Genomic DNA, 64,111 nt, shown 5'->3' on the forward strand with positions numbered 1-64,111 from the left:
TCCATCCTACTAAACTACACTGTAGCAGTTACAGATCCATACAGCTATGGGGCCTCCATCCTACTAAACTACACTGTAGCAGTTACAGATCCATACAGCTATGGGGCCTCCATCCTACTAAACTACACTGTAGCAGTTACAGATCCATACAGCTATGGGGCCTCCATCCTACTAAACTACACTGTAGCAGTTACAGATCCATACAGCTATGGGGCCTTCATCCTACTAAACTACACTGTAGCAGTTACAGATCCATACAGCTATGGGACCTCCATCCTACTAAACTACACTGTAGCAGTTACAGATCCATACAGCTATGGGGCCTCCATCCTACTAAACTACACTGTAGCAGTTACAGATCCATACAGCTATGGGGCCTCCATCCTACTAAACTACACTGTAGCAGTTACAGATCCATACAGCTATGGAGCCTCCATCCTACTAAACTACACTGTAGCAGTTACAGATCCATACAGCTATGGAGCCTCCATCCTACTAAACTACACTGTAGCAGTTACAGATCCATACAGCTATGGTGCCTCCATCCTACTAAACTACACTGTAGCAGTTACAGATCCATACAGCTATGGTGCCTCCATCCTACTAAACTACACTGTAGCAGTTACAGATCCATACAGCTATGGGGCCTCCATCCTACTAAACTACACTGTAGCAGTTACAGATCCATACAGCTATGGAGCCTCCATCCTACTAAACTACACTGTAGCAGTTACAGATCCATACAGCTATGGGGCCTCCATCCTACTAAACTACACTGTAGCAGTTACAGATCCATACAGCTATGAGGCCTCCATCCTACTAAACTACACTGTAGCAGTTACAGATCCATACAGCTATGGTGCCTCCATCCTACTAAACTACACTGTAGCAGTTACAGATCCATACAGCTATGGGGCCTCCATCCTACTAAACTACACTGTAGCAGTTACAGATCCATACAGCTATGGTGCCTCCATCCTACTAAACTACACTGTAGCAGTTACAGATCTGTACAGCTATGGTGCCTCCATCCTACTAAACTACACTGTAGCAGTTACAGATCCATACAGCTATGGAGCCTCCATCCTACTAAACTACACTGTAGCAGCTACAGATCCATACAGCTATGGTGCCTCCATCCTACTAAACTACACTGTAGCAGTTACAGATCCATACAGCTATGGTGCCTCCATCCTACTAAACTACACTGTAGCAGTTACAGATCCATACAGCTATGGGGCCTCCATCCTACTAAACTACACTGTAGCAGTTACAGATCCATACAGCTATGGAGCCTCCATCCTACTAAACTACACTGTAGCAGTTACAGATCCATACAGCTATGGTGCCTCCATCCTACTAAACTACACTGTAGCAGTTACAGATCCATACAGCTATGGGGCCTCCATCCTACTAAACTACACTGTAGCAGTTACAGATCCATACAGCTATGGTGCCTCCATCCTACTAAACTACACTGTAGCAGTTACAGATCCATACAGCTATGGGGCCTCCATCCTACTAAACTACACTGTAGCAGTTACAGATCCATACAGCTATGGTGCCTCCATCCTACTAAACTACACTGTAGCAGTTACAGATCCATACAGCTATGGGGCCTCCATCCTACTAAACTACACTGTAGCAGTTACAGATCCATACAGCTATGGTGCCTCCATCCTACTAAACTACACTGTAGCAGTTACAGATCTGTACAGCTATGGTGCCTCCATCCTACTAAACTACACTGTAGCAGTTACAGATCCATACAGCTATGGAGCCTCCATCCTACTAAACTACACTGTAGCAGTTACAGATCCATACAGCTATGGTGCCTCCATCCTACTAAACTACACTGTAGCAGTTACAGATCCATACAGCTATGGGGCCTCCATCCTACTAAACTACACTGTAGCAGTTACAGATCCATACAGCTATGGAGCCTCCATCCTACTAAACTACACTGTAGCAGTTACAGATCCATACAGCTATGGTGCCTCCATCCTACTAAACTACACTGTAGCAGTTACAGATCCATACAGCTATGGGGCCTCCATCCTACTAAACTACACTGTAGCAGTTACAGATCCATACAGCTATGGCGCCTCCATCCTACTAAACTACACTGTAGCAGTTACAGATCCATACAGCTATGGTGCCTCCATCCTACTAAACTACACTGTAGCAGTTACAGATCCATACAGCTATGGTGCCTCCATCCTACTAAACTACACTGTAGCAGTTACAGATCCATACAGCTATGGGGCCTCCATCCTACTAAACTGTAGCCGTTACAGATCCATACAGCTATGGGGCCTCCATCCTACTAAACTACACTGTAGCAGTTACAGATCCATACAGCTATGGCGCCTCCATCCTACTAAACTACACTGTAGCAGTTACAGATCCATACAGCTATGGGGCCTCCATCCTACTAAACTGTAGCCGTTACAGATCCATACAGCTATGGTGCCTCCATCCTACTAAACTACACTGTAGCAGTTACAGATCCATACAGCTATGGTGCCTCCATCCTACTAAACTACACTGTATTAGTTATGTCCTCTCATTCTGTGAACTAACATCATAACTGTTTAGAGCAGGCAGGTACGGTGGCACCCATAGGACATATAAGGTGAGTCAAAAGGCACACACAACACTAATTCACAAGGGCTACATAGCGAACATAACAAATACAACTGTTTATTATGGATTCTCATGACAATGAAGTTGGCATATGCTACGTGAATTGACGCTCTCTACTCTTGCACGCACATTTTGACGCCGTCTCTCCGTGTGATTTGGGCTTCGTGTGTAACGTAATGGAACAGAGTAATTATGAAGTGCTATGGTTGACCAACTCCCTGACCAAAATGTCTGACCTCTATCCCGTCATAAGAAGGTTCATGTCCATTATCATATTCTAATTCCGTGGTTAGATCAAACCTATAAGCTTGACTTGGGTGAATCGAGACAACACAACAAAGAGCAGTTAATCCCAGCCTACCTGTTTTTGCTGGATCTCAGTCTCCGCCAGGACTGTGTCATGACCCTTATGCTCTGCCGTCATGCACAGGTAGCATATACACTGCTGGTCGGTCCGACAGTACACCTCCAGCAGCTTGTCGTGGTGGGGACAGATCGTCTCTTGTAGTTTCTTGGAGGCCTGGACCAGCTTGTGTTTCTTAAAAGCAGCTGATTCGTAGTGAGGCAGGAGGTGTGTGTCGCAGTAGGAGGCCAGACACACCAGACAGGACTTGACGGCTCGGTTCTTCCTCCCGGTGCACACGTCACATTCCACGTCCTGCGGTCCTGCGTGGCACTGCGGCGGGGGAGCAGCTTGGAGTCCAGTCTTCTTGAACTTGTCCACCACCTCGGCTAGCATGGTGTTTCTGCCGAGTAGAGGCCTCGGGTTGAAGCTCTGGCGGCACTGCGGACAACCGTAAACACCCATATAATCGTCCTGGTCCCAGTAGCCTTTAATACAGACCAAACAGTAGCTGTGTCCGCACGGGATGGTCACAGGATCCCTCAGCACATCCAGACATATCGAACAGTTAAATTGGTCTTGGTCGAGGAAGAGTCCAGCTTGAGCCATTTTCCCGAACAGAAACAGCAGCAGCAACGACTTAAAGAGACGAGCTTTGTTTACAGGAAGTGGAGGAAGATCCGGTGGGTGTGATCTGTGGGGATGTCGTCAGAAGAAGGCGGAAGCCAACGGCTGCGAGTGACAGAACGAACTTCTTCTTCTAGGATATCATGGTGGTCCACAAACCAACGTTAAAGGTGCATGCTGCCACCTGCTGCGCTGGAGTGTGTGGTCAATCTCGATTCACAACATTTCTAAATCCTCCTCCCTAACTCAGTACTTCTGAGAAAATAAAGAACTCTACTAACTTCTAATAGACCCTCCCCCATCCCTCACCTCTACCCAGTGGAACATTAATATAAATTATATCTAGTTTCAAAGCTCTTTTGGCTAACTGGTCTACAATTTCATTCCCTTCCACACCCGAATGGGCTGGTACCCAGCAGAATCTCACTACTACACCCAGTCTCTCAATTCTCCATAATAACATGAATACCTCCAATAGTAGGTCACTCCTATTACATTTACATCATTTAGCAGATGCTCTTATCCAGAGCGACTTACAAATTGGTGCATTCAACTTATGATAGCCAGTGGGACAACCACCTTTTTAAAATGTTTATTTTTTATGGGGGGTGGGGGAAGAAGGATTACTTTATACTATCCCAGGTATTCCTTAAAGAGGTAGGGTATCAAGTGTCTCCGGGAGGTGGTCAGTGACTCCGCTGTCCTGATGTCGTGGGGGAGCTTGTTCCACCATTGGGGTGCCAGAGCAGCGAATAGCTTTGACTGGGCTGAGCGCGAACTGTGCTTCCGTAGCGGTAGGGGGGCTAGCAGATGATAAACTATTCAATACAGACAGAGAATCTGAACATACTATAATTCTACCAGGTTGTACGTCCTCCACCCTCTGGAGGGCAACTACTATCACCAACAGTTCAACTGAGTATACTGACAGTTCATCTGTTAGTCTTCTACATATCTGCACATCAAATTTAGGAACGTAAACACCTGCTCCTGTGAGCCCACTATCTGGGTCCTTGGATCCATCTGTGAAAAGCGGTAAAAATGCATAAAAACTTATACCAATGTAATTGTCAACCAGTTTCCAGTTTTATCACTGACTTCTGACCAGTCTTTCCATTTCTCTACAAAGGTTAGATCAACAACAGGGTCTGGGAGTAACCATGGAGGAATGTCCCCTATCACCACAGAAGGGCCAACCTCCAGCTCCCTCAAACCACTCTCATCAGCAAGCTTTCCAACTGTCCAACCAAAACCACTGCCTTGTCTGCTAGTGTATTCCCAACAGTCATCTAGAACAGTAGCAGTGGGATGCTCAACCTCACAGCCTTTCATCCTTACCCAATAAGCTAATGACAATTTTTTACGCCGAATATCCAAAAGCATCTCACCTGCCTCCACTAGTAAAGTACAGATGTTGATTTAAATGCACCGATACATATCCTCAAAGCTATATACTGGATTCTGTCCAGCCTCTGAAGCCAAGTCTTTGCCGCTGTTCCATAAACTATACACCCGTAATCAATTGTCGTCCTGATCAGAGCTCTATAAATATCCATCAACGATTGTCTGTCAGCACCCCATTCATAAACAGAGTTCGAGCGCATAAGAGTCACCACCTTCTTACACTTTGTTTCAACATTTTTTTTTTTTAATGTTTAGTCATTTAGCAGACACTCTTATCCAGAGTGACTTACAGTTAGTGAGTACATCCCCCCCAAAAATGTCTTCATACTGGCCCCCCGTGGGAATCGAACCCACAACCCTGGCGTTGCAAACACCATGCTCTAACCAACTGAGCTACATCCCTGCCGGCCATTCCCTCCCCTGACATGATCTTTCCATGTATATCGCTCGTTGAACCATAAACCCAAATATTTGTACTTAGAAACCCTCCCCATAGGCTGTCCATACAGAACAGAAACAACTGGATATTATCAGCAACTTTCTTCTTCGAGAAGAACAAGACTTCACCACTGACAATTTAAAACCCCAGTCAATCAACCATCTTTCAACATCCACTATAGCTTGTTGAATAGATTTGATCACATGAGAGACATTCCTTCCCCTCTTCCAAATAGCTCCATCATCAGCATATAGGGAAGCCCCAATACCCCTACCTACCTTCGAAAACACATAGTTAATTTATAGAGCTCTGGTCTGCTAAAGTGTGCAGCGACCCTCATTGCTGCCTCAGTTACTCACATTTTAAATGTGACATTGTCTTCAGGAATTATTCCCAAAGGATGGAAATCTGCCAATGTGTTGCCACTCTGTAAGGGTGGTGATAGTAGTGACCTTGACCATTACCGACCGATTTCTAGGCTTCCTTGTCTAGCTAAGATTCTTGAGTCATTGGTAAATGTGCAGCTTCGTTCTTTTTTGACTGAGAAATGTATTTTAAATGTAAACCAATCAGGGTTTATACCAGGGCATAGCACCACTACAGCCACCACATTAGTTGTGAATGACCTTGTAAATGCTAAGATGAGTTGTGCTGCTTTGTTTATAGACCTGTGTAAGGCCTTTGATACTGTTGATCTGGTATTCTGTTGAAGAAACTGGCATCGATAGGCCTTGGCTCCGCTGCAGGTTCTTGGTTTCGTGACTATCTTAGAGACAGAACTCAGGCCATTGTGTTGGATGGAGTTAAGTCTGATTTTCTTGAGGTACATAAAGGTGTTTCACAGGGATCAATATTAGGACCTGTTCTTTTTATGATTTACATAAATGCTATTGGTCAATCTGTTAAAAATTGTGATCTTCATTTGTATGCGGATGATACCATTATGTATGCTATTGCTCCGGCTGTTGATTTAGCTGTGTCAAGGTTCTGTCTGATTTCGCAGCTGTTCAGGAAGCCCTTATGAATATAAAGCTTGTACATAATACAGGCACAACTAAATACATGCTGTTTTCAAATTCTCGTAAAGGTATCCCAGTTGGGTTACATCTTCACTCCCTGAATGGTTCTGTAATAACAAGTCCCTGGTATTGGGATGGACAATGATCTATCGTTTAAGAAACAGACCAATGATCTATCATTTAAGAAACAGACCAATGATGTATCGTTTAAGAAACAGACCAATGATCTATCGTTTAAGAAACAGACCAATGATCTATCGTTTAAGAAACAGACAAATGATCTATCGTTTAAGAAACAGACCAATGATCTATCGTTTAAGAAACAGACCAATGATCTATCGTTTAAGAAACAGACAAATGATCTATCGTTTAAGAAACAGACAAAGGATCTATCGTTTAAGAAACAGACAAATTATCTATCGTTTAAGAAACAGACAAATGATCTATCGTTTAAGAAACAGACAAAGGATCTATCGTTTAAGAAACAGACAAATGATCTATCGTTTAAGAAACAGACAAATTATCTATCGTTTAAGAAACAGACAAATTATCTATCGTTTATGAAACAGACAAATGATCTATCGTTTAAGAAACAGACAAATGATCTATTGTTTAAGAAACAGACAAATTATCTATCGTTTAAGAAACAGACAAATGATCTATCGTTTAAGAAACAGACAAATGATCTATTGTTTAAGAAACAGACAAATGATCTATCGTTTAAGAAACAGACAAATGATCTATCGTTTAAGAAACAGACAAATTATCTTGTTCAGAAGCTTAAATATAAAGTGGGTTTCTTCTATAGACATAAAGCTTGTTTATCTCTGGCTAGCAGGAAGCCAATTGTAGAATCAATCATCTCTCCCAAGTGGACATTCTCTCTTTCTCCCCTGACCCATCTGTCTATCTCCTCATTTGAATTCCATGCTGTCACAGTCACTAGCCCATTCAAGCTTAACATCCTTATCATTTATCGCCCTCCAGGTTCCCTTGGAGAGTTCATCAATGAGCTTGACGCCTTGATAAGTTCCTTTCCTGAGGATGGCTCACCCCTCACAGCTCTGGGTGACTTTAACCTCCCTACGTCTGCCTTTGACTAATTTCTCTTTGCCTCCTTCTTTCCACTCCTTTCCTCTTTTGACCTCACCCCCCCCCCCCCCCCACACTCACAAGGCAGGCAATACGCTTGACCTCATCTTTACTAGATGCTGTTCTTCTACTAATCTCACTGCAACTCCCCTCCAAGTCTCCGACCACTGACCTCTGATCTCCTGATTCTGCCTCCTCAACCCTCCTCTCCTCCCTTTCTGCATCTTTTGACTCTCTATGTCCCCTATCCTCCCGGCCGGCTCAGTCCTCCCCTCCTGCTCCGTGGCTTGACGACTCATTGCGAGCTCACAGAACAGGAGAAAATGGAGGAAAACTAGACTCCCTGCGGACCTGTCATCTTTTCACTCCCTCCTCTCTACATTCTCTTCCTCTGTTTCTGCTGCTAAAGCGGCACAGGGCAGCACGGCTGGCCGTTGGATGTACACAGAGAGCTAATATTAATAATATGCATGTCAATCTCTCCTGGCTCAAAGTGGAGGAGAGATTGACTTCATCACTACTTGTATTTATGAGAGGTATTGACATGTTGAATGCTCCGAGCTGTCTGTTTAAACTACTAACACACAGCTCAGACACCCATGCATACCCCACAAGACATACCACCAGAGGTCTCTTCACAGTCCCCAAGTCCAGAACAGACTATGGGAGGCGCACAGTACTACATAGAGCCATGACTACATGGAACTCTATTCCACATCAGGTAACGCATGCCAACAGTAAAATCAGATTTAAAAAACAGATAAAAATACACCTTATGGAACAGCAGGGACTGTGAAGCAACACAAACATAGACACAGACACATACATACACACACACGATAACATACGCACTATACACACACGTACACATGGATTTTGTGTTGTAGATATGTTGTAGTAGAGTAGAGGCCTGAGGGAACACACTTAATATGTTGCCTTGGCAGGAACTAATTGGGATCCATAATAAACCCCAGGAAGAGTAGCCGCTGCCTTGGCAGGAACTAATGGGGATCCATAATAAACCCCAGGAAGAGTAGCTGCTGCATTGGCAGGAACTAATGGGGATCCATAATAAACCCCAGGAAGAGTAGCTGCTGCCTTGGCAGGAACTAATGGGGATCCATAATAAACCCCAGGAAGAGTAGCCGCTGCCTTGGCAGGAACTAATGGGGATCCATAATAAACCCCAGGAAGAGTAGCTGCTGCATTGGCAGGAACTAATGGGGATCCATAATAAACCCCAGGAAGAGTAGCTGCTGCCTTGGCAGGAACTAATGGGGATCCATAATAAACCCCAGGAAGAGTAGCCGCTGCCTTGGCAGGAACTAATGGGGATCCATAATAAACCCCAGGAAGAGTAGCCGCTGCCTTGGCAGGAACTAATGGGGATCCATAATAAACCCCAGGAAGAGTAGCTGCTGCCTTGGCAGGAACCAATGGGGATCCATAATAAACCCCAGGAAGAGTAGCCGCTGCCTTGGCAGGAACTAATTGGGATCCATAATAAACCCCAGGAAGAGTAGCTGCTGCCTTGGCAGGAACTAATGGGGATCCATAATAAACCCCAGGAAGAGTAGCTGCTGCCTTGGCAGGAACTAATGGGGATCCATAATAAACCCCAGGAAGAGTAGCTGCTGCATTGGCTGGAACTAATGGGGATCCATAATAAATACAAATACAAATAGAACAGAAAGGGTTAGCTAGAGCTTGGGACGTCCCTAAACTGTCCTAACCTTAACCCTTACCTAACCTTAACCCTTACCTAACCTTAACCCTTACCTTAACCATTTTAAATGTAAACTTCAGTGGGGGGTAGGAACGTCCTAAGGATCCCGGATAGCAATGACCAACTAAAAAGAGATCCCTAAAATATACAGATAAAAAAAGAATGTCTTGACTGAGGAACACTAATTTTGTGGACAGCACATTGTTGGTTACTACAGAGCCCTGGAGGTGGCAATAACCACATTTCCATCCAGTTTTTATGCAAGTAAAGTCATATAAACCATATAAAGTCATCCATATAAAAAATTATAATAATCATGACAGCTGGTTTCGGTACAATTTTATAAATGCAGACAGATACTTTGTTTTTGGACATGTGGGATCTTTTTGTGTCTGTAAAATTAATTATGCAAGAAATGGTGGTGGAAACACCTGTATGCACAAATATTGATTTAAAGATGCACTATGCAGAAATCGCTCCACCATTTCCTGGTTGCTAAAATTCTAAATAGTTCGCCTAATTTCAGTGTATATGACAAAACAAGCAAGTATACTGTAGAGAATCATTGTACCATCTAAGCCGCTGTGAAATATATTTTCCATAACCAACAACATTATATTTTCAGCTGTTTGAAGCTGGTGTAGAAAACCAAAAGTAAAAGACGCAAAAACGAAACTTAAGAACAGGAAGCAGAGAAATAGAGCAGATAGAACAGATATACAGCTTCCTAGACTTGCTTTCAATGAGAATGACAGATCTATTACACACATTTCTATGTTCATTTGGTAGGGTCACCCCAAAAGTTACATATTGCAGCTGAAATAACCATCATATCTAAGTGAATTTGGGAGTCACGCAATGATGATATGGTGTGTTACTTTCCCCACTATGACTTGGGAAAGCATGCAGTTATTTTTTTAGGCTACAGATTAAATAATATATATATATATATATTTATTTTTTTGTTAGTCATTTAGCAGACGCTCTTATCCAGAGCGACTTATAATAATAATAATAATATGCCATTTTACAGATGCTTTTATCCAAAGCGACTTACAGTCATGTGCGCATACATTTTTACGTATGGGTGGTCCCGGGGATCGAACCCACTACCCTGGCGTTACAAGCGCCATGCTCTACCAATTGAGCTACAGAGGACTTATAGTTAGTGAGTTGTTTGAGGTCAAGCGTATTGCCTGCCTTGTGAGTAGGGGGGGACGGTGAGAGGGTGAGGTCAAAAGAGGAGAGGAGTGGAAAGAAGGAGGCAGAGAGAAATGAGTCAAAGGCAGACGTAGGGAGGTTAAAGTCACCCAGAACTGTGAGGGGTGAGCCATCCTCAGGAAAGGAACTTATCAAGGCATCAAGCTCATTGATGAACTCTCCAGGGGAACCTGGAGGGCGATAATTGACAAGGATGTTAAGCTTGAATGGGCTAGTGACTGTGACAGCATGGAATTCAAATGAGGAGATAGACAGATGGGTCAGGGGAGAAAGAGAGAATGTCCACTTGGGAGAGATGAGGATTCCTGTGCCACCACCCCGCTGACCAGATGCTCTCGGGGTATGCGAGAACACATGGTCAGACGAGGAGAGAGCAGTAGGAGTAGCAGTGTTTTCAGTGGTAATCCATGTTTCCGTCAGCGCCAAGAAGTCGATGGACTGGAGGGTAGCATAGGCTGAGATGAACTCTGCCTTGTTGGCAGCAGAACGGCAGTTCCAGAGGCTGCCTGAGACCTGGAACTCCACGTGGGTGGTGCGTGCAGGGACCACCAGGTTAGAGAGGCAGCAGCCACGCGGTGTGAGGCGTTTGTATAGCCTGTGCGGAGAGGAGAGAACAGATATAGACAGAGGCATAGTTGACAGGCTACAGAAAATGGCTACAATAATGCAAAGGAGATCGGAATGAAATGAACTAAACATCTGGGAAAGGAGAGAGCGGGGCCTCCCTCACCACAACACCCAAATATAACTCTCCCAACTGCCACCTCAGAAACTATAATTGTTGTAAACTACAGCGGTTCAATGTTTTCTAGGAATAGACTAAATTAGTTTATTCAGCTAGCTAACTTGGTACAGTATTCTTCCGTGAAAATCATCCAGGGCACCTAGTCATAAGACGCCACAGCCAGCTAGCATGCCGGACTCCAACAACATGGTTTAGCACCAATACTCGGCCACAACAAACCACCAGTGTGTCAACACGCCAAGCACTTCATTCGTGTCCGTGTCTAACGTTGTGGGTTAGTCCCGACAGCTTGAGCGAGTCCGTCATCAATTTATTCAGCCAGTTAGTTAGCTAGAATAGTTAGCATACTAGCTAGCCATTGCTTTCAGACAAAGAAGAAACCCCTCCTTTCACGGCACGATCACACAGAGAGAGCCAAGCTAACGTTAACTAGTCACCCATGTCCCGAATTCCCTTGAACGACTCTGGCTACCAATATGTAAAAACAAAACACAAATGTAGGTTATAACTTACCCCTAGCAGCTACTGTTAGCTAGCCAAGTGCAAAGCTAGCCACTGAATTGACTCAGCCAGTTCGCGTCTGTTTGCTAGGTCGTTCCAGCTATTGTTTACTAGTAGCTATCCAGGTAGCAACAAGCTAGCTACATTTCAAGCACAGTAGCCACTTACTACCTAACGTTAATGCTTCAGACAATGAGGTTAGAAAACAGCTGAATGGTAGGCATTATTGTATGTAATTATTGTAGGCAGCTAGCTGGCGTAATTACAGGCACTCTCAGGCGTGAAACAACTATCCACTGTTGCTAATAGTTACCAGTAGCTACCCGCTAGCTAGTCCAGGTAGTGGGTTAGCTAGCTTCGTGCTTCACCGGGCTCAGCCGAATACAATACTAACCTACAATAATTACATACAACAACCCACGATAACTACCTACAATACCTAACTACAATCTAAATACATAGTTTAAGCTTTACTCGACAAAGCCAAAACTATGTATAAAGCCAAGCTTACCTCCCACCAGAGAGAGACACAACCTCACCCGACGACCTCCTCCTGCTCCAATGCTTCCCACAGTTGTGTCAAGTTGGCTGGATCTCCTTTGGGTGGTGGACCATTCTTGATACACACAGGAAACTGTTGAGTGTGAAAAACAGCAGCGTTGCAGTTCTTGACATATATCGGTGTGCCTGGCATATACTACCATACCCCGTTCAAGGCACTTAAATATTTTGTCTTGCCCATTCACCCTCTGAATGGCACACATACGCTTCCTTCTGGCCACTCTACCATAAAGCCCTGATTGGTGGAGTGCTGCAGAGATGGTTGTCCTTCTGGAAGGTTCTCCCATCTCCACAGAGGAACTCTAGAGCTCTGTCAGAGTGACCATTGGGTTCTTGGTCACCTCCCTGACCAAGGCCCATCTCCCCCGATTGCTCAGTTTGTCCGGGTGGCCAGCTCTAGGAAGAGTCTCGGTGGTTCCAAACTTCTTCCATTTAAGAATGATGGAGGCCACTGTGTTCTTGGGGACCTTCAATGCTGCAGAAATTTTTTGGTACCCTTCCCCAGATCTGTGTCTCGACACAATCCTGTCTCGGAGCTCTACGGACAATTCCTTCGACTGTGGGACCTTATATAGACAGGTGTGTGCCTTTCCAAATCACGTCCAATCAATTGAATTTACCACAGGTGGACTCCAATCAAGTTGTAGAAACATCTCAAGGATGATCAATGGAAACAGGAAGCACCTGAGCTCAATTTCGAGTCTCATAGCAAAGGGTCTGAACACTTACGTAAATAATGTTTTTGTATTTTTAATACATTTGCAAACATTTCTAAAAACCTGTTTTCGCTTTGTCGTTCTGGGGTATTGTGTGTAGATTGCTGAGATTTTATTTTATTTTATCAATTTCAGAATAAGGCTGTAACGTAACAAAATGTGGAAAAAGTAAAGGGGTCTGAATACTTTCCGAATACACTGTATGTAGTATATATTTAATTTTTTTACTGCAACTGCCAACCACAGGAGGACTCAGGAGCCCAATCTCAATGAGTATAGACAGCCTGCTGCTGCCTGCTCTGCTAATCATCAGATGGGGGAGGAGAGGAGGTAGGGGTCCACCTGGGTAACTAGGGTCCACCTGGGTAACTAGGGTCCACCTGGGTAACTAGGGTCCACCTGGGTAACTAGGGTCCACCTGGGTAACTAGGGTCCCCTGGGTAACTAGGGTCCACCTGGGTAACTAGGGTCCCCTGGGTAACTAGGGTCCACCTGGGTAACTAGGGTCCACCTGGGTAACTAGGGTCCCCTGGGTAACTAGGGTCCCCTGGGTAACTAGGGTCCACCTGGGTAACTAGGGTCCCCTGGGTAACTAGGGTCCACCTGGGTAACTAGGGTCCCCTGGGTAACTAGGGTCCCCTGGGTAACTAGGGTCCACCTGGGTAACTAGGGTCCCCTGGGTAACTAGGGTCCACCTGGGTAACTAGGGTCCACCTGGGTAACTATGGTCCCCTGGGTAACTAGGGTCCACCTGGGTAACTAGGGTCCCCTGGGTAACTAGGGTCCACCTGGGTAACTAGGGTCCACCTGGGTAACTAGGGTCCCCTGGGTAACTAGGGTCCCCTGGGTAACTAGGGTCCCCTGGGTAACTAGGGTCCACCTGGGTAACTAGGGTCCACCTGGGTAACTAGGGTCCACCTGGGTAACTAGGGTCCCCTGGGTAACTAGGGTCCACCTGGGTAACTAGGGTCCCCTGGGTAACTAGGGTCCACCTGGGTAACTAGGGTCCACCTGGGTAACTAGGGTCCCCTGGGTAACTAGGGTCCACCTGGGTAACTAGGGTCCCCTGGGTAACTAGGGTCCACCTGGGTAACTAGGGTCCCCTGGGTAACTAGGGTCCCCTGGGTAACTAGGGTTCCCTGCTTAAAAATAAACTGCATAATAAATCAATGCAACTGGTCAATTGTGTGAGTCTTGTGTCATTCATAATTCAATGAGAAAGATGTTACCAAATATGGCGTGTGACATGTACGTGGTGTAACGTGGTTACAAAATACTGGCTAGCCGACTGGAAATGGTGGGGACAAGTGAGAGTAGCATAAATGGGAGTGGCCTGAGTGGGAGTGGCCTGTGTGGGAGTGGCCTGAGTGGGAGTGGCATGTGTGGGAGTGGCCTGAGTGGGAGTGGCATGTGTGGGAGTGGCCTGAGTGGGAGTGGCATGTGTGGGAGTGGCCTGTGTGGGAGTGGCCTGAGGGAGAGTGGCCTGAGTGGGAGTGGCTTGAGTGGGAGTGGCTTGAGTGGGGCCCATAAAAGAAAATAACAGAAAATAAAACAACAACAGGAGTTTCTGCACAACACAAAGACAGAGAGGACAACTGACAACCAAAGGCCTGCAATCAAGCATACGAGAGATCAACCCAGAGATCAACCCAGAGCCTTGCGCTGCACATACTCTGAATTTGGTTTGGGTAAATACTGTGAACTGCTGCCTTGAGATTAGTTTTTCACGTTTGTTCAGTCAATACAATATTTAACTTTTGCTCCAAATCCACTTGGCGATGGCAAATGGTTATATCAGGATTACAACCAAATGAAAACAGTAGAACTGAAACCCTGAAATCTCTTTCCGGTACGAGGTGGTCTGCCTACGCACAAGTAAAAAAAAATGCATTATGCCAATGTTAGTCAGTCTCTTCTAGAAGTAGCTGAGGACGAAAATCTAACTCTGGCCACGCGTAACAAGGCTCTAACGCTCTATATCCTGAAATTGATACACTTGAGATTGCTTTTCTTTGTAACTTGTGAAACACAATACTCCAAAGTTTTCAGAATACAAGTACTGTACTTCAGACAGTCCAACTGGACCTGTCTAACGCTGTTCATTTGTTGTGGCTGGGCTCTGGGATCAGTTTGGTAGCCTCCTTGAGAGATGTTGTGGCTGGGTTCTGGGATCCGTTTGGTGGCCTCCTTGAGAGATGTTGTGGCTGGGCTCTGGGATCCGTTCGATAGCCTCCTTGAGAGATGTTGTGAATGGGCTCTGTAATGAGGTTAGTGTCATGGAAATCTTAAGTGAATCATTGTTTATTAACAGCAAGCTGGAGAGGTCACAGTCAAACTTAGATGATAAAGTATCGGTCTTTACCAAGCACAGGCAGGAATCAAGATTCCTAAATCCTAAAGGTTCCGTTTTAGGACCACTACTGTTTTCACTATATATTGTACCTCTCAGTGATGTCATATTTATTATTATTTATTACGCGAAAGACAAAATTAACATTTTCAAGGCTGTCTCACACGATAACATTTTCCAGAACATTCCCTCCTCTTATAACTCAATCTGTGATAATTATCATGACATTTTAAGGTAAGCATTAGATTATAACTTCCTTAAAAAGGTTATATACTTCTATTAAAGTAACAACTGTCAGGGCGTGTGTAGGTGTAGTGTAGGAAATCAGATGCAGGACGCAGACGGTAGGTTCCAAATGCTGTATTCCGGCCCAAACACAGGCAACAGGGCAACTAAGCCCAACAGCTAAACTACGCACAAGGCGTATAGGCAAAATGCGCACAAACAGGTGCGACAAAATGAAGTAGTGCACGAAACAAGTGCAATCGAGCTCCAGCGCAGTGGAGAGAATATGCTCAACCGAGCAAACACTACACTGACGAAAAACAATCATACACAACACATGACAAACACAACGAGAAACTTATAGGACACTAATCACGTAAAACAGAAACAGGTGTGACACAAACAGACAAAAGCAAACGAACATGAAACATCTATCGGTGGCAGCTAGAATTCCGGAGACGACGAGCGCCGAAGCCTGCCCGAACAAGGAGGAGAGGCAGCCTCGGCCGAAACCGTGACAGTACCCCCCCCTTGACGCGCGGCTCCAGACGCGCGCCGACTCCGGCCTCGGGGACGGCCAGGGGGACGCGGCGCAGGGCGCGTCGGATGCCTCCGATGGAACTCCGTCAGAAGCGATGGGTCCAACACGTCTCTCCTCGGCACCCAGCACCGCTCCTCCGGACCGTACCCCTCCCACTCCACTAGATACTGGAGACCCCCCATCCGACGTCTCGAATCCAAGATGGATCTCACGGAGTACGCCGGTGCCCCCTCGATGTCCAACGGGGGCGGAGGAGTCTCCAAGATCTCATCGTCTTGGAGTGGGCCCGCTACCACCGGCCTGAGAAGGGACACATGGAACGAGGGGTTAACAAACTTATACTCCACAGGTAGCTGTAATCTATAACAAACCTCGTTCAACCTCCTCAGGACTTTAAATGGCCCTACAAACCGCCGACCCAGTTTCCGACAGGGCAGGCGGAGGGGCAGGTTTCTGGTAGAGAGCCAGACTCGATCACCAGGTGCGTACACCGGTGCCTCACTGCGGTGGAGATCAGCGCTCGCCTTCTGACGTCGGAGGGCCCGCTGCAGGTGGACGTGTGCAGCGTTCCAAGTCTCCTCCGAGCGCCGCGCCCACTCATCCACCGCAGGAGCCTCGATCTGGCTCTGCTGCCAGGGTGCCAGAACCGGCTGGTAACCTAACACACATTGAAATGGGGTTAGGTTCGTGGAGGAATGGCGTAGGGAATTCTGGGCCATCTCGGCCCAGGGAACGTACCTTGACCACTCCTCCGGCCGGTCCTGGCAGTATGTTCTGAGAAACCTACCCACATCCTGGTTTACGCGTTCCACCTGCCCATTGCTCTCCGGGTGGTAGCCCGAGGTGAGACTCACCGAGACCCCCAACCGCTCCATAAACGCTCTCCAGACCCTGGAGGTGAATTGGGGACCCCGATCAGCCACAATGTCCTCGGGCACCCCGTAGTGCCGGAACACATGGGTAAACAGTGCCTCGGCGGTTTGCAGGGCCGTAGGAAGACCCGGCATGGGGAGCAAACGACAGGCCTTAGAGAACCGGTCCACAACGACCAGGATGGTGGTATTCCCTTGGGAGAGGGGAAGATCTGTTATAAAGTCCACTGAGAGGTGGGACCATGGCCGTTGTGGAACGGGCAGGGGTAGCAACTTACCCCTAGGTAAATGTCTAGGCGCCTTACACTGGGCGCACACCGAGCAAGAGGAAACATAAACCCTCACATCCCTAGCCAACGTGGGCCACCAGTACTTGGCACTAAGACAGTGCACTGTCCGGCCGATACCCGGATGTCCAGAGGAGGGTGACGTGTGAGCCCAATAAATCAATCGATCCCGAACCTCGAGCGGAACGTACTTCCGACCTTCCGGGCACTGTGATGGACTAGGGTCGGTGCGTAACGCCCGCTCGAGTTCAGCATCGATCTCCCACACTACCGGCGCCACCAGACACGACGCAGGCAGTATGGGAGTGGGCTCCACGGACCTCTCCTCCGCGTCATACCGCCGAGACAGCGCATCTGCCTTGCCATTCTGTGACCCAGGGATGTACGTGATCTTAAACGTAAACCTGGTCAAGAACATACTCCATCTTGCCTGGCGAGGGTTCAGCCTCCTCGCCGCTCGGATGTACTCCAAGTTACGGTGGTCCGTCAAAATGAGGAAAGGGTGTTGAGCCCCCTCAAGCCAGTGCCTCCACACCTTTAGAGCCTGTACCACGGCTAACAGCTCCCTGTCCCCTACGTCATAGTTCCGCTCCGCCGGACTGAGCTTCTTAGAGTAAAAAGCACAGGGGCGGAGTTTAGGTGGCGCGCCAGATCGTTGTGAAAGCACGGCTCCTAACCCGGCCTCCGACGCGTCCACCTCTACTTGGAACGGCAAAGAGGGATCCGGGTGCGCCAGCACTGGGGCCGAGGTAAACAGGTCCTTCAGCCTCCCAAACGCCCTGTCCGCCTCGGCCGACCACTGCAGACGCACCGGACCCCCCTTCAACAGAGACGTGATGGGAGCTGCCACCTGTCCAAACCCCCGGATAAACCTCCTGTAGTAATTTGCAAACCCCAAGAACTGCTGCACCTCCTTCACAGTGGTTGGTGTTTGCCAATTACGCACGGCCGACACTCGATCTACCTCCATCCTCACCCCTGACGCAGACAACTGATAACCCAAAAAGGAGACCGACTCCTGGAAAAACAGACACTTCTCTGCCTTCACATACAGGTCGTGCTCCACCAGCCTCCGCAACACCTTGCGCACCAGGGCTACATGCTCGACACGGGTAGGTGAGTACACGAGAATGTCATCAATGTACACCACCACCCCCTGCCCCTGCATGTCCCTGAAGATCTCATCCACAAATGATTGGAAAACTGATGGAGCGTTCATCAACCCGTATGGCATGACCAGATACTCGTAATGGCCCGAGGTGGTACTAAAGGCTGTTTTCCATTCATCGTTCTCCCTGATGCGCACCAAGTTGTACGCGCTCCTGAGATCTAGTTTCGTGAAGAAACGCGCCCCATGCAACGACTCAGTCATGGTCGCAATCAGCGGGAGTGGATAACTATACTTCACCGTAATCTGATTGAGACCACGGTAATCGATGCATGGGCGCAAACCACCATCCTTTTTCTTCACGAAAAAGAAACTCGAGGACGCGGGGGAAGTGGACGGCCGTATGTATCCTTGTCTCAGTGATTCGTCTATGTAAATCTCCATAGCTTTCTTCTCCTCCTGAGACAGAGGATACACATGGCTCCGTGGGAGCGCAGCTCCTGCCTGGAGGTTTATCGCACAATCCCCCTGCCTATGGGGTGGCAACTGCGTCGCCCTCGCCTTACTAAACGCAATAGCCAAATCCCCATACTCAGGTGGAATGTGCAATGCGGGCACCTGGTTTGGACTCTCCACCGAGGTAGCCCCTACGGAAACGCCCAAACATCTACCCACACACTGAGCAGACCACTCCATCAGAGCCCTCTCCTGCCACGAAATCACTGGGTTATGGGTACTCAACCAGGGCATTCCCAGCACCACCGGATACGCAGGAGAGTCAATCAGGAACAGCTGAATCATCTCCTGATGACCCCCCTGCGCACACATCCTAAGTGGCGCCGTGACCTCCCTGATCAAGCCCGTACCCAACGGACGACTATCTAGGGCGTGAACGGGAAAAGGAACATCAACAGGAATGAGGGGAATCCCTAACGCTAAACAAAACTTTTTATCAATAAAATTCCCAGCTGCGCCTGAATCTACCAGCGCCTTATGCTGGGCATGAGGTGCTACCTGTGGAAAACGTACAGGCATACAAAAATGGGCAACAGAGAGCTCTGGGTGAGTGGGGCGCCTACTCACCTGGAGGGAATCCCCAGTGCGGGGCCTGTCGTCATCTCCCCTAGGAGGCCATCCCCAGCACCTAGCCGCGGTGTGTCCTCCCCGGCCACAGTTGGTGCAGTGGATGGACCCCCTAGCCTGCCGACTCCTCCTCTCTCTAGCGCCAGCGCCCCCGAGCTCCATGGGACAAGGCTCGGAGGCGCTGGAGGGTGGAATGGACGGACCCTCCGCAAGACGTCCGCGGGTAGCCAGCAGGGTATCCAGCCTGATGGACATATCCACCAGCTGGTCGAAGGTGAGACTGGCGTCCCTGCAAGCCAGCTCCCGACGGACGTCCTCTCGTAGGCTGCATCGGTATAGATCGATGAGGGCCCGATCATTCCACCCTGCATCTGCCGCCAGAGTACGGAATTCGAGTGCGAATTCCTGGGCACTTCTCCTCCCCTGTCGGAGGAAGACCAGACGCTCCCCCGCCGCTTTCCCCTCCGGGGGATGGTCAAACACCGCCCTGAAGCGGCGGGAGAACTCAGTGTACGTAATGGTCGTGGCGTCTATCTTCCTCCACTCCGCGTTGGCCCACTCCAACGCTTTTCCGGCCAGGCAGGAGATCAGAGCGGACACGCTCTCGTGCCCTGAAGGTGCCGGGTGCACGGTGGCCAGGTATAGCTCGACCTGGAGCAGGAATCCCTGACACCCAGCCGCTGTCCCGTCGTAAGCCCTCGGGAGAGATAGTCGGACTCCTCGAGGTTCCGGTGCTGGAACGGGCGGGCTGGCCGATGGTGCTGGCAGGGCGGGCGGTGGTGGAGGCGAACCCCAGCCTCGGAGTGTGGTAATCACCTCCTGCAGGGCGTTCCCCATCTGCAGGAGTTGCTCCTGCTGATCCCGAACCTGGGCTTCCAGTCTTGTCTGGGCTGCTTCGGCTCCTGCTGATTCCATGGTTGGTGTATGATTCTGTCAGGGCGTGTGTAGGTGTAGTGTAGGAAATCAGATGCAGGACGCAGACGGTAGGTTCCAAATGCTGTATTCCGGCCCAAACACAGGCAACAGGGCAACTAAGCCCAACAGCTAAACTACGCACAAGGCGTATAGGCAAAATGCGCACAAACAGGTGCGACAAAATGAAGTAGTGCACGAAACAAGTGCAATCGAGCTCCAGCGCAGTGGAGAGAATATGCTCAACCGAGCAAACACTACACTGACGAAAAACAATCATACACAACACATGACAAACACAACGAGAAACTTATAGGACACTAATCACGTAAAACAGAAACAGGTGTGACACAAACAGACAAAAGCAAACGAACATGAAACATCTATCGGTGGCAGCTAGAATTCCGGAGACGACGAGCGCCGAAGCCTGCCCGAACAAGGAGGAGAGGCAGCCTCGGCCGAAACCGTGACAACAACACATAAAACCAGACACTTCATCATTTCAAACCCTTCATTCTGGGTTATTCAATCTAATTAGTATGGTAATACTATCATCATAATAATTTTGTCCAACATGTCTCCGGACCTACTCATTGCCACAGTCATACCGTGGATCTAGTTTTGTCCCGTGGAATAAATATTGTGGATCTAAATGTTTTTCCTCATAACCCTGGACTATCGGACCACCATGTTATTGCGTTTGCAATCGCAACAAATAATCTGCTCAGACCTCAACCAAAGACCATCAAAAGCCATGCTATAAATTCTCGGACAACCCAAAGATTCCTAGAGGCCCTTCCAGACTCCATCAAATTATTCAAGGACATCGGAGTACAAAAATCAGTTAACAACCTAACTGAGGATCTAAATGTAACCTAGATGCAGTCGCACGCCTAAAAACTAAAAACATTTGTCACAAGAAACTAGCTCCCTGGTATACAGAAAATATCCGAGCCCTGAAGCAAGCCTCCAGAAAATTGGAACGGAAATGGCGCTCCACCAAACTGGAAGTCTTCCTACTAGCTTGGAAAGACAGTACCGTGCAATATCGAAGAGCTCTCACTGCTGCTCGATCATCCTATTTTTCCAACCTAATTGAGGAGAATAAGAACAATCCTACATTTCTATTTGATACTGTTTCAAAGCTAACTAAAAAGCAGCATTCCCCAAGAGAGGATAGCCTTCACTTCAGCAGTGATGAATTCATGAACTTCTTTGACGAAAAGATCATGATCATTAGAAAGCAAATGACGGACTCCTCTTTGAATCTGCATATTTCTCCAAAGCTCAGTTGTCCTGAGTCTGGACAAAACTGCCAGGACCTAGGATCAATGGAGACACACAAAACTGCCAGGACCTAGGATCAATGGAGACACACAAAACTGCCAGGACCTAGGATCAATGGAGACACACAGAACTGCCAGGACCTAGGATTACATTTACATTACATTTACGTCATTTAGCAGACGCTCTTATCCAGAGCGACTTACAAATTGGTGCATTCACCTTATAGACAGTGGGATAACCACTTTACAATATGTTTTTTTTTTTTTTTTTTTTTTTTGGGGGGGTGGGATAAGGGGGGGTAGAAGGATCAATGGAGACACACAGAACTGCCAGGACCTGGGATCAATGGAGACACACAGAACTGCCAGGACCTAGGATCAATGGAGACACACAGAACTGCCAGGACCTGGGATCAATGGAGACACACAGAACTGCCAGGACCTAGGATCAATGGAGACACACAGAACTGCCAGGACCAAGGATCAATGGAGACACACAGAACTGCCAGGACCAATGATCAATGGAGACACTCAAGTTTTTTAATCCTATATCTCTTGACACATTCATGAAAATAGTCATGGCCTCTAAACCTTCACGCTGCATACAGGACCGTATTCCAACTAAACTACTGAAAGAGCTACTTCCTGTGCTTGGCCCTCCTATGTTGAACATAATAAATGGCTCCCTATCATCTGGATGTGAACCAAACTCACTAAAAGTGGCAGTAATAAAGCCTCTCTTGAAAAAGCCAAACCTTGACCCAGAAAAAGTAAAAAACTATCGGCCTATATCGAATCTCCCATTCCTCTCAATTTTTTTCGAGAAAGCTGTTGTGCAGAAACTGATGTCCTTCTTGAAGACAAAAAATGTATACGAAACACTTCAGTCTGGTTTTAGACCCCATCATAGTACTGAGACCGCATTCATGAAGGTGGTAAATGACCTTTTAATGGCGTCAGACCAAGGCTCTGCATCTCTCCTCGTGCTCCTAGACCTTAGTGCTGCTTTTGACACCATCGATCACCACATCCTTCTGGAGAGATTGGAAACCCTAATTGGTCGACACGGACAAGTTCTTGCCTGGTTTAGATCTTATATGTCGGAAAGATGTCAGTTCGTCTCTGTGGATGGTTTGTCCTCTGACAAATCAATTGTACGTTTCGGTGTTCCTATAGGTTCCGTTTTAGGACCACTGTTGTTTTCACTATATATTCTACCTCTTGGTGATGTCATTCGGAAACACAATGTCAACTTTAACTGCTATGCTGACGACACACAGCTCTACATTTCGATGAAACATGGTGAAGCCCCAAAATTGCCTACCCTGGAAGCCTGTGTTTCAGACATAAGGAAGTGGATTGCGGCAAATTGTTTACTTTTAAACTCGGACAAAACAGATATGCTAGTTCTAGGTCCCAAGAAACAAAGATATCTTCTGTTGGATCTGACAATTAATCTTGATGGTCGTACAGTCGTCTCAAAAAAAACTGTGAAGAACCTCGGCGTTACTCTGGACACTGATCTCTCTTTTGACGAACATATCAAGAATATTTCAAGGACAGCTTTTTTCCATCTTCGTAACATTGCAATAATATTTTGTCCAAAAATGATGCAGAAAAGCTAATCCATGCTTTTGTCACTTCTAGATTAGACTACTGCAATGCTCTACTCTCCAGCTACCCGGATAAAGCACTAAATAAACTTCAGTTAGTGCTAAACACGGCTGCTAGTATCCTGACTAGAACCAAGAAATGTGATCATATTACTTCAGTGCTTCCTGTTAAGGCTAGGGCTGATTTCAAGGTTTTACTGCTAACCTACAAAGCATTACATGGGCTTGCTCCTACCTATCTCTCCGATTTGGTCCTGCCGTACATACCTACACGTAAGCTACGGTCACAAGACGCAGGCCTCCTTATTGTCCCTAGAATTTCTAAGCAAACAGCTGGAGGCAGGGCTTTCTCCTATAGAGCTCAATTTTTATGGAATGGTCTGCCTATCCATGTGAGAGACGCAGACTCGGTCTCAACCTTTAAGTCTTTACTGGACTCATCTCTTCAGTAGGTCCTATGATTGAGTGTAGTCTGGCCCAGGGGTGCTAAGGTGAACGGAAAGGCACTGGAGTGACAAACCGCTGTCTCTGCCTGGCAAGGTTCTTGTCTCTCCATTGGGATTCTCTGCCTCTGACCCTATTACGGGGGCTGAGTCACTGGCTTACTGGTGCTTTCCATGCCGTCCCTAGGAGCGTGCATCACTGACGTGGGTTGAGTCACTGACGTGATCTTCCTGTCCAGTTTGTCACTCCCTCGGGCTCGTGCAGCGGAGGAGATCTTCGTGGGCTATACTCAGCCTTGTCTCAGGGTAGTAGGTTGGTGGTCTGTTGATATCCCTCTGGTGGTGTGGGGGCTGTGCTTTGGCAAAGTGGGTGGGGTTATATCCTGCCTGGTTGCTGACAGTGTCTCCTGACCCCTCCTGTCTCAGCCTCCATTATCTATGCTGCGACAGTCTATGTGCCGGGGGGGCTAGGGTCACTCTTTTATATCTGGTGTTATTCTCCTGTCTTATCTGGTGTCCTGTGTGAATTTAAGTATGCTCCCTCTAATTCTCTCTCTACCTCTCTCCCTCCCATCCCGGAGGACCTGAACCCTAGGACCATGCCTCAGGACTACCTGGCCAGATGACTCCTGGCTGTCCCCAGTCCACCTGGTCGTGCTGCTGCTCCAGTTTCCACTCTTCTGCCTGCGGCTATGGAACCTTGACCTGTTCACTGGACGTGCTACCTTGTCCCAGACCTGCTGTTTACAACTCTTTCTCTCTATCACACCTGCTATTTCAACCTCTAAATGCCCAGCTATGAAAAGCCAAGTGACATTTACTCCTGATGTACTGACCTGTTGCAACCTCTACAACCACTGTGATTATTATTTGAAAAATCTGGCCTTATTGGCCATGTACTATTATAATCTCCCCCCGGCACAGCCAGAAGAGGACTGGCCACCCCTCAGAGCCTGGTTCCTCTCTAGGTTTCTTCCTAGGTTCCAGCCTTTCTAGGGAGTTTTTCCTAGCCACCGTGCTTCTACAAAAACCGCTGGTAGGCTTGACGAGACAAGACGAACTGGCAACAGACAAACAGAAAACACAGGTATAAATACCCTGGGGATAATGGGGAAGATGGGCGACACCTGGAGGGGGGTGGAGACAAGCACAAAGACAGGTGAAACAGAGCAGGGTGTGACAGTACCCCCCCTCTAGGGGTGCCACCTGGTGTCCTACCTGGGTGCATACCTGGTTGACCGGGGTGCCGGCGTTGGAACTCAGCGATGAGGCCTGGGTCCTGGATGTCCCTAGCGGGGACCCAGCACCTCTCCTCCGGGCCATAACCCTCCCAGTCAACCAGGTACTGGAATCCCCTGCCCCGCGGTCGAACCTTCAGGAGGCGCCTCACTGTGTACGCCGGTTGGCCAACGATGAGACAGGGGAGAAACGGGGGGGCCTGGAAACAGGAGACAAAGGGCTGTGAGACATGGGTTTAATCCTAGACACATGAAAAAGGGATTTATGCGGAGGGTACGGGGCGACAGAAGACGAACAGCAGAAGGGCCGATGATGGGGAAATGGCCGATTAAACGGGGGGAACGTTTGCGGGACTCCATCCGGAGGGGCTGATCTCAAGTGGACAGCCATACCCTCTGCCCGAGATGATACCGGGGAGCTGAGGTTCGGTGGTGGTCCACTTGTCATCGATACCTGGAGGTGGTCTTGAGAAGAGCCGACCGGGTTCAGGGTATGCCGACCTCTTCCTCTTGCTCCGGGAAGAGCGGGGGCTGATAACCCAGGGAACACACTGTCTGGACAGGGAAACAGCACCTCTCTGTAGACCACCTCCCTTACCAAGGCCCTTCTCTCCAATCCAGTTGTAGAAACATCTCAAGGATCAATGGAAAGAGGATGCACCTGAGCTCCATTACGAGTCTCATACCAAAGTGTCTGAACAAATAAGGTATTTCTGTTTTCGATTTTTAATAAATTTGGTACAATTTCAAAACACCTGTTTTCATTTTGTAATTCTGGGGTATTGTTTGTAGATTGCTGAGGATTTTTATTGATTTAATCAATTTTAGAATAAGGCTGTAACGTAACAAAATGTGGAAAAAGGCACTGTATACTCAATGGAAAAGTCATAAAAAACTGCTGTCTGTCCCGAGCTCACTTGCTCGGGTTTCTGAGGGCCCGTAATAGGCTAGTTCATACAAGCAACAGCTTCGGGCCCGATCCAGTTGATGATTTGTTGCACTTCACTAGCAATAGCTCAAGTCAAGACAGATAGAAAGGACTGTGGTTTACTGAACAGTTCTTCACAAGGTACGACAGACAGACAGAGTTAACCAACAGTTCTTCACAAGGTACGACAGACAGACAGAGTTAACCAACAGTCCTTCACAAGGTACGACAGACAGACAGACAGACAGACAGACAGACAGAGTTAACGGAGTCATATCAAAATCAAATCAAAGTTTATTGTTCATGTACACAGTTTAGCAGATGTTATTGCAGGTGCAGCAAAATGCTTATGTTACTAGCTCCTAACATTGCAGTAAAATGTCAAACAAGTTCATGACAAAAAAATATATGTAATGACAAAAAAAATATCAAGAAACGTCGAAACGAATCCAATTAACTACCCAAATAGCACTGTCACAGTAATCCAATTAACAACCCAAATAGGACTGTAACAGTAATCCAAATGCAATCTCAATAAGTATTTGATCCCCTGCTGATTTTGTACGTTTGCACACTGACAAAGACATGATCAGTCTATAATTTTAATGGTAGGTTTATTTGAACAGTGAGAGACAGAATAACAACAACAAAATCCAGAAAAATGCATGTCAAAAATGTTATAAATTGATTTGCATTTTAATGAGGGAAATAAGTATTTGACTCGTCTGCAAAACATGACTTAGTACTTGGTGGCAAACCCTTGTTGGCAATCACAGAGGTCAGACGTTTCTTGTAGTTGGCCACCAGGTTTGCACACATCTCAGGAGGGATTTTGTCCCACTCCTCTTTGCAGATCTTCTCCAAGTCATTAAGGTTTTGAGGCTGACGTTTGGCAACTCGAACCTTCAGCTCCCTCCACAGATTTTCTATGGGGTTAAGGTCTGGAGACTGGCTAGGCCACTCCAGGACCTTAATGTGCTTCTTCTTGAGCCACTCCTTTGTTGCCTTGGCCGTGTGTTTTGGGTCATTGTCACGCTGGAATACCCATTCATGACCCATTTTCAATGCCCTGGCTGAGGGAAGGAGGTTCTCACCCAAGATTTGACGGTACATGGCCCCGTCCATCGTCCCTTTGATGCAGTGAAGTTGTCCTGTCCCCTTAGCAGAAAAACACCCCAAAGCATAATGTTTCCACCTCTATGTTTGACAGTGGGGATGGTGTTCTTGGGGTCATAGGCAGCATTCCTCCTCCTCCAAACACGGCGAGTTGAGTTGATGCCAAAGAGCTCCATTTTGGTCTCATCTGACCACAACACTTTCACCCAGTTCTCCTCTGAATCATTCAGATGTTCATTGGCAAACTTCAGATAGGCATGTATATGTGCTTTCTTGAGAAGGGAGACCTTTCGGGCGCTGCAGGATTTCAGTCCTTCACGGCGTAGTGTGTTACCAATTGTTTTCTTGGTGACTATGGTCCCAGCTGCCTTGAGATCATTGACAAGATCCTCCCGTGTAGTTCTGGGCTGATTCCTGACCATTCTCATGATCATTGCAACTCCACGAGGTGAGATCTTGCATGGAGCCCCAGGCCGAGGGAGATTGACACGTCTTTTGTGTTTCTTCCATTTGCGAATAATCGCACCAACTGTTGTCACCTTCTCACCAAGATGCTTTGTGATGGTCTTGTAGCCCATTCCAGCCTTGTGTAGGTCTACAATCTTGTCCCCAGTGTGCTCCTAATCTCAGCTCGTTACCTGTATGAAAGACACCTGGGAGCCAGAAATCTTTCTGATTGAGAGGGGGTCAAATACTTATTTCCCTCATTAAAATGCAAATCAATTTATAACATTTTTGACACCCGTTTTTCTGGATTTTTTTGTTGTTATTCTGTCTCTCGCTGTTCAAATAAACCTACCATTATAATTATAGACTGATCATTTCTTTGTCAGTGGGCAAACGTACAAAATCAGCAGGGATCAAATACTTTTTTCCCTCACTGTATATATATATATACCAGATTAATTGACACAAGATACAGTAAGAATATGTACAGCAGTAGATATATTACAGTGAGCTATGTCAAGAATCCAGTATATGAATAAATATGTGGTGTGTATAAACAGTGTAACTAAAATGCAATATACAGTAGTAGAAATATTAGAATGAGCTATGTCGAGAATACAGTATATAAATACTTAGTTTAAAAAAACACACATGGCAAAACCGATAGAATGGCAGGGAAGTAGCTTCTGAATCAGAGTGTGGAATATAAATGTATGTGAATGGTGTATATGGTGTATATGGTGTATATGGTGTATATGGTGTATATGGTGTATATGTATATATAAATGTATGTGAATGGTGTATATGGTGTATATGGTGTATATGGTGTATATGGTGTATATGTATATATAAATGTATGTGAATGGTGTATATGGTGTATATGGTGTATATGTATAATATAATATAATAATATATAATATAATATAATATGCCATTTAGCAGACGCTTTTATCCAAAGCGACTTACAGTCATGCGTGCATACATTTTTGTGTATGGGTGGTCCCGGGGATCGAACCCACTACCTTGGCGTTACAAGCGCCGTGCTCTACCAGCTGAGCTACAGAGGACCACGTGTATATATAAATGTATGTGAATGGTGTATATGGTGTATATGGTGTATATGGTGTATATGGTGTATATGTATATATAAATGTATGTGAATGGTGTATATGGTGTATATGGTGTATATGGTGTATATGGTGTATATGGTGTATATGGTGTATATGTATATATAAATGTATGTGAATGGTGTATATGTGCAGTATATCAATAGAATATATGCAATTTAGCAGATGCTTTTATCCAAATCGACTTACATTCCTGGGAATGGAACCCACTACTCTGGCGTTACAAGCGCCACGCTCTACCAACTAAGCTACAAAGTTATGTACAGCAGTAGTTATATAGGATGAACCATGACTAGAATACAGTATATACATATGAAGAGGACAGCAGTAGTTATATAGGATGAACCATGACTAGAATACAGTATATACATATGAAGTGGACAGCAGTAGTTATATAGGATGAACCATGACTAGAATACAGTATATACATATGAAGAGGACATCAGTAGTTATATAGGATGAACCATGACTAGAATACAGTATATACATATGAAGAGGACAGCAGTAGTTATATAGGATGAACCATGACTAGAATACAGTATATACATATGAAGAGGACAGCAGTAGTTATATAGGATGAACCATGACTGGAATGCAATATATACATATGAAGAGGACAGCAGTAGTTATATAGGATGAACCATGACTAGAATACAGTATATACATATGAAGAGGACAGCAGTAGTTATATAGGATGAACCATGACTAGAATACAGTATATACATATGAAGAGGACAGCAGTAGTTATATAGGATGAACCATGACTAGAATACAGTATATACATATGAAGTGGACAGCAGTAGTTATATAGGATGAACCATGACTAGAATACAGTATATAGATATGAAGTGGACAGCAGTAGTTATATAGGATGAACCATGACTAGAATACAGTATATACATATGAAGTGGACAGCAGTAGTTATATAGGATGAACCATGACTAGAATACAGTATATACATATGAAGTGGGTAACATGATGGCACCGACAGACACGTCACCCTGTTTCTAGCTCCTTGACAACTTTGCAGTATTTTTTTTTTGTGCGTCTTATTTCTTACATTATTTGCTCAGAAAGTTTCCTGTATTATTACAGCCGAAAATAACTTTTGGATATTAGATCGGCGGTCACTCACCAGAAATATGACTTCCCTGACCTGGACGCTTTGTTTGAAAGCAGTCCCATTTATCCCTGGTGCTACAGAGAAACATCAACTCTGGAAAAGAGGGAGGAGAAGTGGGAGGAGAAGAGGGAGGAGAAGAGGGAGGAGAAGGGGGAGGAGAAGAGGGAGGAGAAGGAGGAGAAGAGGGAGGAGAAGAGGGAGGAGAAGGGGGAGGAGAAGTGGGAGGAGAAGAGGGAGGAGAAGTGGGAGGAGAAGTGGGAGGAGAAGAGGGAGGAGAAGAGGGAGGAGAAGGGGGAGGAGAAGAGGGAGGAGAAGGAGGAGAAGAGGGAGGAGAAGAGGGAGGAGAAGAGGGAGGAGAAGAGGGAGGAGAAGGGGGAGGAGAAGTGGGAGGAGAAGAGGGAGGAGAAGAGGGAGGAGAAGGGGGAGGAGAAGAGGGAGGAGAAGGAGGAGAAGAGGGAGGAGAAGAGGGAGGAGAAGAGGGAGGAGAAGGGGGAGGAGAAGGGGGAGGAGAAGAGGGAGGAGAAGAGGGAGGAGAAGTGGGAGGAGAAGAGGGAGGAGAAGAGGGAGGAGAAGGGGGAGGAGAAGAGGGAGGAGAAGGAGGAGAAGAGGGAGGAGAAGAGGGAGAAGAAGAGGGAGGAGAAGTGGGAGGAGAAGAGGGAGGAGAAGTGGGAGGAGAAGAGGGAGGAGAAGAGGGAGGAGAAGAGGGAGGAGAAGTCAGGGACTGTAACATACTCCGTTTTATGGAATCATGGCTCTCTCCGGATATACTGTCCACGTCCATACAGCCAGCGGGGTTCATTGCGCGGACAGGAAGAAAGAGCTCTCTGGGAAAAAGAAAGGTGGAGGGGTATGTCTCATGATTAACTTACTCATGGTGTGATTGTGGTAACGAACAGGAACTCAAGTCCTTTTGTTCTCTCGATCAGGAATACCTCACCATCAAATGCCGACCGCATTACGTCCCAAGATCATTTTATTTGGTGATTGTCACTGGAATTAGTAAAAACTGGAAACCGCATATCCTGAGGCTGGATTTATTTATATAGTTAACCATTATTGTTCGTCAGGGTGTGGTTTAGAGAGAGAAAAAGTCACATCTCTTCAAAAATCTACTCTCAGCACTAGATATCCTCCTGTCCCTATCAATGGATCTCTCCCCTCAGTGGATCTCCTCTCCTCAGTGAATCTCTCCCCTCAGTGGATCTCCTCCCAGCAGTGGATCTCATCCCCTCAGCGGATCTCCTCCCCTCAGTAGATGTCCTCTCAGCAGTGGATCTCGTAGGGCCCTTCTAGTCCCTCTACAGGGGCCCTACTATACCCCAGTCCTCCAGCCTGCCATTGTCCTGGAGAATAATAACAATAGTAACAATAATAATAACAGTAATAATGATAATAATGATATAATAATAATGATATAATAATATAATAATAATAATAATATTAATAATGACAATGATAATGACAATAATAATGATAATAATAATAATAATAATAATAATAATAATAATAATAATAATAATAATAATAATGATAATAATAATAATGATAATGATAATAATATGGACCTACATAAGTTTTAGTTACAACTTATAAGCACCTTTCAAAATACAGATGGACAGTTAGGGAACTATTTTTAATACATAATACAATCATCATCATCCTCATCATCCTCATCTTCATCATCCTCATCTTCATCATCAAGAAAAGGGCTAAGAATAGCCATATTAATATATGAAATAAGGTTAATGAAATCAATAACTTGCTAACATTGGATAACGTTCATATACTGGCCATCTCTGAAACTCACTTAGATAATAGCTTTGATGATACAGCAGTAGGAGTACAGGGATATAACATCTACAGAAAAGACAGGAATGCCTGTAGGGGAGGTGTTGCTGTATATGTTCAGAGCCATATTCATGTAAAGCTTAGAGAGGATCTCATGTCAAATGTTGTTCGTCTGCTTCATCTAAAGCCTCTTCTTTTGGGGTGCTGATACAGGCCACCAAGTGCTAACAGTCAGTATCTGGATAATATGTGTGTAATGCTTGATAATGTGCTATTTTCTGGGTGACCTGGACATTGACTGTTTAGCAACTAACTGTCCTTTCAAGAGCTTCTAACTGTGACTAATGCCTGTAATATGACCCAGGTTATCACTCAACCAACTAGAGTGTATATCAATAGTGATGGATCTGTGACATCCACTTGTATTGATCATATATTCACCAACGCTGCAGAGCTTTGCTCCAAAGCAATATCAGTTCCCATTGGCTATAGTGACCATAACATTGTGGCAATAACAAGGAAAGCAGGGCCTAAAGTAATTTATTAGAGATCACACAAAACAATTCAGTACTCTTTTGTTGAAGATGTGAAACATTTGTGTTGGTCTGATGTGTATGAGGAAGTGAATCCAGATGCAGCACTGGACGTATTTGTAAAAAGTATTCATGCCAATAATTGACCAGCATGCACCTGTTAAGACACTAACTGTGAACTCTTAGAGCCCTCTAGATTGATGAACTGAACAATGGTTCAAAGAAATCATGCAAAAGAGGTCAGGCTGCTCAGCTGTTAATAGAGAAATGTTGTGACTAAACTTAACAAAAACAATAAATTATATTACCAAACAAAGATAAATGACATAAAACAAAATGGAAAAGGACTTTGGAGAACATTAAATGATATCATGGGGAGAAAACCCAATTAATCTCCATCATTCTTTAAAGTTGATGTAACATTGGATGGTCAGTTATCATGGTCAAGTCATATTGACAAAGTTGTTGTGAATATGGGGGAGGGGTATGTCTGTTATGAAAAGACGTTCTGTGTTTTTGACACAAAAATCAACTGTACTAGTTGTTCAGGTTCTGATCTTGTCCCGTCTTGATGACTGTCTGGTAATATGGTCAGGGGCAGCAAAGAAAGACCTAGCAAAGCTGCAGCTGGTTCAAACCAGAGCAGCACGCCTTGCCCTTAACTGCACATACAGAACTAACATCAACAGAAAATCACATTGTATGATTTTAAAGTAATTAATTTGCATTTTATTGCATGACATAAGTATTTGATACATCAGAAAAGCAGAACTTAATATTTGGTACAGAAACCTTTGTTTGCAATTATAGAGATCATACGTTTCCTGTAGATCTTGACCAGGTTTGCACACACTGCAGCAGGGATTTTGGCCCACTCCTCCATACAGACCTTCTCCAGATCCTTCAGGTTTCGGGGCTGTCGCTAGGCAATACGGACTTTCAGCTCCCTCCAAAGATTTTCTATTGGGTTCAGGTCTGTAGACTGGCTAGGCCACTCCAGGACCTTGAGATGCTTCTTACGGAGCCACTCCTTAGTTGCCCTGGCTGTGTGTTTCGGGTCGTTGTCATGCTGGAAGACCCAGCCACGACCCATCCTCAATGCTCTTGCTGAGGGAAGGAGGTTGTTGGCCAAGATCTCGCGATACATGGCCCCATCCATCCTCCCCTCAATACGGTGCAGTCGTCCTGTCCCCTTTGCAGAAAAGCATCCCCAAAGAATGATGTTTCCACCTCCATGCTTCACGGTTGGGATGGTGTTCTTGGGGTTGTACTCATCCTTCTTCTTCCTCCAAACACGGCGAGTGGAGTTTAGATCAAAAAGCTCTATTTTTGTCTCATCAGACCACATGACCTTCTCCCATTCCTCCTCTGGATCATCCAGATGGTCATTGGCAAACTTCAGACGGGCCTGGACATGCGCTGGCTTGAGAAGGGGGACCATGCGTGCGCTGCAGGATTTTAATCCATGACGGCGTAGTGTGTTACTAATGGTTTTCTTTGAGACTGTGGTCCCAGCTCTCTTCAGGTCATTGACCAGGTCCTGCCGTGTAGTTCTGGGCTGATCCCTCACCTTCCTCATGATCATTGATGCCCCACGAGGTGAGATCTTGCATGGAGCCCCAGACCAAGGGTGATTGACCGTCATCTTGAACTTCTTCCATTTTCTAATAATTGCGCCAACAGTTGTTGCCTTCTCACCAAGCTGCTTGCCTATTGTCCTGTAGCCCATCCCAGCCTTGTGCAGGTCTACAATTTTATCCCTGATGTCCTTACACAGCTCTCTGGTCTTGGCCATTGTGGAGAGGTTGGAGTCTGTTTGATTGAGTGTGTGGACAGGTGTCTTTTATACAGATAACGAGTTCAAACAGGTGCAGTTAATACATGTAATGAGTGGAGAACAGGAGGGCTTCTTAAAGAAAAACTAACAGGTCTGTGAGAGCCGGAATTCTTACTGGTTGGTAGGTGATCAAATACTTATGTCATGCAATAAAATGCAAATTAATTACTTAAAAATCATACAATGTGATTTTCTGGATTTTTGTTTTAGATTCCATCTCTCACAGTTGAAGTGTCCCTATGATAAAAATTACAGACCTCTACATGCTTTGTAAGTAGGAAAACCTGCAAAATCGGCAGTGTATCAAATACTTGTTCTCCCCACTGTACCCCACAAGACATGCCACCATGGGTCTCTTCACAGTCCCCAAGTCCAAAACGAATTCACAGCTACACACAGTTTTATACAGAGCCATGATAACATGGAACTCCCTTCCGTCTCCAATTACTCAAACAAACAGCAACATGACCTTTAAAAGACAACAACTCATGGAACGGCTGGGACTTCTAGGGGACACACAGACACACAGACACACACACACACACACAGACACACAGACACACAGACACACACACACACAGACACACACACACACAGACACACAGACACACAGACACACAGACACACACACACACAGACACACAGACACACACACACACACACAGACACACAGACACACTCTATGACACACATCATTGTTTAGTTGTGTTGTTTGTGTATCATTGTTTAGTTGTGTTGTTTGTGTATCATTGCTTAGTTGTGTTGTTTGTGTATCATTGTTTAGTTGTGTTGTTTGTGTATCATTGTTTAGTTGTGTTGTTTGTGTATCTGTATTTTACATTAGTGTGACTGTCCTCGTCTATCAGTGTTTTGTTAGTTATCTTGTTTTGTGTTTTTTGTGGACCCCAGGAAGAGTAGCTGCTGCTTCTGCAAAAAGCTAATGGGGAATAAACCAAATCAACAAAAAAAATTATCTCATCCCCGCATAAATGCTAATCTCCCCTGTTATTGGTAATGGTGAGAGGTTAGCATGTTTTGGGGGTATGATATAAAATGCTAATGGTGAGAGGTTAGCATGTTTTGGGGGTATGATATAAAATGCTAATGGTGAGAGGTTAGCATGTTTTGGAGGCATGGTCTTTGTGCATCTGTAACGTTCTCACTCATCATTATTCACAATTCATTCATGATTATCTGTAACCATATTTATGTAGAAGTGTTCAGAAACATATTATATTCTTATTTATAATAAAATGTACTCCAAAATTACACAATACATTATTTACCATTCATTTCTATTGGGCACAACATAATCTGAAACACAACCAAAACAAACTGCAAATGCATCCAACAAGTTTGTAGAGTCACAAGCTTGATGTAGTCATTGCCTGCTAGAAATATGGGACCAAATACTAAACTTTTGACTAAATGCAAAACACTATAAATAAAATTTCAAAAGACTTATGACACCTTCAAATGGGGGGACTAGATACATAAAGTGCATTCATTTCTAAACTGTAAAATACATATGTAAGAAAATACCCTAAAATAAAAGGTGATATTCTGTACTGTCACCTCATATAAAACATTTGATCTTAAATCCAAAATGCTGGAGTATAGCACCAAATGAAAGGTTTTAGCTCTACTGTCCAAATAAAGTGTTTAACAATCCTATTTACAGTCATTTATTGGATTTTATTTTGCAGAATGTAAGAGGTTCTTTACCTTCCAAACCTTCCTGTAGTACCAGCACCCCCTGCTGATTGGCTAGGACTCCTGTATGCTGATTGGCCAGGCTAGCTGCATGCTGATTGGCCAGGAGTCCAGCGTGTGTTGGCAGGGCGGGGCCGGAGCGGGAGCAGTTGAGGACGTACATCTCGTGTCCGGCGTCGTCACAGTACTCTTCCAGCTGAGAGGATGTGGTGGGACCGTCTGAGTAGTTATTAACGTGCAGGATCCTCTCTTCCTTACTGCTGTCGTCTGGCTGATAATACAACAACACAACATATTAACACATTAGCACGACACATATTAACACAACGCACATTAACAAAACACACATTAACACATTAACACAACACACATTAACACACCAAACATTACCACGACACATATTAACACAACACATATTAACACAACACATTTTAACACAACACACATTAACACATTTGTTAGAGCCGATTTGGGCATATTTTGTATAAAAGACTGAACATACTGAGCTCCATGTACATTTGTGTAAATATATTAAATATTAATGTATATGATGAAATATTAGGTACGTACCTTTATGATTTATTTACCGGATTGAGATATATTCATTTGTTATTAGTGTAACTCAGTTTTTGGCCCCCCCTCTCGCCCATTCATTGTACTGTGTTAATTGTGTTAGTATAAAGGCAGGAAGTTGGGCCTTCGGGGGGAGGAGTCCTTGCTAGATGCGGGAGCGGTATAGTTTTTTGACCATATAGACATATAGACATACAGAAATACAGACAGACAGGTCATATTATATTATGTATTTGCATTTCAAGTAATCTCTGCTTTAAGTTGATTGGAGAATACCTTTTTGTTAGATAAGAAGAATAAACATTTTTGTTGCACTATATCCCTGGATCTCATTGAATGTTTGGCCGTTTGGAAACGTTGAGTGTGGACTGTATGCGTCCGAAACAACCCCGCTTCAGGCTAGGGCAGTGGCTATGGTAAAGAGGAAAGGAAGCCACTACACATTAACACAACACATATTAACACATTCACACAACACACATTAATACAACACATATTAACACATTACCACAACACATATTCATACATTAACACAACACATATTAACACATTAACACAACACAAAAACACAACACATATTAACACATTAACACGACACATATTAACACATTAACACATTAACACAACACACATTCATACATTAAGTAGTACATACTGAAGGGTGTATTGAATAGTATCCAGCTAGTAGTACATACTGAAGGGTGTATTGAATAGTATCCAGCTAATAGTACATACTGAAGGGTGTATTGAGTAGTATCCAGCTAGTAGTACATACTGAAGGGTGTATTGAGTAGTATCCAGCTATTAGTACATACTGAAGGGTGTATTGAGTAGTATCCAGCTAGTAGTACATACTGAAGGGTGTATTGAGCAGTATCCAGCTAGTAGTACATACTGAAGGGTGTATTGAGTAGTATCCAGCTAGTAGTACATACTGAAGGGTGTATTGAGCAGTATCCAGCTAGTAGTACATACTGAAGGGTGTATTGAATAGTATCCAGCTAGTAGTACATACTGAAGGGTGTATTGAGCAGTATCCAGCTAGTAGTACATACTGAAGGGTGTATTGAGTAGTATCCAGCTAGTAGTACATACTGAAGGGTGTATTGAATAGTATCCAGCTAGTAGTACATACTGAAGGGTGTATTGAGCAGTATCCAGCTAGTAGTACATACTGAAGGGTGTATTGAGTAGTATCCAGCTAGTAGTACATACTGAAGGGTGTATTGAGCAGTATCCAGCTAGTAGTACATACTGAAGGGTGTATTGAGCAGTATCTAGCTAGTAGTACATACTGAAGGGTGTATTGAATAGTATCCAGCTAGTAGTACATACTGAAGGGTGTATTGAGCAGTATCCAGCTAGTAGTACATACTGAAGGGTGTATTGAATAGTATCCAGCTAGTAGTACATACTGAAGGGTGTATTGAATAGTATCCAGCTTAGTAGTACATACTGAAGGGTGTATTGAGTAGTATCCAGCTAGTAGTACATACTGAAGGGTGTATTGAGCAGTATCCAGCTAGTAGTACATACTGAAGGGTGTATTGAGCAGTATCCAGCTAGTAGTACATACTGAAGGGTGTATTGAATAGTATCCAGCTAGTAGTACATACTGAAGGGTGTATTGAATAGTATCCAGCTAGTAGTACATACTGAAGGGTGTATTGAGTAGTATCCAGCTAGTAGTACATACTGAAGGGTGTATTGAGTAGTATCCAGCTAGTAGTACATACTGAAGGGTGTATTGAGTAGTATCCAGCTAGTAGTACATACTGAAGGGTTTATTGAGCAGTATCCAGCTAGTAGTACATACTGAAGGGTGTATTGAGTAGTATCCAGCTATTAGTACATACTGAAGGGTGTATTGAGTAGTATCCAGCTAGTAGTACATACTGAAGGGTGTATTGAATAGTATCCAGCTAGTAGTACATACTGAAGGGTGTATTGAGCAGTATCCAGCTAGTAGTACATACTGAAGGGTGTATTGAGTAGTATCCAGCTAGTAGTACATACTGAAGGGTGTATTGAATAGTATCCAGCTAGTAGTACATACTGAAGGGTGTATTGAGCAGTATCCAGCTAGTAGTACATACTGAAGGGTGTATTGAGTAGTATCCAGCTAGTAGTACATACTGAAGGGTGTATTGAATAGTATCCAGCTAGTAGTACATACTGAAGGGTGTATTGAGCAGTATCCAGCTAGTAGTACATACTGAAGGGTGTATTGAGTAGTATCCAGCTAGTAGTACATACTGAAGGGTGTATTGAGCAGTATCCAGCTAGTAGTACATACTGAAGGGTGTATTGAGCAGTATCTAGCTAGTAGTACATACTGAAGGGTGTATTGAATAGTATCCAGCTAGTAGTACATACTGAAGGGTGTATTGAGCAGTATCCAGCTAGTAGTACATACTGAAGGGTGTATTGAATAGTATCCAGCTAGTAGTACATACTGAAGGGTGTATTGAATAGTATCCAGCTTAGTAGTACATACTGAAGGGTGTATTGAGTAGTATCCAGCTAGTAGTACATACTGAAGGGTGTATTGAGCAGTATCCAGCTAGTAGTACATACTGAAGGGTGTATTGGGCAGTATCCAGCTAGTAGTACATACTGAAGGGTGTATTGAATAGTATCCAGCTAGTAGTACATACTGAAGGGTGTATTGAGTAGTATCCAGCTAGTAGTACATACTGAAGGGTGTATTGAGTAGTATACAGCTAGTAGTACATACTGAAGGGTGTATTGAATAGTATCCAGCTAGTAGTACATACTGAAGGGTATATTGAGCAGTATCCAGCTAGTAGTACATACTGAAGGGTGTATTGAATAGTATCCAGCTAGTAGTACATACTGAAGGGTGTATTGAATAGTATCCAGCTAGTAGTACATACTGAAGGGTGTATTGAATAGTATCCAGCTAGTAGTACATACTGAAGGGTGTATTGAGTAGTATCCAGCTAGTAGTACATACTGAAGGGTGTATTGAGTAGTATCCAGCTAGTAGTACATACTGAAGGGTGTATTGAGTAGTATCCAGCTTAGTAGTACATACTGAAGGGTGTATTGAGTAGTATCCAGCTAGTAGTACATACTGAAGGGTGTATTGAGTAGTATCCAGCTAGTAGTACATACTGAAGGGTGTATTGAGCAGTATCCAGCTAGTAGTACATACTGAAGGGTGTATTGAGTAGTATCCAGCTAGTAGTACATACTGAAGGGTGTATTGAATAGTATCCAGCTAGTAGTACATACTGAAGGGTGTATTGAATAGTATCCAGCTTAGTAGTACATACTGAAGGGTGTATTGAGTAGTATCCAGCTAGTAGTACATACTGAAGGGTGTATTGAGCAGTATCCAGCTAGTAGTACATACTGAAGGGTGTATTGAGTAGTATCCAGCTAGTAGTACATACTGAAGGGTGTATTGAGTAGTATACAGCTAGTAGTACATACTGAAGGGTGTATTGAGTAGTATACAGCTAGTAGTACATACTGAAGGGTGTATTGAGTAGTATCCAGCTAGTAGTACATACTGAAGGGTGTATTGAATAGTATCCAGCTAGTAGTACATACTGAAGGGTGTATTGAATAGTATCCAGCTAGTAGTACATACTGAAGGGTGTATTGAGCAGTATCCAGCTAGTAGTACATACTGAAGGGTGTATTGAGCAGTATCCAGCTAGTAGTACATACTGAAGGGTGTATTGAGCAGTATCCAGCTAGTAGTACATACTGAAGGGTGTATTGAGTAGTGAGGTGTGTCCAGACCTGTTTGTGTTGCTGCTGGCGGCTGTAGATCATAATGAGTAGCAGCAGAGCGATCAGAGCCAGCAGAGAGATGCCCACTGCGATGACTGTCTGAGTGGCCGGGCCCAGAGCTGAGAAGTCCATACTCTCCATTTCATACAGGGGCTCCTGGCTGACCCCCACCACCTCCCCCAGATAGAGGGATGACGAGGAGGAAGAGTGTAGCCGAGGCCAGAGTGCGGTTGATGATGTCATGTTGATGGCGAGGTGAAAGGTCATGTGGGCCACGCCCCCAGGGTTCAAGGCCTTGCACTCATAGCGCCCGGCGTGAGCTACCGTCACATTGCTTAGGAACAGCATTCCACTTCCTGTGTCCGGGTCGAAGCTCTCCCTCTCTCCCCCCTCCACTTCCTCCTCTGTCATCCCGCCCACTGACCCCAGCACATCCCTTGCTACCCCTCCTCCTCTTCCTTCTCTCCTCTTCACCCCCTCTCCTCCCCTCTCCTGTCTCCTCATGTCCCCCTCTCCTCCCCTCTCCTGTCTCCTCATGTCCCCCTCTCCTCCCCTCTCCTGTCTCCTCATGTCCCCCCCTCCTCCCCTCTCCTGTCTCCTCATGTCCCCCCCTCCTCCCAGCTCCTGTCTCCTCATGTCCCCCCCTCCTCCCAGCTCCTGTCTCCTCATGTCCCCCCCTCCTCCCCTCTCCTGTCTCCTCATGTCCCCCTCTCCTCCCCTCTCCTGTCTCCTCATGTCCCCCTCTCCTCCCAGCTCCTGTCTCCTCATGTCCCCCTCTCCTCCCAGCTCCTGTCTCCTCATGTCCCCCCCTCCTCCCAGCTCCTGCAGTAGTCCTCTGGGTCCTAGCAGTGCCCTGCCCTGTGAGGTCTTTCTCCAGGTGACCAGGGGCTGCGGGTATCCAGAGGCCTGACAGGTCACCCTGAGACTCTCTCCCAGCTGCACAGTGAGGTGGCTGGGCTCCAGGTGTAACACAGGGGGGATACACACCTGTAGGAACAGACCACCATGGATGACATGTGGAGGAACCTGTACAGGGGTGTGTGTGTGCTGGGACGTGTACAGGTGTGTGTGTACAGGTGTGTGTGTGTGTGTGTACAGGTGTGTGTGTACAGGTGTGTGTGTATAGGTGTGTGTGTCTATAGGTGTGTGTGTGTGTGTGTGTGTGTGTGTGTGTGTGTGTGTGTGTGTGTGTGTGTGTGTGTGTGTGTGTGTGTGTGTGTGTGTGTGTGTGTGTGTGTGTGTGTGTGTGTGTGTGTGTGTGTGTGTGTGTGTGTGTGTGTGTGTGTGTGTATATCAGTGGTGGTCAGTGTGGTTAATGATGAGGGAGGACAAACAAAGCTGACTTCATCCCGGGGCTCCTGGCCAACAAAGCTGACTTCATCCCAGCCTATGCCAACCTCCAGTCCCTCGACTTCCTGGCGCTGACGGAAACATGGATCACCACTGAAAACACTGCTACTCCTACTGCTCTCTCCTCGTCTGACCATGTGTTCTCGCATACCCCGAGAGCATCTGGTCAGAGGGGTGGTGGTACAGGAATCCTCATTTCTCCCAAGTGGACATTCTCAATTTTTCCCCTAACCCATCTGTCTATCTCCTCATTTGAATTCCATGCTGTCACAGTCACTAGCCCATTTAAGCTTAATATCCTTGTCATCTATCAATCAATCAATTTTATTTTATATAGCCCTTCTTACATCAGCTAATATCTCGAAGTGCTGTACAGAAACCCAGCCTAAAACCCCAAACAGCTAGTAATGCAGGTGTAGAAGCACGGTGGCTAGGAAAAACTCCCTAGAAAGGCGAAAACCTAGGAAGAAACCTAGAGAGGAACCAGGCTATGAGGGGTGGCCAGTCCTCTTCTGGCTGTGCCGGGTGGAGATTATAACAGAACCATGCCAAGATGTTCAAAAATGTTCATAAGTGACAAGCATGGTCAAATAATAATCAGGAATAAATCTCAGTTGGCTTTTCATAGCCGATCATTAAGAGTTGAAAACAGCAGGTCTGGGACAGGTAGGGGTTCCATAACCGCAGGCAGAACAGTTTAAACTGGAATAGCAGCAAGGCCAGGCGGACTGGGGACAGCAAGGAGTCACCACGGCCGGTAGTCCCGACGTATGGTCCTAGGGCTCAGGTCTCTCAGTTGGCTTTTCATAGCCGATCATTAAGAGTTGAAAACAGCAGGTCTGGGACAGGTAGGGGTTTCGTAGCCGCAGGCAGAACAGTTGAAACTGGAATAGCAGCAAGGCCAGGCGGACTGGGGACAGCAAGGTGTCATCATGCCCGGTAGTCCTGACGTATGGTCCTAGGGCTCAGGTTCTCAGAGAGAAAGAGAGAACGAGAGAATTAGAGAGAGCATACTTAAATTCACACAGGACACTGGATAAGACAGGAGAAGTACTCCAGGTATAACCAACTAACCCCAGCCCCCCGACACATAAACTACTGCAGCATAAATACTGGAGGCTGAGACAGGAGCGGTCCGGAGACACTGTGGCCCCATCCGAAGAAACCCCCGGACAGGGCCAAACAGGAAGGATATAACCCCACCCACTCCGCCAAAGCACAGCCCCCGCACCACTAGAGGGATATCCCCAACCACCAACTTACAATCCTGAGACAAGGCCGAGTATAGCCCACAGAGGTCTCCACCACAGCACAAACCAAGGGGGGGGCGCCAACCCAGACAGGAAGATCATGTCAGTAACTCAACCCACTCAAGTGACGCACCCCTCCCAGGGACGGCATGAAAGAGCACCAGCAAGCCAGTGACTCAGCCCCTGCAACAGGGTTAGAGGCAGAGAACCCCAGTGGAGAGGGGAACCGGCCTGGCAGAGACAGCAAGGGCTGTTCGTTGCTCCAGCCTTTCCGTTCACCTTCACACTCCTGGGCCAGACTACACTCAATCATATGACCTACTGAAGAGATAAGTCTTCAGTAAAGACTTAAAGGTTGAGACCGAGTCTGCGTCTCTCACATGGGTAGGCAGACTGTTCCATAAAAATGGAGATCTATAGGAGAAAGCCCTGCCTCCCGCTGTTTGCTTAGAAATTCTAGGGACAATTAGGAGGCCTGCGTCTTGTGACCGTAGCGTACGTATTGGTATGTACGGCAGGACCAACTCGGAAAGATAGGTAGGAGCAAGCCCATGTAACGCTTTATAGGTTAACAGTAAAACCTTGAAATCAGCCCTTGCCTTAACAGGAAGCCAGTGTAGGGAAGCTAGCACTGGAGTAATATGATCAAATTTCTTGGTTCTAGTCAGGATTCTAGCAGCCGTATTTAGCACTAACTGAAGTTTATTTAGTGCTTTATCCGGGTAGCCGGAAAATAGAGCATTGCAGTAGTCTAACCTAGAAGTAACAAATGCATGGATTAATTTTTCTGCATCATTTTTGGACAGAAAATTTCTGATTTTTGCAATGTTACGTAGATGGAAAAAAGCTGTCCTTGAAACAGTCTTGATATGTTCGTCAAAAGAGAGATCAGGGTCAAGAGTAATGCCTAGGTCCTTCACAGTTTTATTTGAGACGACTTTACAACCATCAAGATGAATTGTCAGATTTAACAGAAGATCTCTTTGTTTCTTGGGACCTAGAACAAGCATCTCTGTTTTGTCCGAGTTTAAAAGTAAAAAGTTTTCAGCCATCCACTTCCTTATGTCTGAAACACAGGCTTCTAGCGAGGGCAATTTTGGGGCTTCACCATGCTTCATTGAAATGTACAGCTGTGTGTCATCCGCATAGCAGTGAAAGTTAACATTACGTTTTCGAATAACATCCCCAAGAGGTAAAATATATAGTGAAAACAATAGTGGTCCTAAAACGGAACCTTGAGGAACACCGAAATGTACAGTTGATTTGTCGGAGGACAGACCATTCACAGAAACAAACTGATATATTTCCGACAGGTAGGATCTAAACCAGGCCAGAACTTGTCCGTGTAGACCAATTTGGGTTTCCAGTCTCTCCAAAAGAATGTGGTGATCGATGGTGTCAAAGGCAGCACTAAGGTCTAGTAGCACGAGGACAGATGCAGAGCCTCGGTCTGACGCCATTAAAAGGTCATTTACCACCTTCACAAGTGCAGTCTCAGTGCTATGATGGGGTCTAAAACCAGACTGAAGCATTTCGTATACATTGTTTGTCTTCAGAAAGGCAGTGAGTTGCTGCGCAACAGCTTTTTCTAAAATTTTTGAGAGGAATGGAAGATTCGATATAGGCCGATAGTTTTTTATATTTTCCGGGTCAAGGTTTGGCTTTTTCAAGAGAGGCTTTATCACTGCCACTTTTAGTGAGTTTGGTACACATCCGGTGGATAGAGAGCTGTTTATTATGTTCAACATAGGAGGGCCAAGCACAGGAAGCAGCTCCTTCAGCAGTTTAGTAGGAATAGGATCCAGTATGCAGCTTGAAGGTTTAGAGGCCATGATTATTTTCATCATTGTGTCAAGAGATATAGTACTAAAACACTTAAGTGTCTCTCCCGATCCCAGGCCCTCGCAGAGCTGTGCAGATCCAGGACAGCTAAGCCCTGGAGGAATACGCAGATTCAAAGAGGAGTCCGTAATTTGCTTTCTAATGGTCATGATCTTTTCCTCAAAGAAGTTCATGAATTTATCACTGCTGAAGTGAAAGCCACCCTCTCTTGGGGAATGTTGCTTTTTAGTTAGCTTTGCAACAGTATCAAAAATAAATTTTGGATTGTTCTTATTTTCCTCGATTAAGTTGGAAAAGTAGGATGATCGAGCAGCAGTGAGGGCTCTTCGGTACTGCACGGTACTGTCTTTCCAAGCTAGTCGGAAGACTTCCAGTTTGGTGTGGCGCCATTTCCGTTCCAATTTCCTGGAAGCTTGCTTCAAAGCTCGGGTATTTTCTGTATACCAGGGAGCTAGTTTCTTATGACAAATGTTTTTCGTTTTTAGGGGTGCAACTGCATCTAGGGTATTGCGCAAGGTTAAATTGAGTTCCTCAGTTAAGTGGTTAACTGATTTTTGTCCTCTGACGTCCTTGGGTAGGCAGAAGGAGTCTGGAAGGGCATCAATGAATTTTTGTGTTGTCTGAGAATTTATAGCACGACTTTTGATGCTCCTTGGTTGGGGTCTGAGCAGATTATTTGTTGCGATTGCAAACGTAATAAAATGATGGTCCGATAGTCCAGGATTTTGTGGAAAAACATTAAGATCTACAACATTTATTCCATGGGACAAAACTAGGTCCAGAGTATGACTGTGGCAGTGAGTAGGTCCAGAGACATGTTGGACAAAACCCACTGAGTCGATAATGGCTCCGAAAGACTTTTGGAGTGGGTCTGTGGACTTCTCCATGTGAATATTAAAATCACCAAAAATTAGAATATGATCTGCTATGACTACAAGGTCTGATAGGAATTCAGGAAACTCAGAGAGGAACGCTGTATATGGCCCAGGAGGCCTGTAAACAGTAGCTATAAAAAGTGATTGAGTAGGCTGCATAGATTTCATGACTAGAAGCTCAAAAGATGAAAACGCCATTTTTTTTTTTGTAAATTGAAATTTGCTATCGTAAATGTTAGCAACACCTCCGCCTTTGCGGGATGCACGGGGAATATGGTCACTAGTGTAACCAGGAGGTGAGGCCTCATTTAACACAGCAAATTCATCAGGCTTAAGCCATGTTTCAGTCAGGCCAATCACATCAAGATTATGATCAGTGATTAGTTCATTGACTATGACTGCCTTTGAAGTGAGGGATCTAACATTAAGTAACCCTATTTTGAGATGTGAGGTATCACGATCTCTTTCAATAATGGCAGGAATGGAGGAGGTCTTTATCCTAATAAGATTGCTAGGGTGAACACCGCCATGTTTAGTTTTGCCCAACCTAGGTCGAGGCACAGACACAGTCTCAATGGGTATGGCTGAGCTGACTACACTGACTGTGCTATTGGCAGACTCCACTAAGCTGGCAGGTTGGCTAACAGCCTGCTGCCTGGCCTGCACCCTATTTCACTGTGGGGCTAGAGGAGTTAGAGCCCTATCTATGTTGGTAGATAAGAGGAGAGCACCCCTCCAGCTAGGATGGAGTCCGTCACTCCTCAGCAGGTCAGGCTTGGTCCTGTTTGTGGGTGAGTCCCAGAAAGAGGGCCAATTATCCACAAATGTTATCTTTTGGGAGGGGCAGAAAACAGTTTTCAACCAGCGATTAAGTGCTGAGACTCTGCTGTAGAGCTCGTCACTTCCCCTAACTGGGAGGGGGCCAGAGACAATTACTCGATGCCGACACATCTTTCTAGCTGATTTACACGCTGAAGCTATGTTGCACTTGGTGACCTCTGACTGTTTCATCCTAACATCGTTGGTGCCGACGTGGATAACAATATCTCTATACTCTCTACACTCGCCAGTTTTAGCTTTAGCCAGCACCATCTTTAGATTAGCCTTAACGTCGGTAGCCCTGCCCCCTGGTAAACAGTGTATGATCGCTGGGTGATTCGTTTTAAGTCTAATACTGCGGGTAATGGAGTCGCCAATGACTAGGGTTTTCAATTTGTCAGAGCTAATGGTGGGAGCCTTCGGAGTCTCAGACCCCGTAACGGGAGGAGTAGAGACTAGAGAAGACTCAGACTCAGACTCCGAATCGCTACATAATGGGGAAAACCGGTTGAAGGTTTCTGTCGGCTGAATGAGCGACACCGGTTGAGCATTCCAACAGTATTTCCCTCCAGAAGCCATGAGAAAGTTGTCCGGCTGCAGGGACTGTGCGGGGGGATTTATACTAACGTTACTGTCTGTACTTACTGGTGGCACAGACGCTGTTTCTTCCTTTCCTACACTGATATTACCCTTGCCTAACGATTGCGTCTGAAGCTGGGCTTGTAGCACAGCTATTCTCGCCGTAAGGCGAGAATTCTCCTGTATATTATGAGTACAGCGACTGCAATTAGAAGACATCATGTTAATGTTACTACTTAGCTTCGGCTGTTGAAGATGTTGATGAACCATGTCCAGATAAAGCGTCCGGAGTGAAAAAGTTGAATAAGGGAAAAAAGTTGCGATGGAAAAAAGGAAAATAACGTAAAATTGGCAGCTAAAACGCACAGGAAAATGACTCTTCTGTCTCGGGATAAACGTCCGGGGTGAAAAAGTTTAACGAAAAAAGATGAGTGAGGACAAAACTAAAAAGTTGGTAAATTTGTTGAACACAGAGATTGATTAAACGTTTATTAAAAGTAAAACGTGAATAGTTTGGCAGGTAGCCAAGTAGCAACAAACAGCACAGCAGCACGGAGACAATGCGGAAGCGAGACGGAAGTCACGTGTTGCTACCAGGTAGGGGTAAAAGAGACTAGCCAATCAGGTTCCCTTGGAGAGTTAATCAATGAGCTTGACGCCTTGATAAGTTCCTTCCCTGAGGATGGCTCACCCCTCACAGTTTTGGGGGATTTCAACCTCCCTATGTCCACATTTGACTCATTTCTCTCTGCCTCCTTCTTTCCACTCCTCTCCTCTTTTGACCTCACCCTCTCACCGTCCCCCCCTACTCACAAGGCAGGCAATACGCTTGACCTCATCTTCACTAGATGCTGCTCCTCTACTAATCTCACTGCAACTCCCCTCCATGTCTCCGACCACTACTTTGTTTCCTTTTCCCTCTCGCTCTCCTCCCACACTACTCACTCTGCCCCTACACAGATGGTAATGCGCCGCCGCAACCTTCGCTCTCTCTCTCCCACTACTCTCTCCTCTTCCATCCTATCATCTCTTCCCTCTGCTCAATCCTTCTCCCTCCAATCTCCTGATTCTGCCTCCTCAACCCTCCTCTCCTCCCTTTCTGCATCCTTTGACTCTCTGTGTCCCCTATCCTCCCGGCCGGCTCGGTCCTCCCCTCCAGCTCCGTGGCTTGATGACTCATTGCGAGCTCACAGAACAGAGCTCCGCGCAGCGGAGCGGAAATGGAAGAAAACTAAACTCCCTGCCGACCTGGCATCTTTTCACTCCCTCCTCTCTACATTTTCTTCATCTGTTTCTGCTGCTAAAGCCACCTTCTACCACTCTAAATTCCAAGCATCTGCCTCTAACCCTAGGAAGCTCTTTGCCACATTTTCCTCCCTCCTGAATCCTCCTCCCCCCCCCCCCCCCCCCTCCTCTCTCTCTGTGGATGACTTCGTCAACCACTTTGAAAAGAAGGTTGACGACATCCGATCCTCGTTTGTTAAGTCTAATGACACTGCTGGTCCTGCTCACACTGCCCTACCCTATGCTTTGACTTCTTTCTCCCCTCTCTCTCCAGATAAAATCCTGCGACTTGTGACTGCAGGCCGCCCAACAACCTGCCCGCTTGACCCCATCCCCTCCTCCCTTCTCCAGACCATCTCCGGTGACCTTCTCCCCTACCTCACCTCGCTGATCAACTCATCCTTGACCGCTGGCCATGTCCCTTCCGTCTTCAAGAGAGCGAGAGTTGCTCCCCTTCTCAAAAAACCAACACTCGACCCCACTGATGTCAACAACTACAGACCAGTATCCCTTCTTTCTTTTCTTTCCAAAACTATTGAGCGTGCCGTCTTTAGCCAACTCTCTTGCTATCTCTCTCAGAATGACCTTCTTGATCCAAACCAATCAGGTTTCAGGACTGGTCATTCAACTGAGACTGCTCTTCTCTGTGTCACGGAAACTCTCCGCACTGCTAAAGCTAACTCTCTCTCCTCTGCTCTTGTCCTTCTAGACCTGTCTGCTGCCTTTGATACTGTGAACCATCAGATCCTCCTCTCCACCCTCTCCGAGCTGGGCATCTCCGGCGCGGCTCACTCCTGGATTGCGTCCTACCTGACCGGTCGCTCCTACCAAGTGGCGTGGCGAGAAGCTGTCTCCGCACCACGTGCTCTCACCACTGGTGTCCCCCAAGGCTCAGTTCTAGGCCCTCTCCTTTTCTCCCTATACACCAAGTCACTTGGCTCTGTCATATCCTCACATGGTCTCTCCTATCATTGCTACGCTGACGATACACAACTAATCTTCTCCTTTCCCCCTTCTGATAACCAGGTGGCGAATCGCATCTCTGCATGTCTGGCAGACATATCAGTATGGATGACGGATCACCACCTCAAGCTGAACCCTGGCAAGACGGAGCTGCTCTTCCTCCCGGGGAAGGACTGCCCGTTCCATGATCTCGCCATCACGGTTGACAACTCCGCTGTGTCCTCCTCCCAGAGTGCGAAGAGCCTAGGCGTGACCCTGGACAACACCCTGTCGTTCTCCGCCAACATCAAGGCAGTGACCCGCTCCTGCAGGTTCATGCTCTACAACATTCGGAGAGTACGACCCTGCCTTACACAGGAAGCGGCACAGGTCCTGGTCCAGGCGCTTGTCATCTCCCGTCTGGACTACTGCAACTCGCTGTTGGCTGGCCTCCCTGCCTGTGCCATTAAACCCCTACAACTCATCCAGAATGCCGCAGCCCGTCTGGTGTTCAACCTTCCCAAGTTCTCTCACGTCACCCCCCTCCTCCGCACACTCCACTGGCTTCCAGTTGAAGCTCGCATCCGCTACAAGACCATGGTGCTTGCTTATGGAGCAGTGAGGGGAACGGCACCTCTGTACCTTCAGGCTCTGATCAGTCCCTACACCCAAACGAGAGTATTGCGCTCATCCACCTCTGGCCTGCTGGCTCCCCTTCCTCTGCGGAAGCATAGTTCCCGCTCAGCCCAGTCAAAACTGTTCGCTGCTCTGGCACCCCAATGGTGGAACAAGCTCCCTCACGACGCCAGGACAGCGGAGTCACTCACCACCTTCCGGAGACATTTGAAACCCCACCTCTTTAAGGAATACCTGGGATAGGATAAAGGAATCCTTCTACCCCCCCCCCCCCAATTGTAAAGTGGTTATCCCACTGGCTATAGGGTGAACGCACCAATTTGTGAGTCGCTCTGGCTAAGAGCGTCTGCTAAATGACGTTAATGTGCCCTTGAGCAAGGCACTTAACCCTAATTGCTCCTGTAAGTCGCTCTGGATAAGAGCGTCTGCTAAATGACTAAAATGTAAAAAAATGTAAATGTAAAAAACGTTTTCATGACCTTATTTCTATTAGAGCATATTGGATGTCTGTCATTCATATTCCACCCAGTTCAATGTAACATGGATAGGTTTAGGCTACTACATGATACTCTAATCTTCCCTGTACCCATCATGAGGCTGCTACAACCTGTGAATGAAAGTTTACAATGACACATTCAATACTGCCTTTCACACTCTCGCCTGCATCTAGCTGATCTAGGGTGTAATCATTAGTCCAACATTTGCAAACGAGTTTCTTTGGACAAATTCAGATATTATTATCCCGTTTCGTTCCGTTTGCTTCCGTTTAAGAAACATTTTTCAACAGAATCGGCGGAATGAATACACCCCTGATCACATGCAAACAGTTCACTTTCATAGCAGCCACACTTTGCTCTGTGTATGAATAATTCCTTCTCACATCGATCTAAACTCTCTCCTCCTCTCAGCTGGGCCTCCCCTACTGTACCTCCTTGCCCGTCCAAATAAAATATTGATAATTTATTGGACCGAGATGCGCACCGACAGAAAGACACATCAATCTCAGTTAAAGCATCCGAGCGGAACAGCACCTCTCTGTCTCAGTATGTGTAGACCATGTGTCTGATGCTGTCTGGACAGTGGAACAGCACCTCTCTGTCTCAGTATGTGTAGACCATGTGTCTGATGCTGTCTGGACAGTGGAACAGCACCTCTCTGTCTCAGTATGTGTAGACCATGTATCTGATGCTGTCTGGACAGTGGAACAGCACCTCTCTGTCTCAGTATGTGTAGACCATGTATCTGATGCTGTCTGGACAGTGGAACAGCACCTCTCTGTCTCAGTATGTGTAGACCATGTATCTGATGCTGTCTGGACAGTGGAACAGCACCTCTCTGTCTCAGTATGTGTAGACCATGTATCTGATGCTGTCTGGACAGTGGAACAGCACCTCTCTGTCTCAGTATGTGTAGACCATGTATCCGATGCTGTCTGGACAGTGGAACAGCACCTCTCTGTCTCAGTATGTGTAGACCATGTATCTGATGCTGTCTGGACAGTGGAACAGCACCTCTCTGTCTCAGTATGTGTAGACCATGTATCTGATGCTGTCTGGACAGTGGAACAGCACCTCTCTGTCTCAGTATGTGTAGACCATGTGTCTGATGCTGTCTGGACCAAAATATCATGTCAGTTCGTGCTGCAAGAGCTCTGATGGGTTGGAGGATGTCCTCCGGAAGTTGTCATAGTTACCGTGTAAGTCAATGGAATGGGGTGAGAACCATGAGCCTCCTAGGTTTTGTATTGAAGTCAATGTACCCAGAGGAGGATGGAAGCTAGCTGTCCTCCGGCTACACCATGGTGCTACCCTACAGAGTGCTGTTGAGGCTACTGTACACCTTCATTGCAAAACAATGTGTTTTAATCAATGATTTGGTGCCGTGAATATATTTAGTATAGTTTTATATAAAAAGGATACCTTTGTTAATGTTTCACTATTTCAATTTTTATGACATTCACTGAGGATGGTCCTCCCCTTCCTCCTCTGAGGATGGTCCTCCCCTTCCTCCTCTGGGGAGCCTCCACTGGTGTACAGGTGTGTGTGTGTACAGGTGTGTGTGTGTACAGGTGTGTGTGTGTACAGGTGTGTGTGTACAGGTGTGTGTGTGTACAGGTGTGTGTGTGTATGTGTGTGTGTGTACAGGTGTGTGTGTGTATGTGTGTGTGTGTACAGGTGTGTGTGTGTACAGGTGTGTGTGTGTATGTGTGTGTGTGTGTACAGGTGTGAGTGTGTACAGGTGTGTGTGTGTACAGGTGTGTGTGTGTACAGGTGTGTGTGTGTACAGGTGTGTGTGTGTATGTGTGTGTGTGTGTACAGGTGTGTGTGTGTATGTGTGTGTGTGTACAGGTGTGTGTGTGTACAGGTGTGTGTGTGTATGTGTGTGTGTGTACAGGTGTGAGTGTGTACAGGTGTGTGTGTGTACAGGTGTGTGTGTGTACAGGTGTGTGTGTGTGTACAGGTGTGTGTGTGTGTGTATGGTGTGTGTGTGTACAGGTGTGTGTGTGTACAGGTGTGTGTGTGTATGTGTGTGTGTGTACAGGTGTGTGTGTGTACAGGTGTGTGTGTGTACAGGTGTGTGTGTGTACAGGTGTGTGTGTGTACAGGTGTGTGTGTGTACAGGTGTGTGTGTGTATGGTACGGACCAGGCTGTTAACTGCTACCTCCATCAGACTGAGGTATGCCAGGCGGGGGGGTTCGGCACACAGCAGACGACGCTCGGACCAACTCAGAAACCTCTGACCCTCAGCATCAATCCACGACCGCAGCCAGTGGAGCGCACAGTCACACCGCCACGGGTTCTCTGTAGGGGTGGGGGGGGGGTTTCAGTCCCATCTGTTTTGTCATTAGTGAAATCGTCAGTGTGCTGCTAACAGCCTTCGCTTCCTTCACTGTCCCTGTCCCCTTATTGGGATCCAACTAGTGGTCCTCTGATCACTAACACAGCTGGGATCCAACTAGTGGTCTTCTGATCACTAACACACCTGGGATCCAACCAGTAGTCCTCTGATCACTAACACAGCTGGGATCCAACTAGTGGTCTTCTGATCACTAACACACCTGGGATCCAACCAGTAGTCCTCTGATCACTAACACACCTGGGATCCAACTAGTGGTCCTCTGATCACAAACACACCTGGGATCCAACTAGTGGTCCTCTGATCACTAACACACCTGGGATCCAACTAGTGGTCCTCTGATCACAAACACACGTGACCACCCTCCTGGACAACGTACCAACCACTTGTGCTATAGAAAAGGATCCGATTGGATAGCACCACTGGCAACATTTTACAAGCTAGCTACAGAGGGAGCTTAGGGCATGCCCTTCCCCGTACCTGTGACTCGGAGGACCTGCAGGCTAATGAGGGGCTGTAGGGAGGCTGGTCCCAGGGTGTGGATCTGGTTCCTGCTGAGGTCCAGGAGAGCCAGAGAGGAGAGTCCGGCCAGAGCCTGGTCACCCAGCACCTCTATGCTGTTCTCCTGGAGGTGTAGTTCCTGTAGACTCTGTGAGGTGGTTAGAGGTTAGAGGTCAGGGATCATGTGTAGGCTCTGTGGGGGGGTTAGAGGTTAGAGGTCAGGGATCATGTGTAGGCTCTGTGGGGGGGTTAGAGGTTAGAGGTCAGGGATCATGTGTAGGCTCTGTGGGGGGGTTAGAGGTCAGGGATCATGTGTAGGCTCTGTGGGGGGGTTAGAGGTTAGAGGTCAGGGATCATGTGTAGGCTCTGTGGGGGGGTTAGAGGTTAGAGGTCAGGGATCATGTGTAGGCTCTGTGGGGGGGTTAGAGGTTAGAGGTCAGGGATCATGTGTAGGCTCTGTGGGGGGGGTTAGAGGTTAGAGGTCAGGGATCATGTGTAGGCTCTGTGGGGGGGTTAGAGGTTAGAGGTCAGGGATCATGTGTAGGCTCTGTGGGGGGGGGTTAGAGGTTAGAGGTCAGGGATCATGTGTAGGCTCTGTGGGGGGGTTAGAGGTTAGAGGTCAGGGATCATGTGTAGGCTCTGTGGGGGGGTTAGAGGTTAGAGGTCAGGGATCATGTGTAGGCTCTGTGGGGGGGTTAGAGGTCAGGGATCATGTGTAGGCTCTGTGGGGGGGTTAAAGGTTTGAGGTCAGGGATCATGTGTAGGCTCTGTGGGGGGGTTAGAGTTTAGAGGTTAGAGATTAGAGGTTAGACGTAGACTCTGTGACTCATCTATTGGTCTGTACCATGTCCAATATCCCCCTCCCTCATCTGTTGGTCTGGACCATGTCCAACATCCCCCTCCCTCATCTGTTGGTCTGGACAATGCAAATAGTCCGGGTAGGCATTTGATTAGCTGTTCAGGAGTCTTATTGCTTGGGATTAGAAGCTGTTAAGAAGCCTTTTGGACCTAGACTTGGCGCTCCGGTACCGCTTGCCGTGCGGTAGCAGAGAGAACAGTCTGTGACTAGGGTGGCTGGAGTATTTGGCAATTTGTAGGGCCTTCCTCTGACACCGCCTATAATAGAGGTCCTAGATGGCAGGAAGCTTGGCCCCAGTGATGTACTGGGCCATACGCACTACCATCTGTAGTGCCTTGCGGTCGGAGGCCGAGCAGTTGCCATACCAGGCTGTGGTGCAACCAGTCAGGATGCTCTCGATGGTGCAGCTGTAGAACCTTTTGAGGATCTGGGGACACATGTCAAATCTTTTCAGTCTCCTGAGGGGGAATAGGTTTTGGCGTGCCCTCTTCACGACTGTCTTGGTGTGTTTGGACCATGATAGTTTGTTGGTGATGTGGACACCGAGGAACTTGAAGCTCTCAACCTGTTCCACTACAGCCCCGTCGATGAGAATGGGGGTGTGCTCAGTCCTCATTTTCCTGTAGTCCACAATCATCTCCTTTGTCTTGGTCACGTTGAGGGAGAGGTTGTTATCCTGGCACCACACGGACAGTTCTCTAACCTCCTCCCTATAGGCTGTTCCATCATTGTCGGTGATCAGGCCTACCACTGTTGTGTCGTCGGCAAACTTAATGATAGTGTTGGAGTCGTGCCTGGCCATGCAGTCGTGGGTGAACAGGGAGTACAGGAGGGGACTGAGCACGCACCCCTGAGGGGTCCCCGTGTTGAGGATCAGCGTGGCAGATGTGTTGTTACCTACCCTTACCACCTGGGGGCGGCCTATCAGGAAGTCCAGGATCCAGTTGCAGAGGGAGGTGTTAAGTCCCAGGGTCCTTAGCTTAGTGATGAGCTTTGAGGGCACTATGGTGTTGAACACTGAGCTGTAGTCAATGAATAGCATTCTCATGTAGGTGTTCCTTTTGTCCAGGTGGGAAAGGGCAGTGTGGAGTGCAATAGAGATTGCATCATCTGTGGATCTGATGGGGCCGTATGCAAATTGGAGTGGGTCTAGGGTTTCTGGGATAATGGTGTTGATGTGAGCCATGACCAGCCTTTCAAAGCACTTCATGGCTACAAACGTCAGTGCTACGGGTCGGTAGTCATTTAGGCAGGTTATCTTAGTGTCCTTGGGCACGAGGACTATGGTGGTCTGCTTGAAACATATTGGTATTACAGACTCAGTCAGGGACATATTAAAAATGACAGTGAAGACACTTGCCAGTTGGTCAGCGCATGCTCGGAATACACGTCCTGCTAATCCGTCTGGCCCTGCGGCCTTGTGAATGTTGACCTGTTTAAAGGTCTTACTCACATCGGCTACGGAGAGCGTGATCACACAGTCATCCGGAACTGCTGATGCTCTCATGCATGCCTCAGTGTTGCTTGCCTCGAAGCGAGCATAGAAGTAATTTAGCTCGTCTGGTAGTCTCGTGTCACTGGGCAGCTCGCGGCTGTGCTTCCATTTGTAGTCTGTAATAGTTTTCAAGCCCTGCCACATCCGACGAGCGTCAGAGCCGGTGTAGTAGGATTCAATCTTAGTTCTGTATTGACTCTTTGCCTGTTTGATGGTTTGTATGATGGAATAACGGTATGTCTTAAAAGCATCCGGGTTAGAGTCCCGCTCCTTGAAAGCGGCAGCTCTACCCTTTAGCTCAGTGCGGATGTTTCCTGTAATCCATGGCTTCTGGTTGGGGTATATACATATGGTCACTGTGGGGACGACGTCATCGATGCACTTATTGATGAAGCCAGTGACTGATGTGGTGTACTCCTCAATGCCATTGTAAGAATCCCGGAACATATTCCAGTCTGTGCTAGCAAAACAGTCCTGTAGCTTAGCATCTGCGTCATCTGACCACTTCTGTATTGACCGAGTCACTGGTACTTCCTGCTTTAGTTTTTTGCTTATAAGCAGGAATCAGGATGATAGAATTATGGTCAGATATGCAGTCTGCCAAATGGATGGCGAGGGAGAGCTTTGTACGTGTCTCTGTGTGTGGAGTAAAGGTGGTCTAGAGATTTTTTTCCTCTGGTTGCACATTTAACATGCTGGTAGAAATTAGGTAAAACTGATTTAAGTTTCCCTGCATTAAAGTCCCCGGCCACTAGGAGCACCGCCTCTGGATGAGCAAGTTCTAAGCTAACTTATGGAATTGTTTTAAGATGGTCATACCAAGGATAATTTAGCTATTTGATTTAGATATCTCTAGCATAAACTGACGGATTTTATAATATGATATTTTGATGGGGATTTCTTTATTATGTTAATTAAATTTCCACAGGAGCGCGACCATTGTAGGCCAAGGGTTAAGGGTCAAGGGTAGTGTTTCTTACTGATCTGCAGACCTATACAGGTCATGGCTGTGTAGGGTTCAGGGGTTATAGGCCAAGGGTTAAGGGCCAAGGGTAGTGTTTCTTACTGATCTGCAGACCTATACAGGTCATGGCTGTGTAGGGTTCAGGGGTTATAGGCCAAGGGTTAAGGGCCAAGGGTAGTGTTTCTTACTTACTGATCTGCAGACCTATACAGGTCATGGCTGTGTAGGGTTCAGGGGTTATAGGTCAAGGGTTAAGGGCCAAGGGTAGTGTTTCTTACTGATCTGCAGACCTATACAGGTCATGGCTGTGTAGGGTTCAGGGGTTATAGGCCAAGGGTTAAGGGCCAAGGGTAGTGTTTCTTACTGATCTGCAGACCTATACAGGTCATGACTGTGTAGGGTTCAGGGGTTATAGGCCAAGGGTCAAGGGTCAAGGTTTGAGACTGACCTGCAGCCCAGTAAAGGTGTGATCATGCAGCCGTGTGATCTGATTGGCTGCCAGGTAGAGGATACGGAGGTGGTCCAGGCCGGTGAAGGTGTCGGGGGTGAGCAGGTGGATGAGGTTCCCGTTGAGGGCTAACTCTAGCAGGGGGCCCTGAGCCAGGAAAGCCCCTGGCTCCAAGGCTGAGATGCTGTTGTTCTGGAGGTAGAGGTAGAGCAGCCGGCCCAGACCTGACAGGTCCAAACCACGGATGTGGACTAAAGCATTATCCTGCAGGAAGATTGTCTGGGAGGAGCAGAGGGACAGGCTGACATTATTACAGACTCTGAGTCACATTGCTACACTGAGGAGAGCTAAGCTGCTATAGCCTACCAGTCTACCAAGTCATTAAATAAGCAACCTCAGTGTTGATGGGTTAGTCTGAGTAAAGACATGAACCTGTGTATTATATTATATTGACCTGTGTGGTGTCAGGCACGCCCTGAGGGATCTCTCTGAGTCCCAGAGATCCACACTCTACAGTCAGGCTGTAGCAGCGACACCCGGATGGACAGGAAACACAGGACAGGGGGAGGAGGAGCAGGGTCAGCCTGGAGAACTGAGGGAGAAGCATCACACTGAGAGGAGAGGAGGAGGAGAGGAGGAGGAAGAGAGGAGGAGGAAGAGAGGAGGAGGAAGAGAGGAGGAGGAAGAAAGGAGGAGGATGAGAGGAGGAGGAAGAGAGGAGGAGGAAGAGAGGAGGAGGAAGAGAGGAGGAGGAAGAGAGGAGGAGAGAGTAAAGAAGAATAGAAATTAACATTAGCATAAATACAGTCCCCAGAGTCCAAACCAACATTGGTTCTAGTGATGCTAACAGCACAGTGATGGTTAACATTGGTTCTAGTGATGCTAACAGCACAGTGATGGTTAACATTGGTTCTAGTGATGCTAACAGCACAGTGATGGTTAACATTGGTTCTAGTGATGCTAACAGCACAGTGATAGATAACATTGTTTCTAGTGATGCGGTATAAAGACTGCTCCTCTCCTCTCCTCTCCTCTCCTCTCCTCTCCTCTCCTCTCCTCTCCTCTCCCTCTCCTCTCCTCTCCTCTCCTCTCCTCTCCTCTCCTCTCCTCTCCTCTCCTCTCTCCTCTCCTCAGTAGAACCAGGAGGTATATAGACTGCTCCTCTCCTCTCCTCTCCTCTCCTCTCCTCTCCTCTCCTCTCCTCTCCTCTCCCCTCCTCTTCTTGAGGGACCAGAATAATCTGGATGTAAATGTTGTCAATAAAAGGTTAGGCTGTGTGTTGTAACTGGTGATGTCACTGGGCTGGCGGATGGAGGCCATCTTGTTCATTCCCCGCCCTGTAATCTGTAATCCCGTGGTAAACATGTTATAATCCTGACAGTCAGATGCTGGAGAGATAATCTGCTCTACACGGACAGACACAGTTTACCCTGGCACCCTGACATGATACAGCTGGGAATCAGCGAGAGAGAGAGAGAGAGTTACCGCCATGTCAGTATAAAACACCTCTAACCCACTGTTTAACTGTGCTGTTTAACTGTGCTGTTTAACTGTGCTGTTTAACTCTGCTGTTTAACTGTGCTGTTTAACTGTGCTGTTTAACTGTGCTGTTTAACTGTGCTGTTTAACTGTGCTGTTTAACTGTGCTGTTTAACTGTACTGTTTAACTGTGCTGTTTAACTGTGCTGTTTAACTGTGCTGTTTAACTGTGCTGTTTAACTGTGCTGTTTAACTGTACTGTTTAACTGTGCTGTTTAACTGTGCTGTTTAACTGTGCTGTTTAACTGTGCTGTTTAACTGTGCTGTTTAACTGTACTGTTTAACTGTGCTGTTTAACTGTGCTGTTTAACTGTGCTGTTTAACTGTGCTGTTTAACTGTACTGTTTAACTGTGCTGTTTAACTGTGCTGTTTAACTGTGCTGTTTAACTGTGCTGTTTAACTGTGCTGTTTAACTATACTGTCTCTACTGTTAAACTCTACTGTTTAACTCTACTTTACACTTTAGGTCAAAAAAATATATATAACAAAAAAGATTTGATAAAATATTGAAATTGTCTTTATTACTATAGCCCATAGAAATGCATTGAGTAACACATTCATAAATGGTAAAAAAGACAGTAAAAAAATAAATCATGAGCAATAAGGTTTTGAAGTGTCTGTCCAATATCTAGGAGATATAAGTAAGCTCAGGAAATATTTTAGTTTTTTTGGACACATATTTAACCCCTTATTTTTTGTTGGCACAAAACGTTTTAGACGATTTCTGGGACGTCTCATGATCTGACAGCTGTAGCTCGACCACCTTCCACCGCCGGCCAACATAAACCCAAATCAAACATAAAAAGTGTTTCTTTACGCGCGTGAACGACCATTGTACACGCTGGAATTAGAATACATGGTATTACACATGCGCTTGAAATTAGAAAGCAACTCAATTTTTCTCACATCTACGTCGAAGCAAAAAGGGTCCATATCAGGGGATATCTTGACACGTTTTTGATATACAGACCAGTTCCAATGCGTATTTGGAGTTTTGTGAATATGCACCATATCCCGACATTCTGAATCCAGATGTGTCTTTTAGACATATTGAGATTACTCTGAGTATGACACATGGACATTTCCTATGGCCGGATATGGACTCATTCAATATCCTGAGATATGTGACATCCTATTTTCTCTCTTCATGTTGACTGACTGTACACGTCGCATATCTGTGTTTTCTCAGCACATTCAAAATATGAAGCTATATTGATTCCTGAGATGCTTCTCTTGGCTGAGGTCCATATCCGGATCTTGATATGCTTTTTGATATGCTGAAAATCAGGACAATTTCTGATGCATTTCTGAGTTTTCAGCACATGCACAATAATTGGACAAATATGAAATCCATATTTCTTATTTTCACAAATCATTTTTGGATTCCCTCCGGATATCATACCTGGTATGGCCGTATATTGACTCATTAGATATCCTGAGATAAACCCAAGTGGAGATCTTATACTGACAGTAGTCCTACATAGTTATTTTCTCATCACATACAATGCATTTGCTCTTGACTGAGGTCCATATCAGCATCTTGATATGCTTTTTGATATGCTAAATAAGGACAATTTCTGATACTTATTTCAGTTTTGAGGACATGTTCAATAATTTGAATCCATATAATTATTTCAGACACTAGCTAAACGTTTTGTACTCTGTAACTGGTAGCCTAGCAACAACCATCACCTCCTTTCTGCTGTGGAGTTCCAACTGTCATTTTTTTATTTGGGCGCCACAAATGAGTTTGTAAACGGTGTGTGGTCGAACTGACAACTGCAGAAACAAAGAAGTGAGAAGCTGTTCAGAAAATACCTCAAATAAGTTAACGCTAAAGTGAGTAGCTAGTTTGAGATGTTTAATTGATCTAAGTAACTAGAATCAAGAACGTTAGCTAATTTGGCCAGCCAGTAGGGTAAAAGCTAACTGGTAGCCTAGCTAGCTAACAAATAACAACATTTCCTTCCATTCAGGGATTTTTTTTTACCCCCTATCAAGCCTCAAGGTGAGAGCTAATGTTTTAAAACGTTTGGGCACATTTTGTATTACTGGTTAATATAAGATGGCCAGCTAGCTAGCTAACTAACTTAGCTAGCTACACTACATGACCGTCGAACATCTCATTTCAAAATCATGGGCATTAATATGGAGTTGGTCCCCCCTTTGCCGCTATAACAGCCTCCACTCTTCTGGGAAGGCTTTCCACTAGATGTTGGAACATTGGAGCACTGATGTTGGGCGATTAGGCCTGGCTCGCAGTCGGCGTTCCAATTCATTCCAAAGGTTTTTGATGGGGTTGAGGTCAGGGCTCTGTGCAGGCCAGTCAAGTTCTTCCACACCGATCTCGACAAACCATTTCTGTATGGACCTCGCTTTGTGCACGTAGGCATCATGCTGAAACAGGAAAAGGCCTTCCCCAAACTGTTGCCACAAAGTTGGAAACACAGAATAGTCTAGAATGTCATTGTATAATGTAGCGTTGGAACGCATACATTTATTGTTTAACTCTACTGTCTCTACTGTTTAGCGCTACTGGCTAATGCCACCATTTAACGCTATCGTTTAACTTTACCATTTAACTCTACTGTCTCCTACTGTTTAATTCTACTGTTTAACTCTACTGTTTAACTCTACAGTCTCTACTGTTTAATTCTACTGTTTAACTCTACTGTTTAATTCTACAGTTTAACTATTCTAGTAGAAAGAGGAGGAAGGGAAGTGCTACTAAGGTACACAGTAGTAGATGTTGGTAGACAGAAGGTGCTCTTTGGTCAAAGGGGTGAATTGGTCATCAAAAAGAAAGGAGGACCAAGGCACTCTTCATATAATTAATTTAAATGCCTTTATTAATCTGGCATGTTCAATAGAAATAAGTTTTTTTTTAAATCCGACGTGTTTCGGCTGCATGGCCTTCGTCAGGGAGTACAAATAAATAATACAATGTCCTCTTTTGAACAGCTTTTCCAATTAGCCCTAATTTGAAGAGGGAGTGGTTACAAAGTTGATTGGACACACTTAGTAAGCAATACTATACACATTAAAAAGTGAAATACTGTAACTATGTTATCATACAAATACAACTCCAAGTTAGAAGTATCAGAACACCCAGAAAGACAGTTCTAACCTTAAATATGACTGGGGAAAAGTGTCAATAATAAGAAGGAAATATATTCCGTAGTACACTAGAAACCAGCAAAACATGAACAACAACAGTCGAAACACAGCTGAGGGCAATTGAGCACAATGTCCACTAGATGGCAGCAAATGGACCTATCACAACCCTACAGGAAGGGGGAGAAATCCATATATTCATTTAAACCAGGGTATTTAGTGGCCTGTAGTTTGTAAATCCAAAAACTTTCCCTTTGGTTTAACTGTTTCAGACGGTCCCCTTTTCTAATAGAGGCCGGAACATGATCAATACCCATAGCTTGTAGGGAGGCAGGGTCACCATGGTGTAAGGACTTGTAGTGCCTTGCCATGGGGTCGTCTTCATTGCCTACCCGTATGGGGTACTTGTGTTCCGCTAAGCGGTCTTGAAGGCGTCTCTTTGTCCGTCTAATGTAGAACACCTTGCACTGTGGACATTCCAATCTATAGATGACATGAGTGGTTTTGCAGTTAATGAAATGCTTGACGTAATACTCCATTTTGGAAGCTGTGTCAACAAAATACTTTTTCTGACCACAAACCCAAGGGCTCTTTTAGATGTGACCAGTGCAACCATTGCAGAAATATTGCACAGAAAAAGTATTTTGATGGTCACTCTGACAGAGCTCCAGGGTTCCTCTGTGGAGATGGGAGAACCTTCCAGAAGGACAACTATCTCTACAGCACTCCACCAATCAGGCCTTTATGGTAGAGCGGCCAGACGGAAGCCACTCCTCAGTAAAAGGCACATGACAGTCCGCTTGGAGTTTGCCAAAAGCCACCTAAAGGACTCTCAGTCCATGAGAAACAAGATTCTCTGGTCTGATGAAACCAAGATTGAACTATTTGGTCTGAATGGCAAGAGTCACGTCTGGAGGAAACCTGGCGCCATCCCTACGGTGAATCATGGTGGTGGCATCATCATGCTGTGGGGATGTTTTTCAGTGGCAGGGACTTGGAGACTAGTCAGGATCGAGGGAAAGATGAACGGAGCAAAGTACAGAGATCCTTGATGAAAATCTGCTCCAGAGCACTCAGGACATCTGACTGGGGTGAAGGTTCACCTTCCAACAGGACAACGACTCTAAGCACACAGCCAAGACAACGCAGGAGTGGCTTCGGGACAAGTCTCTGAATGTCCTTGAGTGGCCCAGCCAGAGCCCGGACTTGAACCCGATCAAACATCTCTGGACTGACCTGAAAATAGCTGTGCAGCGACGCTCCCCATCCAACCTGACAGAGCTTGAGAGGATCTGCAGAGAAGAATGGAGGAAACTCCCCAAATACAGGTGTGCCAAGCTTGTAGCGTCATACCCAAGAAGACTCAAGGCTGTAATCGCTGCAAAAGGTGCTTTAACAAAGTACTGAATAAAGGGTCTGAATACTTATGTAAAGGTGACATATCCGTTTTTTATTTTTAATAAATATTCAATAATTTCTAAAAAACTATTTTTGTTTTGTCATTATGGGGTATTGTGTGTAGATTGATGAGGGAAAAAACGATTTAATCCATTTTCGAATAAGGCTGTAACGTAACAACATGTGAAAGTGGGGGTCGTACTCCCGAGTGGCGCAGTGGTCTAAGGCACTGCATCGCAGTGCTAGCTGTGCCACTAGAGATCCTGGTTCGAATCCAGACTCTGTCGTTGCCGGCCGCGACCGGGAGACCCGTGGGGCGGCGCACAATTCGTCCAGGGTAGGGGAGGGAATGGCCGGCAGGGATGGAGCTCAGTTGGTAGAGCATGGCGTTTGCAACGCCAGGGTTGTGGGTTCGATTCCCATGGGGGGCCAGTATGGAAAAAATAATAATATATATAAAATGTATGCACTCACTAACTGTAAGTTGCTCTGTATAAGAGCGTCTGCTAAAATGTAAATGAAAACTTTCCGAATGCACTGGACAGACATATGTCTGATATTAATTCGCTGAGCATACAAAACATTAGGAACACTTTCTTAATATTGAGTTGCACACACTTTTGCCCTCAGAACAGCCTCAATTCATCGGGGCATAGACTCTACAAGGTGTCGAAAGCATTCCACAGGGGATGCTGGCCCATGTTGACTCCAATGCTTCCCACAGTTGTTTCAAATTGGCTGGATGTCCTTTGGGTGGTGGACCATTCTTAATACACACGGGAAACTGTTGAGCGTGAAAAACCCAGCAGCGTTGCAGTTCTTGACACACTCAAATCGGTGCGCCAGGCACCTACTACCATACCCTGTTCAAAGGCACTTAAATATTTTGTCTTGCCCATTCACCCTCTGAATGGCACACGTACAAAATCCATGTATCAATTGTCTTCAAAATCCTTCTTTAACCTGTCTCCTCCCCTTCATCTACACTGATTAAAGTGGACTTAACAAGTGACATCAATAAGGGATCATAGCTTTCACCTGGATTCACCTGGTCAGTCTATGTCATGGAAAGAGCAGGTGTTCCTAATGTTTTGTACACCCAGTGTATACTGAGTTAGTTGTATATATTATATTAACAAGCAGACCATCTGTTCAGATTTACACAAGGAACTCGGGAGAACACAAAATGGAACAGACCAGAAATCGACACTGAGCTTCAGAGAGGAGTTGCATTGAGGACAGATTCATCACTAGGGAGACAGAAGTATTGCCACATGGCTTAGATGGCATACATACAATAATAGGTAAGCTACACTTACCTGTCATATATCCAACTCAGACGAGATGAGATCCAATCTTCGCGGTCACTTGGCCTCGGCTTCTCTCTCCTCCCACCAGACGATTTAGAAT

The 64,111-nt window shown here is 46.0% G+C and overlaps 2 protein-coding genes across 2 annotated transcripts in view; both read right to left on the reverse strand.

The window, feature by feature from the left end:
• Nucleotides 1-3,650, reverse strand: part of LOC311123756 (E3 ubiquitin-protein ligase TRIM47-like) — a 14,908-nt gene extending 11,258 nt beyond the window's left edge. The window contains exon 1 of the mRNA XM_084197994.1: nt 3,008-3,650. Within this exon, the coding sequence (XP_084054120.1) occupies nt 3,008-3,598 (591 nt within the window). The 5' untranslated portion in view covers nt 3,599-3,650. The remainder of the gene's footprint in view (nt 1-3,007) is intronic.
• Nucleotides 3,651-25,146: 21,496 nt separating this feature from the next.
• Nucleotides 25,147-57,241, reverse strand: LOC311123755 (leucine-rich repeat-containing protein 24-like; the record flags this gene model as incomplete). The annotated part of the gene is made up of 9 exons (XM_084197993.1): nt 25,147-25,198; nt 25,392-25,452; nt 35,623-35,881; nt 39,958-40,440; nt 40,750-40,935; nt 52,170-52,327; nt 52,863-53,031; nt 56,650-56,928; nt 57,104-57,241. Coding segments are annotated over 9 exons (1,785 nt in total), but the record flags the coding sequence as incomplete, so codon positions are not given.
• Between the last annotated feature and the right edge of the window lie 6,870 nt (nt 57,242-64,111).

Source organism: Coregonus lavaretus (genome assembly GCF_964263955.1).
Source record: "Coregonus lavaretus genome assembly, contig: HAP1_SCAFFOLD_2692, whole genome shotgun sequence".
In the NCBI taxonomy this organism is placed as follows: Eukaryota; Metazoa; Chordata; class Actinopteri; order Salmoniformes; family Salmonidae; genus Coregonus; species Coregonus lavaretus.